The sequence below is a fragment of the Ovis aries genome, chromosome 17, assembly GCF_016772045.2.
Source record: "Ovis aries strain OAR_USU_Benz2616 breed Rambouillet chromosome 17, ARS-UI_Ramb_v3.0, whole genome shotgun sequence".
NCBI classification, from domain to species: Eukaryota; Metazoa; Chordata; class Mammalia; order Artiodactyla; family Bovidae; genus Ovis; species Ovis aries.
In genome coordinates, this window is record NC_056070.1 from 44,370,253 (window position 1) to 44,441,129 (window position 70,877).

The following is a 70,877-nucleotide window of genomic DNA, read 5'->3' on the forward strand; positions in this document are numbered from 1 at the left end:
GGGTGACATTAGTGTAATTTTAATTGTTAGTCCTTGGGCATCTTCAGCTTTGGTTGTCTGCATAAGGTGTAAAGATAGTGCCGTCTCTTCAGTAAACTCAAAGCAAAACAGTACAGCTTGCTTTATGTCTGGCATGTTTGTACTACTTGTAGAGGAGCCTCTGCTTTAACTGTCTAAATGGATTCTGTGTGGAAAAAATGAAAAAAGACTGCTTTGTTTTTCCCTCAAATTTTCCTCCCTGAGTTTATTCATCTTTACATCCAAAACAGACACTGTTTTTATAATCTTGGTGTTACCCCAGGACTCGTGCTTCCCAGAGACCTAGCCATTCCAGTTTCAAGTCCCAGTAAGTAGGGCGATTGCCTCCATATTCATGACTCGCTCCTCCTGTCTTGGCCTGTTTCCCATCTTGAAGGACCCAGGAGGGGAGAGGAGGCATCAAGGCAGATGGATCTGGAATCTCTCTTAGGCAGCTTGAGACTGTTGGGGCTTTGGGGAGGAGGTGTGGAGGAACAGTGATGCGGGTCACGGCTGGCATAGAGTCCAGGGACACATGTGCCCCAAGGTTTCCTGGGATGGGAGATGAGCTTGCCTTGAGGTCACGTTTCAATTTCATTTGAGGCCATGTCTGTGCCTGTTTCTCCAATCCTGATATCCCTGAGGGATGACATGGCATGAATCCACAAGACCCAAGTCACAGTTTCCTTGAAGATTTAATGGAGAGAATAATGTTTCTATGGATCCCTGTGAACTAGACAGGAGCCAGGTCAAGAAAGCCCAAGAAACGGTGTCCAACTCTGCTTTATTCTGTTCCAGCCAAGCCCTGTGAACCCTGGATGGGAAAAAAGAGGACTCAGGGAGATCTCTTCTAGGTAACAGACCCAGGTGTTTTGGCTGAGCCTCCTACATGTGGCCCTTGCTTTTAAGGGTGTTTCCAGGAGGTGATGTTCAAAATGCTAGATGGGGTGGGTATTCAGGTAAGCTTGGAGCAGTGTTTACCACCCATATTGGAAGCGTTCTGTATTTCTAATCATCAATGCTCTGTCTATGCATGTCTGTGGATCATCAGTTTGGTGGCATTTCCCCCACTGGACCTTTACATGCTTCCCTCTCACGCTTCTACTTTCAAACGTCCAATAAGAAAGGTCCACACTACATAGCACAAGACTGTGGAAAAGCACACAGTCATCCCAGGGATGGGGGGGAAGGGTGTGTGTGGTGGGGGGTGTTGCTATAAGCTCATGGGCTTGGGTCTAGCTTCCCCATTAGGACCAGTTAGTAACAACATGACTAAGTATGTAAAGTAGCGATTGTCTAAGATCATAGGCCTCAGACCACAGGGGCCCAGAAGTCCCACTGGACAGCAAGGAAAGTATGGGGTCATACACTGGCCAGGATTATAGTCAGTTATCCTTATGAACCAGAGCTCAACAGGAGCCAGCAAGACCAGCCAAGGAGAAGTGACTGTGACATAGCTGATCGGCTGGCAAACCTTCAGGGAATTCCTGCCCTAAAGGGGATTGTAGAACAGAAGTGCAAGGATGCTGGAAATCCTTGGTCACAGGGAACAGTGATATTTATGTAATGAGATCCAGCTGTAGCATCAAAAGCTGCATCACAAATCTTTACCCCAGAAGAGAAAATCATTGGGAAAAGGAAATCTGAGGTCATGGACAGGATCTCAGGAGGACTCGAATCTAGGCCTAGCGGGGCCTCAGGATGGAGCGTTCTATTGCCCTTAGTTTTTCTACAAATGACGTTCCTCTGGCCTCATCCTATCTACCTGCACATCTTGATTTCTTTGCATGTTTACCTCAGAGCTAATGCAATTCAAGATATTAAAACAGAAAACTATAAATTCTTCATATTTGATCAAAAGAAACCTCCACAAGAGAAGCAGGAAGTGTCTCCTCTTCCCACAGAGCTGTCGGATGGCAGCCACTGTCCAGGTGCAGGACCCGGTCCCAGGAGGTGTTATTTAAACACACAAACATTTCAGGGGTTCTTGTTCGATCTGTGAAAGTTTGAGGGGCAGCCTCTGCTCTTGGCCCAGCTGAATGACATGAAATGAACCAGCCCTCTGAGGAGGGAGACTTGGAACTTCCTTCACCAGCCAGAGAGCTGGCCCTTCTCCCTTCACCCACAACAAGCTGATGAACCTGCAAGACTTCTTAATTAAAAGAAGAATGTCAAAGTCTGCATGTCATTTCAATGAGCACAGAATGGTGAAAGAACCAAATCACAACTCTAGGCTGTGAAAGAAACAGGATGTTAATATAATATTCAAATCTAGTACATACTATTTACAACAAATAATGTTACCCTTTCCGTCAGTAAGTAGGTGCAGGGGTAGAAACATCAGGAAGGCGGGGTGTGAAGGTCTCCTCCCTCCTGGTCTTCAAGGATCCTCATCCATGTGGGAGGTCTGGTCTGGTGCACCCCAAGTAACCAGCTCTGTCCCCACCACTGACAATGCTGCTCCACTTGAACTGGTTTTGGTAGTGTGATTTTCCAGTGGAACTGGGCTGTGTGCTGGGAACTGTTGCTGAGTAGAGGAGACATATAACTTGTGGGGGCCTCCCCAGAACCACAGCTCCCCTGCCTACTCTGCACTCTGTGCTCCAAGCCCTTGCTGAATGCTCAGCCAGCATCACCCCAGTTGCTCCTGCCATCCAGCCTCCAGCCACCATCACTTGTTTCAAAGGAGAAAACCAAGTCCCAGAAAGCTGAGCAAGTCTCCCCATGGCAGGACTGATCAGCAGTGGAGTTGGGACCAGAGTGCTGGCTATTGAACTCCCCAGGCCCACACTCAGCCTGAAGCTTTACCAAGGCCCTGGATGCAGCTGCTGCCAGCCCAGATGCTCACTCCCCACTGAGATGTTCAGCTCAGTTCAGTTGCTTAGTCATGTCCAGCTCTTTGCAACACCATGAACTGCAGCACACCAGGCTTCCCTGTCCATCACCAACTCTCAGAGCTTGCTCAAACTCAGGTCCATCAAGTTGGTGATGCCATTCAACCATCTCATCTGTTGTCCCCTTCTCTTCCTGCCTTCAATCCCTCCCAGCATAAGGGTCTTTTCAAACGAGTCAGTTCTTCACATCAGGTAGCCAAAGTATTGGCTCTCAAAAGTGTTCTGCAACACCACAGTTCAAAAGCATCAATTCTTTGGCACTCAGCTTTCTTTATAGTCTAACTCTCACATCCATATATGACTACTGGGAAAACCATAGCTTTGACCAGATGGACCTTTGTTGGCAAAGTAATGTCTCTGCTTTTTAATATGCTATCTAGGTTGGTCATAACTTTTCTCCCAAGGAGCAAGCGTCTTTTCATTTCATGGCTGCAGTCACCATCTGCACTGATTTTGAAGCCCCCAAAATTAAAGTCTGTCACTGTTTCCACTGTTTTCCCATCTATTTCCCATGACGTGATAGGACCAGATGCCATGATCTTAGTTTTTTGAAAGCTGAGTTTTAAGTCAATTTTTTCACTCTCCTCTTTCACTTTCATCAAGAGGCTCTTTAGTTCTTCTCACTTTCTCCCATAAGGATGGTGTCATCTGCATATCTGAGGTTGTTGATATTTCTCCCAGAAATCTTGATTCCAGCTTGTGCTTCATCCAGCCCAGCATTTCTGCATATAAGTTAAATAAGCAGGGTGACAATATACAGCCTTGACATACTCCTTTCCCTATTTGAAACCAGTCCGTTGTTCCATGTCTGGTTCTAACTGTTGCTTCTTGACCTGCATACAGATTTCTCAGGAGGCAGGTCAGGTGGTCTGGCGTTCCCATCTCTTGAAGAAGTTTCCACAGATTGTTGTGATCCACACAGTCAAAGGCTTTGGCACAGTCAATAAAGCAGAAGTAGATGTTTTTGTGGAACTCTCTTGCTTTTTCGGTGACCCAATGGATGTTGGCAATTTGATCTCTGGTTCCTCTGCCTTTTCTAAATCCAGCTTGAACATCTGGAAGTTCATGGTTCATGTACTATTGAAGCCTGGCTTGGAGAATTTTGAGCATTGCTTTGTTAGTGTGTGATATGAGTGCAACTGTGCGGTAGTTTGAACATTCTTTAGCATTGCCTTTCTTTGGGTTTGGAATGAAAACTGACCTTTTCCAGTCCTGTGGCCACTGCTGAGTTTCTCAAATTTTCTGGCATATTGAGTGCAGCAGTTTCACAGCATCATCTTTTAGAATTTGAAATAGCTCAACTGGAATTCCATCACCTCCACTAGCTTTGTTCCACTGAGATGATGATGGCACTATTTTAAAATACAAACACTTCAGGGGATGTTGTGCAGTCTGTGAAAGCTCTGAGTGGCTGCCTCTGCTCTTGGCCCAACTGAAAGACATGAGATGAACCAGCAAGGGTCTGCAGCACACAGTGCAGTGGCAAGTAGAGAGCCAGAGGGGCCCCTGATTCTAGCGGAGACCCCCAAGATAATCCATCTCTTCTATTCAGCCCACCATTTCCCCACACGGAGCTCAGTACCAATGGCAGATCAGACACCTGGGGCCAGCTCAAGGTGTAACAGCAGGACCCTGTGGGGCCTACCCAGGACAGGCCTTCCCCCTTATCCTCTGCTTTAGCTATTCTCTGAAGTTCTCAGATAATAGTACTTGATGCAAATTTCCTGAGTTCTTTTGCAGATGTGAACCACCCCCCCCCCCACCTTCCGCCACCACCAAATGGAAGAATTACTTGATGACCATGAGCACATAGCCCCAGGCCTCCTGGAGCCTAAAGACTCATAATCTGAACCACTGTGACACTACCCTGCTGCCTCACCATCAGCCAATCAGAGAATTTTGCACAAGCTGATCATATACCTTGCAACACCAACCCCCCCTTCACCTACCCTTTAAAAGTGCCTTGCTGACTCTGATGCTGGGAGGGATTGGGGGCAGGAGGAGAAGGGGACGACAGAGGATGAGATGGCTGGATGACATCACCGACTCAATGGACATGAGTTTGAATGAACTCCGGGAGTTGGTGATAGACAGGGAGGCCTTGCATGCTGCGATTCATGGGGTCGCAAAGAGTTGGACATGACTGAGCAGCTAAACTGAACTGAACTGAACTGAATACATGGATGCATGAAGGAATAATAAGCTTTCCATACCCTGAATGATAATACTTTCTGAAATTTGTCTCTCAGATGAACTTTGATCATAAGAGAACCAGCATCTATTAGTTACTTAAATGCATGATAGCTCTAAGATAGTAATAAAAACATTGACACTTACAAAAATAAAAAATAAAAATAAAATTGCCTTGCCAAAACCCTCAGGGAGCTGGGGGCTTTTCAGAGCATGAGCCACTTAGTCTCCTTGCATGGCCCTGCAAAAAGGCTTTCACTGCTCCAAATGTTACCACCAAAATCTTGGCTTTCTCTGCCCACTTGGTCACTGCCTCTTGTATGATGTTATGAACCTCCATACATAGTTCTTCAGGTATTGTGCTTAGCAGACCTAATCCCCTGAATCTATTTATCACCTCCACTGTGTAAATTATATGGGATTTGAATGGCTTAGTGGTTTCCCTATTTTCTTTAATTTAAGCCTGAATTTTTCAATAAAGAGTTCATGATCTGAGCCATAGTCAGTACCAGATCTTGTTTTGCTGACTGTATAGAGCATTTCCATCTTTGACTACAAAGAACATAATCAAATGGATTGTAGTATTGACCATCTGGTGATGTCCATGTGTAGAGTTGTCTCTTGGGTTGTTGGAAACGGGTGATTGCATGACCAACGTGTTCTCTTAACAAAATTCTGTTAGACTTTGCCCTGGTTCATTTTGTATTCCAAGGCCAAACTTTCCTGTTATCCCAGGTATCTCTTGAATTCCTTCTTTTGCAGTCCAATCCCCTATAGTGAAAAGGACATCTTTTATGGTGTTAGTTCTAGAAGTTGTTGTAAGTCTTCATAGAACCTAGTCAACTGTAGAGTCTTCTTGGATTACTGTGATGATGAGTGGTTTGCCTTTAAAAACAAACCAAGATCATTCTGTTGTTTTTGAGGTTACCCCCAAGTATTGCATTTGGATTCTTTCATTGATATAATGATATCAATGGAGATATAATAATGTAGATAATGATATAATGTATATAATGTATATAATGATATAATGTAGATATAATAATGGTCATCTCAACTACATTTGTCCATTCCTGTCCATTTTAGTTTATTGATTTTTAAGATGTTGATGTTCAATCTTGATGTGTCCTGCTTGACCACATCCAATTTACCTTGATTCATGGACCTAACAATCCTGGTTCCTCTTTAAGATTGTTCTTTACACCATTGGACTTTACTTTTACCACCAGACACACACACAACTAAGTGTCATTTCTGCTTTGGACCAGCCACTTCATTCTTTCTGGTTGTTGTTATTCAGTCTCTAAGCCATGTCAAACTCTTTGCAATGTCATAGACTACAACACTTCAGGATCCTCTGTCCTCCACTATCTCCTGGAGTTTGCTCTAATTCATGTCCATTGAGTTGGTGATGGTATCTAACTATCTCTTCCTCTGCCACTCCCTTCTCCTTTTGCCTTCAATCTTTCCCAGCATCAGGGTCTTTTCCAATGAGCTCTTCACATCAGATAGCCAAAGTATTGCAGCTCCAACTTCAGCAACAGTCTTTCTAATGAATATTCAGGGTTGATTTCCTTTATGATTGACTGGAGGAGGAAAAGGCAACACACTCCAATATTCTTGCCTGGAGAACTCCATGGACAGTAGAAAAGGCAAAAAGATTTTTTCTGGAGCTATTAGTAATTGTCTTCTTATCTTCTCCTGTAGCACACTGGATATCTTCTGGCCTGGGAGGCTCATCTTCCAGTGTCATAGCTTTTTGCTTCTCATACTGTCCATGGGGTTCCCAAAGCAAGAATACTGGAGTGGGTTGTCATTTCCTCCTCTGGTGTACCACGTTTTATCAGAACTCTTCACTATGACTCATCCATTTTGGGTGTCCCTGCACAGCGTGGCTCATAGCTTCATTGAGTTATGCAAGCCCCTTCAGCATAACAAGGCTGTAATCCATGAAGGGGACCAATCCTTTTACCACTCCCCAAACCTTTTCATGGGCTCCAAAATCACTGCAGATGGTGACTGCAGCCATGAAATTAAAGGATGCTTGCTCCTTGGAAGAAAAGCTATGACAAACCTAGACAGCATATTAAAAAGCAGAGACATTAGTCAACAAAAGTCCACATAGTCAGAGCTATGGTTTTTCCAGTATGTACAGATGTGAGAACTATACAATAAAAAAAAAGGCTGAGTGCCAAAGAATTGATGCCTTAGAACTGTAGTGCTGGAGAAGACTTAAGAATCCCTTGGACAGCAAGGATATCAAACCAGTCAATCCTAAAGGAAATCAATACTGAATATTCATTGGAAGTAGCCTTGCGTTCTGGGAAACAAACTCACTCAGAAGGACAATGCAGATAGTGGAGTGCAATTTATTACACCGGCAGGCCCAAGGCAGAGTCTCTTCTAAGCCAAGGTCCCTGACCAGTTTTTGTGAAAACCTTATATACCCTAAGTGTACGTGCTCAAACCCACCTCCCCAAATTCCTTGAAACTAGTCTGGACAAGGTAAAGAGAGATACCATCAAAATTAACCCATGATTCATGTGTCATAAGCCCAGATAGTTAAACAGTGGACATTTATCAATAGGCCTGTGGTCATACCCCGATAAACATAATGGGATTTACGACTTTGTTCTGTTACAGAGATAATTAGCATATTATTTTAGGCATCGGAGAGTCTAGGTACAAGCCCTGAGGCTCCTTAATCCAGGGGGTCTGGTTTTCCATTGGTATGTCATTTCCATAGATACTAAGCATATAGCTCAAAGTCCACAGTCCAGCCCAAGATCAAGTACTGCTTTCAAGATGGAGCCTGTTCTGTTTGTTTCCTCCTTCAAAAGGACTGATGCTGAAGCTGAAGTTCCAATACTTTGGCCACCTGGTGGGAAGTGCCAGCTCTTGGAAAAGACCCTGATGCTGGGAAAGATAGAAGGCAAGAGGAGAAGGGGATGACAGAGGATGAGATGGTTGGATGGCGTCACCAACTCAATGGACATGAATTTGAGCAAACTCCAGGAAATGGTGAAGGACAGGGAAGCCTGGCATGCTGCAGTCCATGGTATCGCAAAGAGCTGGACATGACTGAGCAACTGAACAGCAACAAACCTTCCCTATTTATCTTAAGAGGCTTGTAAATATTAAACAAAGGGGAAGCAAAGTCATCTTAGGGGGAACTTGCTTGTGCCTTTGAGATGCAAATGTCCCACCTGGCCTTCTCAGGAACTCTTACTTCTGTCATCTTTTTAAAATGCAAATTTTGAAAAGACGGTGAAGTAATTTAGAAATTGACTCATCAAAGTTAAATAGAAATCTTAAGTATATATTTATCTATCTAGACAAATGAGTTTTATTTGTTCTATCTGCCAGAAACCTAATTTTAATCCAACTTCTTTTGTAAACTGATGGGTTTTACATTGCTTTACCTGACTATAAGGCTGAAATTTTAAAATAAGAACTATGAGGTCTGTTTGTATGTTTATATATGTCCTTGTCTTTGGATAACATTGCTGAAGTTAATTTGTAAATTAGCCATATTTAATTGACCTAAAGAAAAGTAAGCATTTATAAAGCAGACAATTCTAAATACAAGAGAAATTAAGCTAAATGAATTTTCAGTTCAGTTCAGTTCAGTCGCTCAGTCGTGTCCGACTCTTTGCGACCCCATGAATCGCAGCACGCAAGGCCTCCCTGTTCATCACCAACTCCCGGAGTTCACCCAGACTCACATCCATCGAGTCAGTGATGCCATCCAGCCATCTCATCCTCTGTCGTCCCCTTCTCCTCCTGCCCCCAATCCCTCCCAGCATCAGAGTCTTTTCCAATGAGTCAGCTCTTCGCATGAGGTGGCCAAAGTACATAAATGGGGAAATGTATATTATTAAATTAATACATGGTATTAATGTTCAAGTTTGTTGATCTAATTAATAAAGACATCTTCAGAGTTATCAACAGTAAGTATAATACTTTTACTGCACCTAGGTTTAATAAAAATTAAATGAAATCTTATTATATCTTTTGCAAATTTGTCAGAGAGAAAAATAACCTGATATGGTAAAACTTTAAAAGTGAACAAGATAAGAGCTTTTAGGTAAATTCCATAGGAATAATTGTGTTCTCAAAAAATCTAAAACAGTCTCTCCAGATTTTGTTAACTATTACTTGCCTCTTGGTTTTCACTAGAAATTAAAGTTTTTAAGAGTTGGGGATTCTAATTTAAATATGTAACTAAAGCTACTAATAATAAAACATTTCACTATACAGTAGGAAAATGGGATATGTTTTGGGTAAAAAAGGAATTTTATACATAGGCTAAGATTAGATTACACTCAACTTGGTAAATAGATTTTGTTATTAATAGTAGACTGATGCAGGACCAGACTTGGTTTCTCTTTGCTAAGAGAACAAGTAATGCTGTGTCTGATAACAGATTGTTTGAACTATATTGCCTTTAACTGATTTATATTTGTTCTTAAATACTCTATATGACCAAATTTTTTAAAAAAACATTTTTTTTAATATTTCTTACAAACTACTATCAAATTCTAATTAAAGACATGTTGGGGGAGAGTATAATTTCCTCAGTTCTGTCTCGCCACAGCAAAGATTTGAAACAGTGGGCCAGTGTCACAGCTCGGTTACAGCTCAGAGTTTTATTTGGCAAGCAAAATTTCACCTCCGAGGTGTGAAAGCGGACTGACCCCATAGGAGTGGCCCCAATCCATCTTGGCTTCCTCCTTTTATATGTTTGTCTCCTCCCCCTTGAGCCTGCCCTATGAAAATTGGGGTGTGTTTGTTTCACCTGAGGTTCTCACGCCAGTCTGCGGATTTTCTTTTGTTCCACTTTCACAGGTTTTTCAGTCTGTCTTTTAGTCACCGCTATTTTGAACTCATTTTTCCTATACTAACTACCTGACAGTTCTTTTGACTTCAGCTAGCTTTGGGATGCTTCAGAGAGCTCCTGAGGCATCTCAGGGGGAAAAAAAGATTATATATACAGATATAGATATGAAATTGACTATAATTTCTTGGTATGTTAAGTTGCACAGAAAGCATTGTCAAATGAATGATAAGCCTCTTCAGATTATGCAATATGAATACATGTTATTAATATGTACACTAGAAATTATTTAAAGTTCCTGAAATTTGTATATGTCCTGGTATAATGTTATAATTTTAGTTGTTATCTTAAAATGTTGCATTTCACAACTTGGATAAGCTTCTTTACCAAGAAGAATTGTAATCAGATCTTAACCTTTGCCTTTTAAAGACTTTTATCATCCACAGGCAGCTAAGCTGATGCTTTGCAAAACTGCCATATCTTCAAAAAGAGTCACAGAGGACTTCATTGCCTGTCCAGTAAATAAGAATCCACTTACTAATGTAGGGCCATAGGTTTGATTCCTGGTTCAAGAAGATTCCACATAAGGTAGACCAACAAAGCCCTTGTGCCCCAGCTTCTCAGCCCACACACCTAGAACCTGTGCTCTGCAACGAGAAGTCACCAGAACCAGAGAAAGCACAGCAATTAAAACCCAGAGCAGCCAAAAATAAATAAACAAGCAAATAAATTTTTAAAAAAGAAGGGTCATTGAAAGGATGTTTCTGATAACTTTTAAATCATACTGCTAAACTAGGCAAGATATTTTAAAAGTCTAATGGAATCTCTGATTTCATAAAACTGTCCAAAAAAAAAAAAAAAACTAATTATATAGGACTAAGTAAGCTGATAAATATAGTTGAAAAACAATTTTTTTTTTTTTTTGCCTAAAATATTACTGGTTTTTAATCTGTGCTTATCAAGACTTGTTGACAAAACTCAGCCTCTGTCACTGGTGCCGAATAGAAACAAGAGAGAGTTTTGGGTGAAGTAGAAAAAAGTAGCTTTTATTGCTTTAAGCCAGGCAAAGGGTTCACAACAGGCTAATGACCTCAAGACTGTGTGATTGACCTGGAGGAGGGGCTAGTGAGGAGATTTATAGTGTTCACAGAGCAGGGCATAAGCAACCCATGTTCAATCCTCGGATTGGTTGGCATCAAGGTAAAGTTTGAAGTATCATCAACCTTCCGATTTCAACCTGTCTAGGTTTACAGTGTTGCAGTCGAGAGAGTCTGCTTCCTGTAAAAACAACTTGGGCCTTTGTGTCAGGCCTTTATCTGTATCTTTTAGGGAACTTGGAGTTGGGTAATTCTTCTATGTTTCGGAATTATAGTCTAAATTGTTACCAGTTCCACAGCTCAACAGTTATTCTTTTGTTTCCACATCTTCACATTTCCTACTTGTTAACTCTTGAATCAGCCTTGACTCCAAAAAACAAGAAAATGGGGCTTACACACGGTTTCACCCCTCCTGGATAGGGAAGACTGCTGCACTGTCCTGCTTGCCTTCTACCACACATGGTGGGGTGTCGCTCAAGGGCTTCACTTCACACATGTAAGATCCCCCATCCATTAAACCACTGATGTCTCTGTGGCCATCTCTGACTCCAGGCTTTTTCTCTTGTCTTGAGGCTGGGCAAGCACAGGGCATGCAGGCCTGCAGGTGCAGCCCAACAATTTGTTTACCAAACATTTGCTTTTCCATCTGCATGTGAATTGCCTTCCTCCCCTTTGAGGTCCCAAACCACTATCCCCTACACCTCCTCTTTTGTCTTTAGCTGAAGGTGATGTTTAACGGGAAGGTCTGAGCCACCACGGTCACTGCCACTGCTGCACCTGCTGCTGGCGATCAGGAGAGTCGTGTTTGTGCATGTTTCATCAAGCATGTTTCCAACACATAGGGTGCAGACAGTGCACCTTGGGCTACTTCCCTGTGTGTGTGGACAGGTGCCCCTCCAGTGAGGTTGCGACTGTGTACGCCTGGTGACAGTTGTGGCACCTGAGGGGTTTATCTTTGTTGTGCTGCAGCCTGCGGGCCTACAGGTTGGAGTTGTGTGAGGCTTTCTCACAGCCTGGGTATGCACATTTGTACAGCTTGTCCGTGGTGTGGATTTGGGTGTGCTGCTGGAGGTGAGAGAGCTGGCAGAAGGATTTCCCACTGAAATTACAACTGAGGTGGCTTGGCCCCTCAGTGGATACAGATGTGCTGGGCTGGGTGGGAGCTATTGGCAAAGGTCTTGAAACAGGGTGGGCACTTGTGGGGCTTGGCCCCAGTGTGTGACTTGGAGTGGGTCTGCATCTCTGACATGAGTAGAAAGTCAGGGAGCACATCCATCACCTGAAGGTCTTGCTGTCTTTCTGATGACCATCCTCATCCTTAGAGGAAAGAACATATGGGTCATTCATCTTAGGCAGCCCTGATTCCAGCACCTGGTTCTTCTTTGAGCCCCAGAGGCAGCCATGGTGCCAGCTCCACCACCACCTCCTTCCTCTGCGGGGGTCACTGCTACCTCCTTAGAGAGGTCAGGGACTACCTGCAGGGCTTGTGAGCTGGGGGAAGAGATAAGACAGTCATGAGAGCTAAAATGGGGAAGGTCTGAGCCAACGAGGCTGTGGCCACAAGGGAGCCTGAGAGGGACGTGATAACCAAATCAGGACACTTGATTGACTCACTTCTCTTCTCCACCTCTGAGAACAGGAGACTCCAGCGGTCATCAGATCTGTTGATGGCACAGTGACCACCGTAATGTTCTGTGTAATGGACACTTGGCTGGTCTGTCTTGGATTCTGTGGCATCAGCTGGTCTGACTTTGATTCTGTGTCCATGCTGATGCCCAAGAGCAGGGACACCAAGGCAGGCACTGTCAGCAAGGTGGGGTTAGGGGGCAGAGCCAGCCCACAAGCCTTCTCTGGCAACAGCTGATCCTGCATCTTGTTAATGAAGATCATGTTCTCAGTCTGTCCTGAGGCCCATGCCAGGCCCCCCAGGCTTCACAGCTGCCACAGCAGCAGTAGCCACAGTCACCAAACTAACAGTCTCCTGGGGCAGTCTTGCAAGGTGGGGATGTGAGGACAGCAACCCCAACCCTCCATTCCAGCGTTCCTTTGACCTAAACCCCTATAAGATAGTGGAGCATCATAAGGACATCTGCCTCACTGTCACCTGCAGCCCCACCCAGGTGGCGCACCTGGCGAGCTTATAGAGACCTGTGCTGCTGTCCACTGGGAAGAAGGGAAGGAAATCCTGGTCCCTTCTTTCCCAACTCCTCTTGGTGGGAAAAATCCTCTTCTTTTTGACAGACCGTGGCTCCATCTCCCTGGGCCGCAGGCACAGACTTGGTTCACAGGATACCATCCTTCTTCCCAACTCCTCTTTGGAAGGAATGTCAGCCCTCCTGATGGGCAGAGTTCTGAGCTGGTGTTGTAATCCAGGAGCCTCCCCCCCGACTAAGCAAAGGTTTTAAAATTGGGGGCTGGTGCTCAGGGAAGGGGTTCATTAATGACCTCACAGAGACATTTCCAGCATGGGCACTAACTCTCTCCTTACCCTTATAAAGCTCCAAACTTGGGCTGAGAAAGGGATAGAGGCTGGTCTCCCAGATGTCAGATAAGAGGGAGCCCTAAATGCAAACAGCCTCCCAGTCTATTCTTGCTGGCAAAAGAACAGAGGTTCCTCCAGGACCCCCATCCTGGGAGCCATTGTCCTCCCCTCAGGATCTCACTTCACTTCCTACCTAATGCTGGAAGGAGATGGGGAGTCAGATGCCCTTTATCTGTAAAGGGGCAAGGGCTTAGACGTGATTGCAGGAGATCCCCAAAGCGGTTGAGGGGGCTTAGGAAGTGTGGGTTATGGTTTTCCTTGGAGCTGCTCCCCTTCTCTGCCAGCTGAGGCCCTGTACTCTATCTCCCCATTCCCAATCCAAGGAGCTGTGAGTTCTTTGTGAAACCGCACAAGAGGAGCTGAAGAAAAGGGGGAGTTTAGGGGAAATGCGATGGCTGGACTTACCTTCCTAAGCCCCACAGTCAGTCGCCAGACAGATTTATATATAAAAATTCATATATGTATATATACCCATTCATATGGCCACCTTTGTTGTAACCATTTCTGTGTTTATAAATGCATTATCTCTGGAAAAAAAAAAGAAAAGGTGAGGTTTTAGAGCATTTTGGAGAGTTACACAGTTTTCTTGGGTCTCTCCCAAGTATATCTGTTATTAAACCTTTATGTGACCTTCTCCTGTTCATCTGTTTTCATATCAACTTAAATCTAAGACCAGCCAGAAGAGGCAGAGGGAAATTCCTTCCTCCACATCAGCCAGACTTCCAAACTCTTCCTTAGATCTCTGATCTACAAGTTCTTCTCCCACCACCAGAATCCCTGTGTCTCCCTCGCCTGTGCTGCAGTCCCCCTTTAATCTCTGTTCTCAGAAGCAACTTTCCATGAAACCATGTCCCCTAAAACTGAGCTCCCAGGCCAAGTTCATGACTAACCTCTCTATCCAAAACTTCACCCACTTTCTTGTGCCCTCTGACCTCAACCCTGTGCCCACTGAACTCTCACCCCAGGGTCAGATGACTAGCAGTGCTGTTGCAGGTCTCATCATTAACACACAAAGTCAGGTTGTTTCTCCAGAGCAAGGTGAGCTCACCTACACCCGAGCCATGGACCACTTGGCCAGACGGTTGCAAACCCAGAGACATTCTGACCTTCAAAACTACGATTAAGAAACATCACAAGATGACAATTAACTCCAACCTCTTCATCTCCTCTCTGCTAGCTGTTTTGCCTCTGAGGACACGAAAACTGGTGAAACACACAAACATTAAAAATGGCAATTATGAGGGCTGTTTCCTCTAAGACCATCTGGGTCTGCTTTTCCTTCCTGCCTGCATTCTCTCTTTCCTAACTAGGAACTACACATGTCTGCTCTTTGGTACTCAGGAAAGGCCAAGGAGAATAAACGTTTCTCTACAAACAAGAAATGGGGGACAGAGAGGGTCTTTTGTACCTGGGAGGGCCCTGCAGAGTCCTGTTTGGTTTCAACCTCCCCTCCCATTTTCTTTGATCCTTCTCAGTCCTAAGGGGAGCACAGATGGGACAAGAAAAGGAAGAAGAAAGGATAGAAAGGGGGGTCATAAACTCAGCAGAGGAACTCAGTTTGGGGGGACTCGATTCCGAAGCTTGATTTAATCACATCGCCTTCCTACCATGAGTCCAGGGCTGAGCCAGGGCCAGGAGGAACAGCAGAATATTGCCTTCTCCCCGAAACTATCAACTTTCTGGAGACTCTCAGACACGTGATTCCCAGAGAACAGATACTACCGGAAGGAGGCAGATGACTACACTGTGATTTGAATATCAGAGCTACAGAAACTCAGAAAAGGGAGCGGTCAGGATTGACGGGAGCAGCCAGGAAAGGCTTCAACACACAGTGGGAAGCCTGACAAAGGACCTCACCTAGGTGCCTGAAGTTAACATCAACAGTGATAAGTGTCTTGAGAGCCTGCTCTGGTCCCTTGACACAAAGTGGTGAGGAAGCCCTTGACCTCTGTGATCTGTTTCCACAAAACCCATGACCCGTCTAATCGTGAGAGAAACTCCAAGTAAATCCCAGTATGGGACAGCCTCAAAGGACCTGCCCAGTCCTCCTCCACAGGGTCATGGGCATCAAAACAAAGGGAGTCTCGAAAACTGTACAAGGCCAGAAAAGCCTGAACAGACACAACGACCGCATGTCATGTGGTGCCCTGGATGGGATCCTGGAACATAAAAAGGTAGAAGGAAGGGAACTTGAATAAAATATGGATTGCAGTTCAAAATAATGTATCAGTATGTGCTCATCAATTGCAACAATTCTGTAGAAAACCGGAAAGAGAAGAAAAATTGAAGTCAAATAAGAGAAATCCACTGCTTCAAGTTGGAAACCTAGACGATAATGATGATTTACTCATAAAAACGATGGTTTCCTGGTAAAAACACACATTAACAAAGCAAACCTAAAAATAAGGACAATGTAAACAGACCACAGGAGTGAAGCTACTGAGCACACACACACAAATAGATCAATTAGTACAGAAAAGCTTGGGATGGTGCTTAGAAATCTTCCACTGGAAAAGACCCCAGACCACTTGGGTTCACAGTTAATAGCTGAGTGTTAAAGGACCTTTAACAAATTCTGATTGTAATAACAAAGCTTGATATGATTACATATTTCATTTAGTGTAGGATGTCCATGTTTACAAAACAGACTCACTTTCTGTAGTATTACAAATATACTGCTTATTAAACTGTGACTTTCACAACAAAAAGGAAAAGTTGTTAATGAGTTTACTTCCATTAAAACCAGAAAAAAATTTAACATTCTCATTTTGGTGTAAAAACCACATTTAAACTTAAATAATATTGTGAGTTTTAACACACACTTTTCAATGTGTCAACTTTTTCCAACAGCATCAACATGAGAATACTCTTTCAAGCAAGAGCACAGGGGCACTGGCCCTCAGGTGGCTGTGGGACTGGCCTGTCCCTGTGTGCATGTACAGCTCTGTAGGAGGACCTCTGTGACAGCTTCTGTAAGAAGCGCCACTCTGCACCCTGAGGAAGAACACCTTAACCAGGGATGCTTTTGTAAAATACTGTTGACCCTTGAAAACATAGGTTTGAACTGCTTGGATCTACTCCCATGTGGATTTTTTCCAACAGGAAATAGTGCAGAACTACACAATGCTGGGAAAGATTGAGGGCAGGAGGAGAAGGGGATGACAGAGGATGAGATGGTTGGATGACATCACCGACTCAATGGACATAGGTTTGGGTGGACTCCAGGAGTTGGTGATGGACAGGGAAGCCTGGTGTGCTGGGGTTCGTGGGGTAGCATAGAGTCAGACACGACTGAGCAAGTGAACTGATACTGATACACAATGCAAGTTGGTTGGATCTGCCAAGGCGAAACCAGGAGCAGGAGGGCGACCATAAGACTTTACTCCCTTACGACCACAGAGGGTGGTTGCCCAGTCGCCTGACTCAAGGGTCGCCTGTGGTCCTGCTGAAATTCTAGTGAGAAGGTAAAGAGAAGCCTGGGGCAAAACACAAGGACGAAGGTCCCATGCCCACATCCTACCCCACGTGTCCTACAGGAGCCACACCTGCAATCTGCCCTCCCACCCATGTCCCTGAGCTTGGGTTGGGACAGCACGGCTGTCGGAGGGTAGCATCCTGCTCAGGTGATGACACGGAGGTGCCTTGGGGCCCACGTGTCGGGGGCATGGCTCACCACAACCACAACCACGAAACTTTGGGTGACTTCTCACTTGGGCACCACCAAGGTCCAAGCAAGCTTCCCTCATGGCTCAGATGGTAAAAGCATCTGCTTGCAATGCCAGAGACCTGGGTTCAATCCCTGGGTGGGGAAGATCCTCTGGAGAAGGAAATGGCAACCCACCCCAGTACTCGTGCCTGGAAAACTCCATGGGTGGAGGAGCCTTCTAGGCTACAGTCCATAGAGTCGCAAAGAGTTGGATGTGACTGAGAGACTTCACTTTCACTTTTCAAGGTCCAAGCATCTGAGTCCAATGAACACGGTCGCTGGCCACACAGGACCGGCTTCCCAGTGATCTAAACTTGCAGGGGCCCAGATTCAGTTGAAGCCCCGCCTATACACACACTGACCTGGGACTCCCCAGGGGTGGCTCCAAGGGGTGATGGCTCCATGCTAGTGTTTTTATACTGGGTTAGAGTTGATGGTGTCTGCACCTCACTTCCGTCCACACCCTCCACTCTCTGGATATGAAGGACGCAGTCTGGGCCCTCTGGCCACACCAACATGGATGCAGCTCCGCTGACACTCCCACCACACCCCACAGCCCCACAGGCTTACAGGGGAGGGGCTGCCTGTCTCAGACAGAAGGAGGGGCTTTCCCCTCCTTTCCCCTTGGGGGGCTAGAGCTGCAAGTGCTTTCTGTCCAGGTCATAGGGGACCCTGAAGCCCCTAGGGAGGTGCCCTCTTGCTCAGCACCTTTAATACTTCAGCACCTCCAACCCCAGAACAGTCTCCTCCCAGCCCTCACTGGGCAGAAGATTCCAGCTCCAGACCCAAGTCCTGCAGCCAGGAGGGGTGGGGTCTTCTGCCTGGAGCCCCCAGTAAGCCTGATGGGGTTGCTCCAGGAAGGGCCATGGCATCTGGGGCCAGCAGGGAGAAGGCAGTCGCTGGCAGAGACAAGAACACTGCTATAGGTTGAATGATGAACCCCAGAAATTCATGTGTTGAAATCCTAACCCCCAGTACCTATGACTATGACATTACATGAAAATGCGTCAAGATAAAGTCATTCAAGTTGGCCCTAACCCTAGGGGTACTGGTAGAAAAAGGGAGAATTTGGACATACATATACACGGGAAAATGCCTTGTGAGGGCTGGAGCTATGCTGTCCTAAGACAAGAACTCTAAGAAGCTGAGAGCCCTGAATCAGATCCTCCCCTGGTGCTCTCAGGCCTTTCCAACACCTAGATTGACATCCAGCCTCCAGGACCATGAGACCAAAAATTCCTGTTGTTCTAAGTCACCCAAATTGTGGAACCTTGGGCGGTTTTGTTTGTTTGGGCTGCATCACATGGCTTGTGGGATCTTAGCTCCCCACCCAGGGACTGAACTTGTATCCTAGGCAGTGAGAGCTGAGTCCTACCCGCTGCACCACCAGGGAACTAATTCCTTGTGGTACTTTGTTACAGCCGCCCTAAGGGATGGACACCAGCACCCTCTGCTCTGTTCCTTTCTCTCCAGACCAAGGTGGGTGGTGGGAGAGGCTGACCCACTGCTGAGTGGGCCCTCTGGCCCTGACTCGCTGGGACTTCTGGACACAGCTCTCTGCTTCTGGGGGCCATGGGAGGATGAGGACAAGGAGGAACAGGGGTGGCACCCTGGAGCTTGACACTGTACCCTGCACCCAGTCCCCACCCTCCTGGAGCTCTGAATGTCCAGGAGTAGCCAGCTCCACTCTTCATCTCCCTCCAGTCCTCTCCACCTGCCATCAGCAGTTTGGAACAGCCGCTGTGTCTTGATCTCAGTAAGAGAGACAGAAAGAGAAGACATGGGCATGGCATCTCACTAGTGTCCATGGCCTTTTATAGACAGGCTGGCAGGACAGACTGTGGGGCCAACATGCCTCTTCTCAGAGGGGCCTGGGGTCAAGCCAGGAAGCAGGGAGGGAAGTGGTTGAGCAGGCAGCCTGATTGACAGGACTCTGAGGGCAGAGCCCCAACCCCCCAGGGGATGAGTGGAGGAGGGTAGGGGGAGGAGCCTCCTGCCTTCACCCACAGATCTGACCCCACATAGGTGGCTCTCTGCGGGAGGTCCTCTCTGTCAAGGGTCAGCTCCAGACACTTTAGTCCATTTTCCCCAAAACAGACATGATACAGCTGCCAAGTCAGGTCTCTAGGACTTTCAGGATAGAGCCCAGTGTCTGCAAAGGTGGGAAGGAGGAAAATGCCGTGGAGGTCCTCATGCAACCTGTTCACCACGGTCCTGCCTCTAATGTGACCAGCTGCCACACAGGTAACTCCTTGCCGGGCACCCAGGCTCTGCTGACCATAGGAGAGACCTGGACAGGCCCAGAGCTCTGCATGTTTCCTGGGAAAGTTGAGGGGTGGCACATCCTTTAGCAGCCCAGGGTGTTATGAGCCCTGACCCCCTAACCCTAAAGAATGTTCACTAACTGTGCTGCCCTTTTGTGCAGAATTTGGATGAATGAAGGTGAGTGAGTCTAAAGAGTGTGCTTCATGTGGGGACAGCCTGTGTGGATAAGAGCGGGGTTAATGATGCGCGTGGAACTCAGTTATTTACACCAACCACCATGGGGTGAAGGGTAAACCATAAAGTTGAAGAGTGACTCTTGGTGATGGGGTGAACACTGTATGGGCCTGTGGGGGCAAGTTGGTGATGTTTGAGATACTAGAACTGGGGAATGAGAGTAAAGTGCTCATGAATTCTGAGAGTTAGGTAAGCAGATTAGGGAAACTAGTGAATTAGTTAATACAAACTTTGATGAGAAACAGGTATTTGCATAGCTTCAGAGCACTGCCCCCTAAAATACTTACACAAAGAGAAAAGGAGTAACTATAGTGGAGAAGCTTGGCTGGGAACACCCTAACCAAGTGATGGAGATGAACACCGGCAGTGACGGGGTGAGCGAGATTCACGTGAGGCCCAGAGGATGCAGTAAGGACCAAGCATTACTTCTAGGATATCCCTTCCAAATGCATACCCCAAATTACATGGCCACTTTGGGGGACATTCTGCACAGAAACTGGTTTATAATCCCCAAGTCAAGGTCCTGGAAGTCCAGGAGAAACCAGGGACCTTCACAGGCGGGAGGGCATTGAGAAATTTGCTGAGTAAATGCAGCCCGTGTTGTGGAGTGGATGCGGATTCTTTCATTCAGGGCAATATTGGGACAACTAACTGGACTTCCTCCGGGTCTAGCAATTAGGATTGACTTCCAGATTTTGATGGAGGAGCTGCGGACATGCAGAATGCCTTATCTGAAGGGAACACACAGAAGCATTAGGGTGATGATGGGCATCTGGTCAGTAACTTATTCTCAAACGGTTCAAAGAAAATGAGATACCTGTTTTCCATTTTCAACATTTTCTTAAGGTTTCGACTGTTTCCAAATAAATGTTTTAAAACTGAAAGGCCCTAGTTTTAGGGACCTAGAAGGTGAGTGGCCATCTGAGCTGCACATCTGTCACTCCTGACACTCAGCCCTGCGGTTCTGGGAATGACGATGGGATGGGATGGGGCTACGGGGGGGAACAGTGAGCGTGGGGGCCCTAGGGCTGTGGGGGGCTGAACACAGGCAGTCTCAGCTGAGACGTCCCCTCCAGGGAAGCTCACAGGGTCTCTTCAAGTGTCCTTGGTTCTCAGCAGCTCCCCCACTTCACCCCACCTTCCAGCAACTACCTGGAAGTGCCCCTTTATTCCTCTGCCTCCTCACTATCCTGTGAGCCCCAAGGGCACAAACCTGACTCTATTACCCATGATATTACCTCTGTCAACCAACATGACGGGAAGGCAAGGGTGGGTCAAGGGCCCATTCCTGGAGGTGACAGTCCTAGTTGTCAAAGTTCCCATTCAAGCGTGTCACAGGAGGACCAGGAGCTGCAGCCAGCCCAGCCCTGGGGCCTGTGCTTCCCTGCCCACTGCTTCCATCTCAAGGGCAATTTCTCATTCCCGGGGCATAACATCAGGTGAGAGGCAGAGGGCAGAGATGCCCATGTGACACTGTTGATAAAACAGAGCCATTGGCAAGGATCTGAATGTCCATCCCCAGGGTCCTGATGCATGGATTAGTGCCCTCACACTGTGAAATGTGGGCCCAGCCTGAGAGAGGCAGGTGTCCAGGACAGCTAAGTGAATGAAGGGCAGGGAGTCAGAACATTAAACTTTTAATTGAACAGAACATTTGCTGGGCAAACACACTGAATCACAACCCTGGACAAGGCACCACCCCCCAGCCTGGCAGGCTCTCCCCCAGTGCATGTGCCTCTGTGCAAACCCCAGACTCAGAAATGCCAGAGGTTGCCTACACCTCACTCAACCACATCTACTGGGAGGAGAACTCTGGCCTTGTCACAGGACAGGTGGGAGGCCCAAAGGGCAACATCCCCTCTCTGAGAAAGGCCTTCACTGCCCGGAACCCACCCTGGAACCTGACTGCACTCTGCTTCTGCCTGCATAGAACAGACCCACCTTTGACTTCTGACTTCAGGAATGTTTCTCAGATGCTTCTTCCAATACAGAAAGTTGACAACCAAACTATTCAAACAGGGCATGGGGAGCTCAGCAGGACCCCCAGGAAACTCTGGGGACCTCCTTCTTCAGTAGGGATAAAGCTCTGTTACTCGAGTTGCTGGATGTCCACAGCTGCTCCCCTGGAGCACTGGCCAGGCTCCCAAGGGGCAGCTCAGCCCAGGCTACCCGCTGAAAGCTCCAGGAGCATCCTGGCTCCCCAGAAGGCGTCGCTGGAGGTCTGCCCATCAGACCACTGCACCTGGGAAGCCAACACAGTGTCACACACGGAGATGCCCTCTGCCAGTTCTGCCCTCCCACTTGGCCCTCTGGACCCTGGGACTCACCCCTCTGGACTCAACAGGAAACCCTGCCCCAGGACCCTTGCCTCCCAGCTCCCCTTCCCTTTAAGTCTGGCCTCCAGACGTCCCTGGCTCATGTTCAGCTCTGCCCATTTTAGTCACTCTGAAGACCCAAGCTGGGGACCCAGGATATAGGAAGGAAGCCCACAGTGCTTATAGGAGGGTCTCACCTGGCTGGAGGGAGGGGGCTGGCCCAGCTCCACGGCAGACATGGGGCCAGGGAAGCCTGGTGGGGCCGGAGTCAGGTCTGAGGGACTGGAAAAGGGATAGTGTCAGGACAGGCCCTCTGCCAGGCCCTATTTGAGGGTCACGCTGTCCCCCGTGAGCCCCATACTCGGAGAGCTTTCTACCTGTTTGAAGCCCTTCCAGGTGACAGGCTCTCTGGGAACAGCCTCCTCCTGCAAGCCACTCAGGTGTGCAGGATGCTGGAGGGGCCTCAGGACACCTCAAGCAGGTGGCTCAGGTAGTCAGGGAGCAAGCACATCAGGGCAAGCTCACAGAAGAGGGGGTGGTGAGCAGCAATGTAAAGGAAGAGAAGGTCACAAAGGGACAGGCCTGAGGCATGAAGAGGTCAAAAGGTCCTTAGAACCAAATCAAGGAGAGCAGCAGGGGGAGCAGGGCTGGAGATAGGTGCAGCCACTCAGGACAACAGTCATGCAGGTCCTTGAAGTCAAATCACATCTACCCTGTGACCTAGTCACCCCACAGCTGGGTGTATACACCCCAGAGACATGAAGGCAAATGTGCAGGCCACCATGTGTGCAGCAAAGCACACACCAAACCCAAACCAGGAGCTCCCAAATGCCTCTAGCACGTGACATCAATCCATACCAAGACTAGGACTCAGCAAGAAAGAGGAAGGGGTGCTGATACACACAGGAGGAGGGATGCTGATACACACAGGAGGAGGGATGCTGATACACATAGCAGGAGGGGTGATAATACACACAGGAGGAGGGGTGTTGATACACACAAGAGGGGGGGTGTTGATACACAGAGGAAGAAGGGTGTTGATACACACAGGAGAAAGGGGTGCTGATACACACAGGAGGGATGCTGATACACACAGGAGGAAGGGTGCTGATACACACAGGAGGAAGGGGTGATGATACACATAGGAGAAAGGGTGTTGATACACACAGAAGGAGGGGTATTGGTACACATAGGAGGAAGGGGAGCTGATACACACAGAAGAAAGGGTGTTGATACACACAAGAGGTGGGATACACACAGCAGTAGGGACAAGTCTCAAGCAGTCAGGCTGAGTGAAGGAGGCCATATAATTTTAAAAAGGGCAGATGTTGTATGATTTCACTCATATCAAATTCTTAGAAAATGCAGCTAAAGAAAGGAGATCCTTGGTCCTAGGGAGGTGGGGGTGAGAGGTGGAGGCAGATGGAAACAGCTCTGTGGCCCATGACCTAAAGAATAGTTATGGTTTGTGATGAATACATAAGTCACATTCAGAAAACTGTCATTTGTACCATCTAAACATGCTGGTTTACTTTACGCCCCAGTGAAGCTGTTTTTAAATAAGGAATCAAGGTTATCAGATCAGAACAAAGATGAGCTGGAGCACTGGAGTCCAAGAGTGAGAAAACCAGTGGAGAGTCCAAGCAGCTCCGAGGGGCCCCTGTGGCTACTCCACTCCATATGGCTTCTGCTCATAAAGCCACATCATCTGGCTGTTTACACAAGCAGAGCCTGTTTCCTCAGGAGGCTGCTCCCCTCCTCTCGCACGTCCCCCAGTAATTCTGCCCTCACTGGGCACCTGATCTTCAGCTCCTAGATTTGGGAGACCCCAAACCCTTGGGACCCTGTCCTGTGACCCTCTATCACAGGTTCCCCCTTCACCAGAGGCCCAACACTCTCCTCCTATGAAATCTGAACCACTGTCATGCCCCCATGCCACAGTCTGCAGCACATCCCCTATTCACAGCCCTCTAAAGCTCCTTTAAAATTATAATTTGGAATATAAAGGCAGCTCTTGATGCTGTCCAGAAACTGAAACAATCTTTGGGGAAAAGAAAATGCCTGAAAGAGGCTGCTAGAGCCCAGGGAGACCTCTGGGGAAGCACCATCCACATGCCTATATCTGCTCCTGTGCTTCCAAGTGTTCTTTTGTCTGTGGGAAAAGACTATGATCATGTAGGATGGGGGAACTGTTGAAGTTTCCAGAAATCCATGAGGAAAAGACTTCATCTGCCCCGTGGCAGATGGTGAGTCTCCCGACCAGGCACCACCCCATGCGTGGCCCATAGGAAGTGTCACCTGAGCCCGGTGGCTCTGCACTTACCTCTGGGTGAGGATGAAATTGGGAGCCTGTGCCGGGGGCTGGGTCACCTGAAGGTTGCCCGCCTGTTGTTCTGCTTGGCTACCGCAGGAACCCGGATCCTCCTCCAGGTATGTGCCCTGGGGGTTGATGCTGGGAGGGTCAGCGAATCCTGCAGGGGCGGAAACCCCACAACTTAGAGCTGGGAGCCGGAAGCACAGTCCATGTGCAGCCCAACACAGAGGTCCGCGGAGAGGCAGCGTCCAGTCTGCCAGCCCCCGGTCTCCGCTCCGCGTTGAGGAAAGAGAAGCCACTTCTGTCCATCTCAGTGGCTTTTTCAGGCTTCCAGAGACCAAAACAATGTCAAATTTTACTGGCTTCAAGTTTTTGTCATTCTAGACCTCACATCAGCCCAACAAAGACTCAGTATCCAAATCTGCCCACGTTCACCGCTGCCGCGTGAGGACAGACTCCTCTCTGCCTCCCTGCTTCACCACAGGCTGAGCCCAGCCACCTGCCGCTTCCCTCCCTTTTTTCCTTGGGTTTCACCTTGACTTCATGGCAGTGCGAGGTGTTACTCCCTTGCCCCACCCTTTTTCTTTACTTAAAATGTTGTAGAAAATCTCTCAGGGTGCCTTTCACTCTAAAAAGGAAATCCACATGGACTCGATCAGTTCCAGGTTGACATTTAGGAGCAAAGTAAGCTAAGAAGGAAGGTCCATTTGTGCCCTAAGTCCATCTGGCCAATAAAACTAGCAAGCGTCCTGATCTCAGACCCCAAACGATGGTCCTCCCTCCTGTCTGCCAGAGCAACCATCTCATCTGTCAGCCGCTCAGACCGGCCAAACCGTTTGCTGTGTGACTGCCTCCATCTCCATTGTATCTTCTTTCCACAGAACTTCAAAGATACTCTGAGGTCCATGAAATATGGGTAAGTGCAAATTTGAACATTTCAATTCACACAGAATAGATCAATGGGTTAGAGCTTCTTCCTCTAAGAGTAAGGGAAATAAAAAGCCCCGAGCCTAGAACAAAGGGAGTGTCATGGGAAGGGCAATTAGCAGGTGGGAGGTGTCCGTGTTCGGCAGATGCAGGGCACACGTCCAATGCCATGGCGGTGGGTGGGGTGTTTGAAGGGAAGCCAGGGCGTAAGTAGGGGTCAAGGACCCTGAGGAGTTTGCAGAGAGGGAAGAAAAATGAGGCGCTCAGGTAGTCAGCAGGGAGCTCACCAATTCCCAGAGAACATCACCCCTCACATATGCTCAACATGGTGTGAAGACCAGCTCCCCACTTCCCAGTATGAGGCTGCCCACTGCCTGTCCTGACTCCAGCCTTGTTAGTACACATGGACAGGAAAGGGTCTCTGAAATGAAAGACCAATCTGTTCAGAAGGAAAAACTGCCTCAGAAAAGTAAGTCTCCAGGCTCTTCCACTTTCAGGCCCTACCTCTTCCTGTTTCCAAGGAAGGTCCTGAATCCACCATCCTAACATTTCCTCCTTCAGGCAACAAAGCATATTTACTGAAGCTTGTAAGCAGGATACTCAGAGAGGTATAGATATTGCATCTATAAAAAAGTAACACAATCTATGAAGAAAGGAAAATCAGAATTAAGAAAAGAGAGCTTGGAGTTCTCTTAAAATACATAACTGTCACAATATCAGAAGATAGGACTTCCTTGGTGGTCTGGTAGTTAAGAATCCGCCTACCAGTGCAGGAGATATGGGTTTGATTCCTGGTCCGGGAATTTTCCACATGCCAACTAAACCCCTGAGTCACAACTACTGAATCCCACGTGCGCCTATAGCCCGTGCTCTGCAACAAGAGAAGCCACTGCAATGAGAAGCCTGTGCACTGCAACTAGAGAGTAGCCCCTGCTCACTGCAGCAAGAGAAAGACTGCACACAGCAACCAAGACCCAGTGCAGCAAAAATAAGCAAATAAATTTTTTATAAGAAAGTCAGAAGATAGAGTTTAAGACAAAAGCATATACAATAAAAAGCAACTTTTTTAAAGGTAAGCATTTTGGGAGATTGGCTCAGGATTTCCAACATCCAAATAACATTTGTGCTGTAAAGAGAGAATTGGAAGGAGGAAATTATCAGGAAACTATCAAAGAATATTACAGAAAGTGCCGGGAGCTTAAAGAAGACCTTGCTCTCTCTTTAAATTGAAAAGCTTAAGAACAAAGTGATTTTAAAAGACTCACACCTAGAACCATCACTGTGAAATTTCAGAACACCAAGACTTAAAAAATAAAAAGCTTCAAGAAAGGAAACATACGTAAAAAACATGTAAAAATCAGAATGACATCTGACTTAAGATGACAACACTGGATGCTGTAATGATATGTTGCTTTCAAATTTCTAAGAAAAAAAAGTGTTTTGAACTCAGAATTCTGGCCCTGACAAATCATTAACCAAGCATGAGGGAAAATTAAAGACAACTTCAGAAGATGCAAGGAATCAGAAAATTTACCTGTAGTCACCCTTTCTTGTAAAGTTAAAGACATTCTCTAACATAACAAGAGTCAAGAAAGAAAGAAAGAGACTTGCAATTAAGGAAACACTGAAGTGGAATTCCCCTGGCGGTTCAATGGTTAAAAGTTCACCTTCCAACGAAGGGGACGTGGATTTGATCCCTGGCGGGGGAACTAAGATTCAACACTGAGCAAACCCAGGTGCTCTCAGGATAATGGCTTCATCCCAGGCCTAGGGAGACTGCACTTGGATGGGGACAGGGAGAAGGAGGTTCCCAGCAACAAGTCTTCAGAGGTGATGCTTGAAATATTGGGAGAAGCTAAGGACGTGACAAAAGCAGACAATGTAGGAAAAAAGAAAGGCAACGAGAAACTATAATGAGACATACGTATATATAACCACAGAAGAGGACTTCCCAAGTGGCGCTAGTGGTAAAGACTGCCGATGCAGGTAGGCATAAAAGATGTGTTTGACCCCTGGGTCAGGAAGATCCCTTGGAGGAGGGCACGGCAACCCACTCCAGTATTGCCTGGGAAATTTCAAGGACGGGGGAGCCTGGCGGGCTACAGTCCATAGGGTCACAAAGAATCAGACACGACTGAAGCAACTTAGCATGCATGCATAACCACAGAAGACTAAGAAATTTAGGTGACAGGCTGAATTCAGTGCCAATATCCTCCTTATGGAGGTCACAAGCTGCTGTCATGGTTGGTGCACAAAATATATACCTGAATACGACTTCGTTAAGGGTACGTATAGCTACAGCTACAACTAAGAAAGAAACCAGGACAAGAGGGTAAAGTCCGAGCAGCTCAGCCCTCCTCTGTGCTGGCAGATGTGGACAAGCTAGCCACGGGGACTGGATCAGGGCTGGCAGCCATTCCATTTCATTTGAACTCTTTCCTCACTATCCTATTTTTTAGTCATGTGCACATTTTATTTTGAAAACAAACATAAATGAAAAAAACATCCAGCTATTCGTGGGAAGAGACTGTTCCAACTGCACTGGTTTGTGGGTCTAATAAACTACATGGAATCCAGGCAGAAAGTCCTTGCCCCTCAAAATCCTGCCCCTTCAAATGAGATACAAGTTGTCAAAGCATCTGAAGTAGAAACACGTGGTCTGTCTAGAGTGGACCCACCTGTGGGGCTGGGCTCCCTGAGGGCGGCAAAGGACACAGCCAGAGCAGCGTCGGTAGGGCGCATGGTGACGTCCAGCCCACGACTGTGGATCAGCTGCCCAGTCTGGAAGGAAACTTCCTTGGAGGATGCCAGTGCGAGAGACATCAGCCACGACTCAGGGGCAGCCAGAGAGGGGTCCAGCATATCGTTGGCAGCAGCCAGAGGACAGAGACCAGGGCCAGAGCAGACAGGGGGCAGAGTGGCAGGATCATGGTTAGGTCCCTCCTGGTGTATCTCACCACCCTGCAGAGACCTGGGGGACATAGGGAACACCACCCCTTGGTGGGCAGAGGTCCTCAGACTGGGATAGGGGGGCCTGGGAGGCCATTCCAGCTCAGCCTGGGAATCTGGGCTCGGATGGCTGTGGGGCCCACCACATTCCCAGTCATGCTGCCTTTACCATCCTCCCTGGGGCTGCAAGAGTAAAAAATATTACTGCTAGAAACCTAAGATATATTAGCAGTTTATTTACAAGTGCTTTCAATGAAGCATTGTTCTGCAATACTGAAAGCTGAAAATGATTAGGAACAACCTAACAGTTGAGTGACTATATGAAGGTGATCTTAAAGGACTATTACACAGAAGTTAGTAATTCAAAGAAGTAATATTCCACAAATGCTCACTGTATCTCAGATGGCGCTCCTGGGCTTTTGTTAACAACTCCCCACCTCTATAATCTGTGTGAAGACCTGCATGGCAGGGCTTATCACTGTCCCCATTTCACAGATGAGAAAAGTGAGACACCAAGAGGTCATGGGAACTTGCCTACGGCCACATGGCTGGGTAGTGCTGGCCTGAATATGAGGTGTCAGCCCAGGTAATGTCATGAGAGATGCTAATAACACAAGGGTAACAGGGAAAAGTGGGCACAGCTTGTCTTGCTCAGACTCAGTCCCCCTGCTGGCCAGCACTCTTCTCAGAGCAGTCTGTGCATCGTCACAGGAGCGGCAGGTAAGGTGAGGCACTGCCTGGGCTGTGGGAGGAACTTATTAACTTAGTGGTTACTGACTTAGAGATATACCAACCACACCAAATGCTAGAGATAAACAAACCACGAGGAAGGCTATTTGCCTTTAGGAGATAGGTCTGCGTGTTTTTCTAAGTCTGTTTCCCCATTCTCCAAAATTTACATGAAGTTAGGCTGTGAGTCAGGCTCTAGGAAGCAAGTGTGCTGTACGTGATGTGGGTTCCTTGCCAGTGGCTCCCCCTCCTACCTGGAGTCACAGCTATCTCTGCCCTCAGCCATCACAGACCTCGTCCCAGGGTCTAGCTGGTGTTCCTATGCCCACTCCATTCCTGGTCTCCCACTGAGAGTGGAAAACTGAACTGCCCTGGCCTATGTGCGGTGGCAGTACCTGGGAGCCAGTGACTTGGGCATAGTCTCGTCTCCAGAGAGGTCTGGGGTCAGAGCCAGCGGCTCCCACGGCCCTTGGGTGGTCTCCAGGGTCTGTAGAGGCCCACTTTTCTCCGGTCCTGCTAAAAGCCGATCAGACAGGAAGGGAGGCTGGGAGATGCTTGGAGTCCCAGCCTCCTTCCCAGCAGATTGAGAGCAGTCATGCTGGCTGCCTGCTGCTCTTTGTTTGACCTTTGATCTGTCTTTGGTCTGAACTGAAACCCACAATTGTGAACCCAGCCACCCCAATTCTGGTGCTTGGCTCAACTCCCCGACTCCTGGGCCTGACCTCACAGTAATCTCTCAATGCAAAATGCTGCTGCAGCCCCACCTGGACCACCCTGAGCCCAACCTGCCCCTTAGCGTCAGTGATCTCACTTCCCACAGGGTGAGGTGCTGAATGTGCAGACTGGGGCTGGAGGGAGGGGCCTGGCTGGTCCTGGATACAGGTTTCGTCAGAGGGGCCACTCACTTGACCACTGAGGCCTGTCCACAAGCCCAGAGCCAAGGTGGGGGTGGTCTGTTGGCTGCGGGGGGAGGTGCCGACTCGCCTCCCCCGACGTGAGGTCTTCTGCTGAGTCTGGGGCTGGCGCTGCACGCTGCATCAAGGCCCTCTGGCGCCGCCGGTAATTGGCAAACCAGTTGTAGACTTGCTCCGTGGTCAGGTGCGTCTCAGAGGCCAGGTCCTCCTGCCCCAAAACAACCCGCCACTACCCCAGCCCACTCCCAAGCCAAGAGGCCGGGGCACAAAGGAGGCAAGCCACCACCCATCCGACAGTCACTCACAGCCAGGAGGGCTCCGAGCAGCTGGCAAACCAGATCCTCCCAAGGTGCCACCCAACCACTGACTCTCCACCCACCCGTGCCAGAGTGTATCGGCCATGACCAACCCTACAACCAGGCACGTCTCAGATGTGAACTGGCACCACCGGCCACAGCGCCCTGCTCTGGCGGAGCCCAGCTGACTGGACGCAGGGAGGAGAGAGCAAGCCAGCTTTCTGAGCAGCAGGATCTGAGGGGGCAGACTCTTGCCCCCTCCACCTGCTCCTGGAGGGTGCCCCCCTCCACCCCTCCTGCTGGAGCCCCGGCCTCAGCTAGTGCTCAGTGTCTCCTGAAGTCACACCAGCTGACGGGGTATTAAGATGCCTGTGACAAAACTCACTCCCCAACCTATGCAGGGCAGACATGCAGGGGCTGCCAGCCAAAGGGTGTCATCCCCAAGGGAGTTCAGGGTGGTCAGAGACCACCATCGCCCTTGCAGATAGGCCACTAGGGAGGGTGTGGATCTACCCCCTAAGGTGGTGATGTCACCTAAGGGTGGCAGTCCCCCAAGGGTGTTAGTCCCCCACCTGACAGTAGGGGTGAACCAACCAAGGGTGGTCCTCCCCTAAGGACAGGGAGTGTTGGCGAAGGGGAGGGTGCCTGGCCATGCTTATATCTGCTCTTACCCGCTCGGCCTTGCTGGGGTTGGTGCTCACGCCTGAGGCAAAGTCCTCCAGCTTCTGGCGAACTTCTCTGGGGAAGTTCCGGCTCTTGAGGCCATTAGGACAGAGGGAGGCAGGTGGTGGATTCCTAGAGGAGGACACTGAGTAGGTGGTAACAGACCCCTGCTCCTCTGGATGCACCTGTTGTGCCCCTCTGGACTCTTCTCCTTTCACCGGCCACCCTCTTCCCCACCGTGTGCTGCAGGACCTGGATCCAAGCCCTGAGCAGGGAGGGGCCTGGTGGTGCCTGGGCCCACACTCCACACTCTCATCAGGGTTCCCAGCACCCCTCATTGACCAGTGGCCCTGACTGCTGAAGCTGGATGATGAAGATATTGAGGTGGGTTATGCTATCCGCTTTACTGACTGTATAATGGAATTTTTTGCAAAAGAAAAAACGACAGGTGGCTCAGTGGTAAAGAATCTGCCTGCCAGTTCAGGAGATGGAGTTGATCCCTGGTCTGGGAAGAACCCACATGCCAAGGAGCAACCTAGCTCATGCACCAAACTACTGAGCCTGTGCTCTAGAGGCTGGGAGCCACAACTACTGAGGCCCAAGCACCCTCAAGTCCGTGCTCTGCAACAAGAGAAGCCACAATGAGAAGCCTGCAGAATACAACCAGAGAGTAGCCCCCACTCACTACAACTAAGGATTCCCTGATGGTTCAGTTGGTAAGGAATCTGTCTGCAATGCAGGAGACCCTGGTTTGATTCCTGGGTAGGGAAGTTCCCCTGGAGGAGGGGTAGGCTACCCACTCCAGTATTCACAGGCTTCCCTCGTGGCTCAGCTGGTAAAGAATCTGCCTGCAATGCAGGAGACCTGGGTTAGATCCCTAGGTTTGGAAGATCCCCCGGAGAAGGGAATGGCTACCCGCTGCAGTATTCTGGCCTGGAGAACTCCATGGACTGTGTAGCCCGTGGGGTCAGAAAGAGTTGGGGACAACTGAGCGACTTTCACTGCAACTAAAGAAAAGCTTGCACAGCAACGAAGATCCAACAGAGGCAAAAGTAAATAATTTTCTTTAAATGACATATAAGTGAACAACACCGGTTTTCTACAAGATTTGATATCCAAACACCAATTGAAAAATCCCCATGAAGGTCGAGAACACACCCCATACATCCCAGTGAAGCTCAGTTTCCCACTTCTCACATCTTCCCCCAGCCTGTCCTGCCCGTCCCAGTGAGAGAACACCAGGTCCCGGCCAATCAGGCCACGAGCCTGGGTTTATTATCTTACCTTCTTCAATACATTCAACCTATCAGCAAATCCTCCTGAATCCATACTGACACAACCCGTTCCCCAGCCACGGCCTCTGCCAGAACCTCCAAGCACCTCCTGTCTCTGCTCCTGCACTGACCACCAGCTGTAATGTGTATCACGCCTCCTTGTGCCCAGAGAGTGCCGTCCCTGTGCCCAGGCCTCGCTCAGGTTCTGTGGCCCTGTGCTGCAGCCCCCACCACAACAAAGGACCACCGAGCCACAGCCCTCTGCTGGGCTTGTCCTGTCTGGCATTCCTTGCTCTGAATTAGGGGATCTGCTTTGTTCCCCAGTCTCCGGTCCGTCATCTACACCCAAGTGCAGCTCCAGGAAAGCCCCAGGGGCCTCTTCACAAACACGGCACACTGCTCCCCAAGTCACTTTGCTGAACCACCCTCAGGCAGGCCCTAAAAACCTATAGGGAGGGGACTGACTGCAACCCTTGACAGCCTCAAGGCCGATTAACTTCTGGTCTTTGAGGACGTATTTGGTGGGCACTGTGAGAAAAATTCTGTCTGATCCAAAAGGAATCCATCCATCTCTTCCTCCATCATCCAGGCCCTTGGCTCAGCAACTCCTGTCACTTGGGCTTTCAGGAGCTCAGAGTGAGACCTGCAGCCCCTTCTGGCCGGTGGAGAACACCCAAATAAAGAACAAAGGCTCTGCAGCCTCAGCGTCTAAGCTGGAATCCTGCCTTTGCGTCTCTCTAGTGTGTAACCAGGTGAGTCACTAATTTGTCTGTGTCTCGGTGTCCTCATTCATGAATGGTGATGGTTATAACTGGTAGTCATAATGTTTACTTAGTGCTGATTATGGTCATGGTGGTGATTGTTAATTAACATCTGTTCAGCAGCTATCATGTGCCAGACTTCAATCTATCTGTCTTCAAAAGGTCCTGCAGCCCTGAGGCGGAGAAGGTGATGGCACCCCACTCCAGTACTCTTGCCTGGAAAATCCCATGGACGGAGGAGCCTGGTAGGCTGCAGTCTGTGGGGTCACGAAGAGTCGGACACGACTGAGCGACTTCCCTTTCACTTTTCACTTTCATGCATTGGAGAAGGAAATGGCAGCCCACTCCAGTGTTCTTGCCTGGAGAATCCCAAGGACGGGGGAGCCTGGTGGGCTGCTGTCTATGGGGTCACACAGAGTCAGGCACGACTGAAGCAACTTAGCAGCAGCAGTAGCAGCAGCAGCCCTGAGGAGGTGTGCTGAAATCTCAGCCAGGCCACTGGCAGAGCCTAACCATGGGGACTAGCTGACATGAGGGGCATCCCTCCTCCCACAGGAGGAAAGTGAGGTCGGGGGTGCCCACCTGCTGACTCCCTCCCTGCAAGGTCCTCACTGACCGGCAGTGGCTCCTGGTCTGGGTCTTGGGAACGGCTCTCTGTCCTGCCCTATGGGCAGAGGTGGGACAGTGTTCCCACAGCTGAGCAGGCGGAGAGGTGGCTCCGTGTTGGGCACTGACATCACTGTTTCATCTCACCTCCCTCCCTCTACTTCACCTCAGCCCTTCTATGGTTCTGGAAGGCAAATCCCTCATGAGCCCCTGGGAATAAGCGCCAAGACCAGCGCATACCTCTTCCTGCACCGGAACTTCTGCACCGGTGTCAGCGTGGACACACCAAGCCTCTTCATGGCCAGACGGTAGTGGATGTCATTCCAGAGCTGCACCAGCTTGGGGCTGCCACCCGGCACCTGGCACCCCTGTGGACAAGAGCCTTCTGAGATCCGCACCCTCCCCTGCCCTGGAGCCCCATCGTCCACTTGCCTGAGCCCTAAGACCAGCCACTGACTGGCGCCCAATGGTGAGGGCATGAGCTCCATGGCTGGGCTCCAGTCCCCACCAGGGAGCCCCCGGGGGGGGGGGGCACAGTTCTCCTCTACCCCCTACAGGTGAGGGGCAGGCAAGGGGAAAGCCACCTCTGGGCTATGACATCGCACAGGAGGCAGAGCTGCGCTAAGGACCATATGAAAGATCAGATTTGAGGGGCCTGAGGCGTGACCCCTGCCTTGTATGAGAGGCCTTTCCCACCAGCTGGGTGGGTCCCTGGGTCTCAGAGAGCACATTCTGAGCTGAAGGGGATGAAGGGGTCCTGGTCACACCACTGATGGCTCCCAGACCCAGTGGGACGTGGTCACGTGACCTGACTTTTGAGATGGCCAAGGATGCGGAGGACAGGCCTCGCCTAGACACAGCCCCTGAGCTTTAACCCCAGTGTTCTCAGGACCATTTCGGTGAGGGAGGTGCTGAGAATCGTTTAGCTTTCTCTCCACAGCAACAAAAAGCCCATTTTGCTGGGTCGAAGCCTGCAGTCTCCTCCCAGGATAAAGCAGCAGACCCAGGGCACAACCTATGGGCAGGGAAACCACCTGGGACCTTCCCACCTGCATGAGTGGCCCTGGGCAGGAAACACCCTTTTCTGAGGTGGTGGCCCCATGGCTTCTCTCAGGTCTCAGAACACATCACTTTCTCAGAGGCATTTCTAGACAATCCCGAGTGAGTTATAGTCCCTCTCCTGGGAGTTTTGCATCACATTTCATCCTTGACTGCCTACACAGCAGCTATGACAACTCTGTGTGTTCATCCATTTGGTCTGACATCGCTGGAAATCTGAGTTCTCTTATGTTTCAGGTGTTGGGGATCCTTGAATGAGCAGAACTGATGCGCCCCCTGCTCCTGGGGCCTGCGGTGCAGGAGGGGAGGCAGACAAAGCACAGGTTGAAACATAAACAGATTTCTACTTATGAGCTGAGGAAGGAGCCATAGAGGGGGATGAGGGCTCCTTTATATCCTTGACAATAAAGGAGGCACTAGCTGTACAGGGTGACATTTAAAGCAGAAACCAGACACGGAGGAAAGCTCCAGCCACACAGAATGGGGCTCCAGCCTCTGGCAGAGGAAATGACACCTGCAAAATTCAAAAGAAGAGGATCTCAGGAGTTTCAGAAACAGCAAGAAAGCCAGCATGACAAAGGGGGGTAGGAGGGGTCCAAAGGCTGGAGAGCAAGCCAGCACTGACGGCAGGCTCTGGGGCCACCGCCTCAGCACACACCATAGTCCCATCTGCAGTTTTAAAACTCCCTCTGGCTGCTAGGTGAGGAACAGATGGAGGGAGCAAGAGAGAACATGGCGGAGTGCTGGCAGGGAAGGGAGAAAGGTGGATGCCACAGGGCTTGGGGGAGAGGGAGCAGAAATAAAGAACTGAAAGAACTGAGTATCTTGAAAGTAAACTCAGCATGACTTATGCACAGATGTACATGCATACATGCATATGGAGTGAAAAAGAGAAACACTGGCCCCCAGATCTCTTATTAAAACCTTTCGAGCCACACATAGTTTGGAATTCAGAACGTCACACATTTTAAGAAGTAACACAGGTATACACTACAGAATTTGCCCCGCTCCAGTATGATCTGGGCAGGCAGCAACCAAACATACCAATATTTGGGTAGTAAAACGTACCACAGTAACATAAAAGTGGATAAAGACATCACTGGCTTCATGTGGACATAGCTCAGGTTTTCATGCCAAATGACTTGAGGTTCAAAGTGCCACCAGAGGACTGACAAACATACTTGTGATTTCAGAGCTCCCGAATGCAGACCCACAGCCAGGGGACTGAGAGACTGGGTCTGTTTGCTTGTCTCACTAACTGGGATGCCAACTTTCCAAGCCAGGACCACGAAGATTCCAAAACTAGACAGTCTCATCTTCAGTTACCAGGCAAGTTAAAACTTAGTAGAGAGAGAGTGGCTCAGAGGTTAAAGCATCTGCCTGGAATGCGGGAGACCCGGGTTTGATCCCTGGGTTGGGAAGATCCCCTGGAGGAGGAAATGGCGACCCACTCCAGTACTCTTGCCTGGAGAATCCCATGGAGGGAGGAGCCTGGTAGGCTACAGTCCATGGGGTCGCAAAGAGTCAGACACAATTGAGCGACTTTACTTAGAGAGAGAGTGGACCATCCCAGCTTGCTTTATGGCACCTCTTCACAAGCTCCTGCTGACTCTGGGCATTTGTGTCATGTTTAGGACAGTGGTGGCCGCTTCCCCTCTCTTCACACCCCCATCCCCCAACCCCATCTCATAGACCAGCTCTACCTCCAGCAGCCGGCAAGCGGCCTGGTGCTGTTCTCGCTGGGCCAGCACGCTGGCGCACACCAGGGCCACATCCGCATTGTCCAAGAGGTACAGGCGGAACTGGCTGTCCAGCACAGCTGTGACCAAGGGCTGCACCTGGGTGGGGTCATCCTGCAGGTCCCGGCACAGCCTGCCTGCGAGGGTCACCAGCTCCGGCAAGGGCAGGCTGGGGCCCCCGTTTCCCCTCAGCAGTTGCAGGAAGCTCTGCATCGCCAGGCAGGTTGGGCCCCTCTGCAAACAAGACGACAAGTCAGGACCACGGTCTGCCCATGCTGATCAGCTGACCGCACACCTATATTCAGCCAAGTCTGCCAGGCCTCTCCTGCCACAGGTACTTGTAATGCGGCAACAGCGAGCGAAGGCAGGGGCATCAGGGACCCGCAGAGTTTCCCATGAGTTCCCACAACAGTCCAGATCCTGGCTGTGTGTTGTGGCTGCAAGAGTCCTCCTCACTCCTCACTCCCAGAGCCTCTGTTCCCTTCGTGCCCCTTGCCCACATCACCAGCTCTCTGTTTCTCACATTTTAAAACTACAATCTGACTGTGTGCATATACACCAAACCGAGAGAGCTTCCTTATGGCAATACTTAGTCTGGCAGCACTGCAGGAAGGACCCCTAGTCTCCACTGGGTTCTGAAAAGGACCAGGTGGAAGGAGGAACTGTAACCACCTCCCCAGCCCCACACTAGTGAGCACTTTCTCAAACCTAAGGTCCAGACCTGTGTTCCAACTACCTGAGGGCTATGGCAGCCAAATTAAAGGGTGTGTACTTAGCAGATGCTACCAAACCACTTTCCACACAGCTGTGAGAATCTGAACAGACTTGCCACGCTCCCTGGCAAAAGGTCTGGCCTGTTTCCAGCTCTTGCCGCCCTGTACCACCTACAGGGACACGCCCTCGTCGCCGCTCCCGGACCTCATCGCCTTGTCACCGGCTCCTGTCCCAAGGCCCCACCTTTCTTGCTAGCATGACGGGCAGGAGGTCCGAGCCCTCGCATCCTTCGAGGGACCCAGGTTTCCTCTGGGGCCGACTGCCCCATCCCACCCCCCACCGGGCTCCAGGAAGGGCAGGGAGGAGGCTAAGGGCCAAACTCACACGAAGAGGATCCTGGGGTTGAGGAGGGGTACCCGGAACACTGAGAGGGCCCGGCTCCGCGGGGATAGACGGCTCTATCGCGCCATTCTGCCTGGACACCCTCTGCCCGGCTGTGGCCCTGCGCCGCCCCACCTCTCCAGGTGCCCTGCTCCCCGTGGGGGCCAAGAGGCCTCCCCGGGCCCCCACCCAGGACCGCGAATTCAGTCACCGTACCCCATAAACTCCCTCCTGAACGCCCCCTTCACCCACCTTCATCCAGACGCCCCCAACTCACCCCCTAGCCAGGCCCGGGTTCCCAGCTTCCAGGCTCAGCACGCAGACACCCGGAGGCGGTTCCGAGGTGCGGTTGCTACAGAGTATCGAGGACTTGGCCAATCCCTGAGTACCTGGCCCGAAGACCCTGGCCTCGCCCTCTCCTCCTAAATGCAGGGGGCCTGGGGATCAGCCTGGGTGCCAGGGGTTCTAGTGGTTCTGGCAGGTCTTAGCCTAGAAGTTCTCGAGGGTCCATGGGATTGGGGGGGCGGAGGGCTGCACGGAAGCCAAGATCTTGTGGGGAGCTGGCATCGGAGGCCCCAGAGCAGCAGGGCCGAGTTGGAGGAGAGGGTGTCACGACCCTCAACCCCTGCAGCAGGAGGAAGCTGTGACCCTGAGCTGACCCCAAGCAACCCCTGAAGCTCTGCGGAGCCAAAGCCCATGGGACAGACACTCCCCGCCTCCCTCACGTGCCCGGAGGGATTCACCCCAGCCTGGGTCGCAAGGGAAGGGGGATCAAGGAGCCGGGATCATAGGGGAGGCCCCTGTAGGGCCCACCTCCTGTGATCCTGGGAGCCTCAGGACCCGAGTTCTCCACGCCCCTGGTCCACACGCAGGGGAAATCACTGAACTGCCGCCATCCCTGCCCTGGCGTCTGCCCGGTACAGGTTACAGTCTTGTGAATTTTGCCCAGCAAGCTGGAAGGCGCCCTAGAGATGAGACCAGGAAGACTTCAAGTTGATTTTTCTTTTTCCAGTTTTAAAGTCTTTAGTGCATTTGTTATAATATTGCTTCTGTTTTAAGTTTTGGTTTTTTGGCCTCCCAAGGCAGGTGAGATCTTATCTCCCCTACCAGGGATTGGACTGCACCCCCTGCATTAGAAGGCAAGGTCTTAACCACTGGACTGACTGACAGGGAAGTCCCGCAAGGTTTTTTGTGTTTTTTTTTAATATTAATTTTTATTTATTGGCACAACAATTCTCTCATTGTGACGCCAGGGCTTCAGAGTGTGCTGCAGGCTCTAGAGCAGGTGGGCTGAGTAGTTCCTGAGGGCAGGCTTAGTTGCTTTGCATCATGTGGGATATAAGTTCTCCAACCAGGAATAGAACCTGTGTCCCCTGCATTGCAAACCGGATCCTTAACCAATGGACCAACAGAGAAGTCCTGTAAGCTGGTTTTTAAATGGTGGTGGAGGCAAAAATTCTCTGAGGCCAGAGCTTATGGGCAAGACGTTGGCAGAAAGAGAAACATTTCAGTGTTTGTTCACAATCTGGAAACAATCCAAGATCTGGTGGAAGTTTTTGGTAAATACATCAAACTTCAGAAAGAAGGTAGGCTCAGGAAGGTTAATTAGTAGTTGTGCAGAGAAAGAGTGCCTCCTGACCCCTACAAATGATACATTGTTTCTCAAAAACTGCCTGTTAGAAAACAAGGTGAGTGCTATGAGCCCATCTGAAAAGTACAGACATGAAATGATACACGCCACACTGTTAAAACATTCCTTGCCACCTGGTGACAAATTATTTATCATTTCTATTTGGCTTTTAAATTTTCTTCTTTTTGCTTATTCATGTTTTCTACTTTTTATAAAAAGATAATGGGTTTTTCTCCTTTTAAGGTTCTTTTCAAGAAATGAAAGAAAAAACACATAACAGGGTTGGAGGAAGCAACCTCCACCCATGCAGTATACTAGAGCAGACACGGGTGAACAGAGGCAATGAGAGGCTTGCCGCAGGAAACCCTGCCGCTGTGGGAATGCGTTCCCAGGTCCTTTCTCCAGGGCCAGCTGAGAGCTCAATGACAACATTCCTGGTTGTTGTCCACCCATTAAGCACCAGTGAGTTAAAATGTCAGTGGAACCCAAAATGTCCACCTAACTACATTATAAAATTAAACTTAAATGTAATTCAACAAATGTTATGATTCTGATTCCTTTCTATAAAGTCAGTTGTTTTTGTTGTTGGCTGCTAGATAAGAAGTTACTATTTATAAACACTGTCTTATTTGAGCTTCCCAACCCGGCTCTGAGTGAGAGTTATGTTCTCTTCTTATGTTCTCTTAGTATGGGTCCAGTGAATTTTAAAAGTTTCCACCTATAAGTGACTTCCTTTAAATGTAAGACTCAAAAGCTTACATTCTTAAGCACATAATTTTAAGTATTCTAAATCAGGGCAAACTCTTCATAAGTTTCATTTTTAATAGAGGTCTGACCTTCCAACAAAAGGTAGGCCAAAATGTGTGAAGTATCCAACATCCACTGTAAATAGATGCTGCCTCCCTTCTTCCATGCTCTCTAGTATGAAATGCAATCATCACCACATAATGCATTCTAAAGCATAATGACCAGCTGTTTCCTGATTTTCTGTTCTCTTCTGGACCCAGGCTACCTGGGTTGGACTGCCAGTTCAGTAGCTTAAAGTTGTGTGACTTTAACCCTATCTATACTTTCTCTTCTCTTCTCTTTGGTGAAGTTTATTATTTGAAATAATAACAGGCCTTCTTTGCTCATTGGATTGAAAAACTTAAATGAGCCAATACTCTCATGTGCTATTTTCTTCATCATTTTGTTTCTTACCTACACTGTTGATTTTTAACACGTTCAAAATCTGGTTAGGTAACCTCCCTCTTATGACTTCTGTTCAGAAATTTTGTGGTCATCCATGTACTTTCCCCGTAATGATTACCTGAGTAATTTTTTAAAATTCCTGATCCAGGGACTCCCTTGGTGGTCCACGGGTAAAGAATCCACCTGCCAATACAGGGGACATGGGTTCAGTCCCTAGTCTGGGAAGATCTCACAGGCCATGGAGTAACTAAGCCTGCAAGCCACAACTCCTGAACCCATACGCCTCGAGCCCATGCTCTGCAATAAGAGAAGCCACTGCAATGAGAAGACCTTGCACATATCTAGAGAGTAGCCCTGACTCACCACAACTAGAGAAAGTCTGCATGTACCAGCAAAGACCCAGTGCAGAAAAAAAAAAAAAGGCAACAAATAAAATCCCTGATTCACAGAAGGCTGGAAGCCCACCTAGATACAACCTCCTAACAACCTCTTCTTCACCCTGAACCCCTCTCTTCCATCCAGGGAATTACCTTCATCCCCAGGGTCCCCCTGATGGAGTTCTTGTCCCACCCTCACTGCCCTGGGATGCCTTCTAGAAGGCCCCAGAGTAACTACCTCCAGTGGGTAGGCTGGAGATATCAGATTTGTTAAATGTCTGTCTGCATATTGAGTGCTTGCAGCTGTTGGAGACCAGTTCTTTGGTTCACAGAAGTCCAGGGAGCAGGCCATCTGGGGAACAACCTGGGAAAGCAATGCTGGACAGAGGTTACTTGACATCCTGGGTAAAATTCTGTGAAGGACAGAGAGTGTAAACAGTGACTCAGCTGCTCTTCCTTTCTTGGAAGAAGGCCGGTGCAGATGGGGGCAGGGAACAGGAAGACCCTCCCCACACACTGACCCAAACACAGTTGAGGCTGCCAACTCTGCTAGAGGATTAGACCCTGTTCTCCTTCAAGCTCATATGAGTTGCACTCCTGCCACAGGTCTTTCAGGGGGTCAAAGCTATACATCCTCCTCCTCTGGGTCCTGTGCAGGGGCCCCACAGTGCACCTCCTTCATCACCCCGGGTGCCAGCATCACCACTCAGGGCCATGACCAGCATGTGGGTGTCTGACACTCCCTGGAGTCTGGGTCTGTAAGGCCCAGGCTGGAGAACTTTACTGTCCAAATAAGGCCTGCAGCAGGGGGAAGCAAGTGAGGAACCAAACAACTCAGTCATCAAGATAAATAGTATTTTAACACAGTATTTTTAAAAACCACAACTTTCGCCAGAGAATCCATGATGAGCAAGATATTTTTTAAACAATTCTAAAGATGAATAGAACTGATTTTCTTTTGCTTCAGGCGCAGAGGTGGCTGGGCAGTGGTGCTGTGCCCAAACAAGACCCACTTCACATGCTGCAACCCTTCTCTCCTGCTGGTAATTAGTCAGGGGCTGGTTGGGGACAGGGACTTGGAGCCCAGGGACTGTTTACTGAACATATGTGACTCTGTGAGGTGTCCTTATTTCCAAATGACAAGGTACCCATCAGAAGGTTAAGTCACTGGTCTACAGTCACAGAACTGGCAGAGGGTGGGTTTGAGGTGTGTGGTTGTCCTGTCACCTGGCAGCACCCTGAACTGGAGGGTGGGAGAGGAAGAGGGGAGTCGTGGTGTAACCTGCATCCTTCCCACTCAGTCCACCTTCCCGATGCTGGTCACACTCCAGATCCACAGTGGACTCTGACGTCACAGACGAATGAGTTTGAGGAACCCATCTCAGGAGTTGCTGATTCCCTACTCTGTGTAGAGCATGAAGAAATCAATCTGTTTATTTCTGTTGTTTAGAAACAGCCTATTTAACCAAAAACGTTTTAGATTTACATAATATTACATGTGGAAAGTTGAACAGACATACAAGTCCAAGAAAATGAAAGCATATTGTGAATGTTCTTGATGTTTTGATTCTCTGTCTTTACAACTTACATGAAGTGCATGGATCTATAGGGTTTACCTCTGAGTTTTTCATGTGCAGACACTGTCCTCACCACTTCCAGCACGCTTGAAGGCTCTTTCATGCCCATGTCCAGTCACTATCCCTCCACAGTAACCACCGTTGACAAGTCACCAAACATTAGCTTTTCCTGTTTTTGCACTTGACCTGCCTTCTCAAAAGCTACAAGCTTCCCCTCTTTAACCTTCTAGAAGGTCTCTTTTTCCCCTTTATATTTAGGTGTGCAATTCACTTGGAAATAGTTTTAGTTTATGATATGATATACAGAGGTGTGAACTCCCCTCCACAGAATACCCAGTTGGTCTAGCTCATTTATTAAAAAGGGTGTCTTCACCACTGCATTGAAGTGGCACTTTTTGCCTGAAATCAGATGATGGTACATGTGTGGGTTTCCTGGGTTCTCAAAGGATATATCATTCATTGCTCTGTTTGTCTAGCTTTATACAAAATTATACAATTTTAATCATGGGATAAGTTGATATTCAGTGTGTATCCTTCAATTTTCCTCCTGTTTATCTTTGCTATGCTTCAACCTTTGCATTTTCACATGATTTTCAGAATAAGCTTATGGACAAAAATGCATCTACTATGATTCTGAGATGGCATTGAATGTATCAATCAATTTGGGAAATGTTTAAGAAAATATTGAGTCTTCCAATCCACAAATACAAAATAAATCTCATTTAATTTCAAGTAATATTTTGTAGTTTTCTATATAGAGGCTTTTCACCTTTCTTTAGACTTTTTTCTAATATTTTTGATGCTATTGTCAATGGTAGTTAGTTCCATTATCTAATTGTTTTGTAAGATATGGAAATACAGTTGACTTTTGTATATTGACATTATGTCAATACCTAACAGCTCTGCTAAATTCACTTAATTCCAAGAATTTATTTGTAGATTCTTTTGGGTTTTCTAAGTACATAGTGTGTAAGAATGACTAGTTTTCTTTCATTCTTTCTAATCCTCACACTTTTAAAAAAACTTATTGTACTGGTTAGGAACACCAATATTCCTTGTTGAATTAAAGAGATAATAGTTGTAATTTTCTCTGTTCTTATATGTAAGGAGAGAATAGTACATATTTTCATCTAAAATTAAATTATGTGTTTGCATCATGAAGTGTCTCTGAAAGATTTTTTAATAGATATAGTTTATCAGATTAAAGAAGTTCCTATTAATAGTTTTAAGAACTTTTGCTTTAAATACCTATTTAATTTCATCAACTTTTTTTTGCATATTTTGAGTTGCTTCTTCTCCTTTCTTCTGTAAATGTGGTGAATCACAGTGTGATTGTGTGGTGTTTTGTTTTTTTTTTTAACATTAAACCATCCTTGAATGGATAGTATAAACCATACTTGAACATGATATAGTTTTTTTACAGAATACAAATAAAAGTTTTATTGTACAAAATTAAGGCCTTCGCAGTCCATAGTTCACTAAGGCTAAACAAAGACCACGTAATTTTTTAAAATCCTTTCAACAATTTCACATACACTTCTCCTCTCCCCCCAACTATTAAAATGGCCTGGCCAAATGTTATCAAAACAAAAACTATAAATAATACCAGTCCTTTAAAGACAGTTATCCCAAATGTTATTTTTTGGCATAGGTTATCATCATGGCATGGGACAATGTGATCTCAAATCCCTGTAGAGCATCTCTGGCAGCTCCAGCCTGTCCATCATTTTCAGATTCAACAAAAGCAATGTCAGTTCCTCTCAGGTACCTAACGTACTTCCTTAAAACCAGAGAAGTGATTAAACAACATGGATAATATCATCTCACTAGTCTCTTCTGGTAAATTTTTAAGGAATAAAGTACTGTTTGGAGGGTAATCAGGGACCTGAGGATTGGTGCAGCATTTCCTTGGATATTAGCTGAATTTGGTGTTCCCTGACCAGGCTTTTTGTCCATGGTTGGTTTTTGCAGTCAGTTCCACAGTTTTGGCTTTTTTCTTTTTTCAACAAGAGTGCCACACGTTATATATTATATCCGAATCTGTTTTTGCATACTGGATTTGCATCGGTTTGCCATAACATGGAAATCCTTATAACTGTCTCAAGGCATTTGCAGATGAGCTCAGTTCCTTAAATGTAACAAAGGCTTGCCCCCTCATCTTCATGGTCTTTAAAGACACAGTATCTACCACGTGGCCAAACTGAGAAAACAGAGCATACAGACGTCTCTTCTTCTTTTTTGTCATTCATATTGTTAATGTAAATTGGATGATTTGGTGTGATATCTGTGTTTGGGGTTATAGTGTTCAAATAGCCAGAGGGTCCTACCATGTCCTGTAAGAATCTCTCATGATATAATTTTTAAATATCACTAGATTACACCTGTTTATGACTTTTGAGTCTCTCTTCATAAAAAAGAAATGTCTACGTTTTCATTTTTTCTAATGTGCTTGTTTGGATTTGGCACCAAAGTTATGCAGGTCTCAAATATTTGGGGAAAGTATTCTCTAACTTTTTCTATTTTCTGGAATAACTCCAATGTTTATAGAATTGGAATTATTTCTTCTTTAAATGTCAGAAGAATTCACTGATGAAGTCATCTAGGCATCAAGCTTTTTTTGTGGAAAGGTTTTTATTTTTAGAACCAATTTCTTCCATAGATTTAGGACTGAATTAGTTTTTTTCTTATTGTGTCCATTTTGACTTGTGATTTTTAAGGAATTTGTCCATAATATCTAAACTGCCAATTGTGTTCGCCTATTACAAAACCTTCTTTTACTTTCATTTATGTTATATTAATTATTTATTCATTTACTTTGATGTAAATTCTATTGTGATATCCCCATTTTCATTCTGGATATTGGAAATATATTTTTTCCTCTTTCTTTTTTTAAAAATTTTATTTGTTTATTTCTGGCTATGCTGCGTCTTTACTCTGCAAGCTTTTCTCTAGTTGCAGTGAGCTGGGGCTACACTCTAGTTGTGACCCCCAGGCTTCTCATTGTGGTGGCTTCTCTTGTTGTAGAGTATAGGCTGTAGGGCACGTGGGCTTCAGCAGTTGCAGCTCCCAGCCTCTAGAGCACAGGCTCAGTAGTTGTCATGCGTGGGCTTAGCTGTTTCTTGACATGTGAGATCTTCCCAAGTCAGGGATCAAACTCATGTCTCCTGCATTTGCAGACAGTTGCTTTACCACTGAGCCACCAAGAAGGCTCTTTTTTCCTCTTTCTTGCTTCTTCTTGACCAGAAGTGAGTTTCACTAATCAAAGGATCAATTTTCAGTAGTATTTATTCTCTTCTACATTGGTTTTTTATTGGAATAAAACTGCTTTACAATGTTGTGTTAGTGTCTGCTGTACAATGAAGTGGTCAGCCATATGCATGCATGTAACTCCTCCCTCTTTGGACCTCTTTCCCACACCCCAACCATCTAGAGCATCACAGAGCACTGAGCTGAGCTCCCTGTGCTTTGTAGCAGGTTCCCACTAGCTATCTACTTTATACATGGTAGTTTATATATCATGCTTCCCAGGTAGCTCAGCTGGTAAAGAACCTGCCTTCAATGCAGGAGACGAGATGCTGATTTGATTCCTGGGTCAGGAAGTTCCCCTGGAGAAGGGATAGGTTACCCAGTCCAGTGTTCTTGCGCTTCCCTGGTGATTTAGATAGTAAAGAAATCGCCTGCAATGTGGGAGACCCAGGTTCGATCCTTGGATTGGGAAGATCCCCTGGAGAAGGGCATGGCAACCACTCCAGTATTCTTGCCTGGAGAATCCCCGTGGACAGAGGAGCCTGGAGGGCTATAGTCCATAGGGTCGCAAAGAGTCAGACATGACTGACAAGCAACTAAGCACTGCATAGCACAATGTATATATCAGTCCTAATCTCTCAATTATTCCCATACTCCCCTTCCTCCCCTGGGTCCACAAGTCCATTCTCTACATCTGTCTCTCCTCCTGACTTGGAGACTGTACCATTTTTCTAGATTTCACATATATACATTGTTATATGATATCTATTTTTCTCTTTCTGGCTTACTTCACTCTGTATGACAGACTCTAGGTCCACCCACATCTCTAAAAATGACCCTGCTTCATTCCATTTAGCAGCTGAGTAACATTCCATTGTATATATGTACCACATCTTCTTTATCCATTCATCTACCATTGGACATTTAGATTGTTTCTGTGTACTGGCTACTGTAAATAGTGCTGCAGTGAACGTTGGGATACATGTGTCCTTTTGAATTATGGTTTTCACAAGGTATATGCCCAGTAGTGAGATTACTGGATTATATGGTAATTCTATTTTTAGCTTCCTAAGGAACCTCCATACTGTTCTTCACAGTAGCTGTATCAATTTATAATCTCACCAACAATGCAAAAAGTTTCCCTTTTCTCCACACCCTCTCCAGCATTTATTATTTATAGATTTTTTTATGACAGCCGTTCTGACCTGAGGTGATACCTTATTACAGTTTTGATTTCCATTTCTCTAATAATTATAATTAGCATATTATAATACTACTTATAGTAACATAAGATAGAAATATAATGATCATAATTAGCAATGTTCAGTATTTTATCATGTGCCTTTTGGCTATTTGTATGTCTTTTGGGGGGAGATGCCTATTTAGGTCTTCCATCTATTTTTTTGATTGGATTGTTTGCTTTTTTGATAATGAGCTCTTTGTATATTTTAGAGATTAATCCTTTCTCCATTGCTTCATTTGCAAATATTTTCTCCCAGTCTGAGGGTTATCTTTTAGTCTTATTTATGGTTTCCCTTGCTGTGCAAAAGCTTCTAAGCTTAATTAGGTCCCATTTGTTTAGATTTTATTATCATTACTCTGGGAAGTGAGTCAAAAAAGATCTTACTGTGGTTTATGTTGAAGAGTGCTTTTCCTATGTTTTCCTCTAAGAGTTTTTATAGTGACCAGTCTTATTACATTTGGATCTTTAATCCATTTTGAGTTTACTTTTGTGTATGATGTTAGTGTTCTAAACTCATTCTTTAAGATGTAGCTGTCCAGCTTTCCCAGAACCATTTATTGAAGAGGCTGTCTTTTTTCCATTGTATATTCTTGCCTCCTTTGTCATATATTAGGTGACCATAGGTGTATAGGCTTATCTTTGGGCTTTCTGTCCCATACCATTGATGTGTATTTCTGTTTTTGTACCAGTAGCATACTGTCTTGATTACTGTAGCTTTGTATTATAAAGTCAGGGAGCCTGATTCCTCCAACTTTGGTTTTTCTTTCTCAAAATTACTCTGGCTATTTGGAGTCTTTTGTGTTTCCATACAAATTGTAAGATTTTTTTGTTCTAATTCTGTGAAGAATACCACTGGTAACTTGATAGGAATTGCATTGAATATGTAGTTTGCTTTGGATAGTATATTCATTTTCACAATATTGATTCTTCCAATCTAAGAACATGGTATATTTCTCCATCTATTTGTGTCATTTTTTGATTTTTTTCATCAGTGTTTTATAGTTTTCTGAGTGCATGTCTTTTGCCTCCTTATGTAGGTTTATTCCCCGGAATTTTCTTCTTTTTGTTGCAATAGTAAATGGGATTGTTTCATTAATTTCAATTCCTGTTCTTTTGTTGTTAGTATATAGGTATGCAAGAGATTTCTGTGCACTAATTTTGTATCCTGCAACTTTACTAAATTCATTGATTAGCTCCAGTAGTATTCTGGTGGCATCTTTAGGATTTCTATGTATAGTATATCATCTGCAAACAGTGACAGTTTTACTTCTTCTTTTGCAATTTGCATTCCTTTTTTCTCTCTGATTGCTGTGGCTAGGACTTCCAAAACTATATCAAATAAGAGTGGCAAGAATTGACATCCTTGTCTCTGCTCTGATCATAGAGGAAATGCTTTCAGCTTTGAGAATGATGTTCGCTAGAGAATGATGTTTGCTGTGGGTTTGTCATATATGGCCTTTATTATGTTAAGGTAGGTTCCCTCTGTGCCCACTTTATCATAAATGGATGTTGAATTTTGTCAAAAGATTTTTCTGCATCTATTGAGATGAACACATTGGTTTTCTTTTTTGTTACTATGGTGTATCACATTGATTGATTTGCATATATTGAAGAACCTTTGCATTCCTGGTATGAACCCCACTTGATCATAGTGTAGGATGCTTTTAATGTGTTCTCTTTACCAATTTAATGGATTCTCTTTGCTAATACTTTGTCGAGAATTTTTGGTTGTGTTCAGTGATATTGATCTATAATTCTCTTTTTTTGTTTTATCTTTGTGTGGTTTTGGTATCAGGATGATGGTGGCCTCATAGAACAAATTTGCGAGTGTTCCTCCCTCCACAATTTTTTGGAAAAGTTTGTGGAGGATCAGTGTTAGCTCTCCTCTAAATGTTTAATAGAATTCACATGTGAAGTCATCTGGTCCTGGACTGTTGTTTGTTGGAGGATTTTCAATTGCAGTTTCAATTTCATTACTTAGGATTGGTCTGTTTATATTTCCTACTTCTTCCTGGTTCAGTCTTGGAAAGTTGTACCTTTCGAAGAATTTGTAGATTTCTTCCAGGTGGTCCATTTTATTGGCTATAGTTGCTTATAGTAGTCTCTTAAGATCCTTCATATTTCTGTGGTGTCAGTTGTAATTTCTCCTTTTAGAAATTTTGGAAATTTTCCCTTTATTAGAAATTTTCCATTCCTAATTTTATCAATTTGAGTCCTCTCCCTTTTCTTTCTTGATAGTCTGGCTAAATATTCATCAATTTTGTTTCTCTTCTCAATGAACCAACTTTTACTTTTGTTAATGTTTGTTATTGTTTTCATTTGTTTCATTTATTTCTGCTCTGATCTTTGTGATTTATTTCATTTACTAACTTTGGATTTTCTTCATGCTTCTTTCTTTAGTTGATTTAAGTGTAAGATTACATTGTTTGAGGTATTTTTTGTTTCTTGAGATTAGATTTAATTACTATAAACTTCTTAGAACTGCTTTTGCTGTGGTCCATTGGTTTTGGGTTGTTATGTTTTTGTTGTCATCTGTTTCTATGTATTTTTTATTTCCTGTTTAATTTCTTCAGTGATTATTTAGCAGCACACTGTTTAGTCTCCATGTGTTTGCATTTTTACAGTTTTTTTTCTCCCTCTGTAATTGATGTCTAATTTCATAGTGTTGTATTGTGGTCAGGAAAGATGCTTGACGTAAATTCAGTTTTCTTAAATTTTACAAGGCATGTTTTGTGACCCAAAATGTGGTCTATCTTAGAGGATATTCCATGTACAATTGAGAAAAAAGTGTATTCTGCCATTTTGGGGTAGAACATACTATAAATATCAGTTAAGTGTATCTGATCTATTTTGTTATTTAAAGCTGGTGTTTTTTAACTTATTTTCTGTTTGATAATCTGTCCACTGATGAGAGGGATGTTAAGGTCCCCCACTATTATTGTATTACTGTCCATTTCCCCTTTTATGGTTATTAGCATTTGCCTTATGTATTGATGTGCTACTGTTGGCTGTGCTCAGTTGCATCTGACTCTTAGCAACACAGTGGACTATAGCCTGCCAGGCTCCTCTGTCTTTGGAATTTTCCAGGCAAGAATACTGGAGTGGGTTGCTGTTTCCTTCTCCAGGGCATCTTCCAGACCCAGGGATCAACCTGCATCTCTTGCATCTTCTGCACTGGCAGGTGGATTCTTTACCACTAGTGCCACCTTGGGTGCATAAATGTTTATATCAATAATTGTTATATCTTCTTTCTGGATTAATCCCTTGGTCATTATTAGCCCTTACTTATCTCTTGCAACAGTATTTCTTTTCAAATCTATTTTATCTGATACAAGTATTGCTACTGCAACTTTTTTAAAATTTCCATTTACATGGAATATCTGTACATCCCCTCATTTTCAGTATCCCTAGGTCTGAAGTCTCTTGTAGACAACATACATATAGATCTTGTTTTTGTATGCATTCAACCAGTCTGTGTCTGTTGGGGCATTTAATCTATTTATATTTAAGGTAGTTATTGATATGAATGTTCCTATCACCATTTTCTTAATTGTTTTGGGTTTTTGTGTATCTCTTTCTTGTTTCCTGCCTAGAGAATTTCCTTAGCTTTTGTTGTAAAGCTGGCTTGGTAGTGCTGAATTCTCTTTTTCGCTTGTCTGTAAAGCTTTTGGCTTTTTGATCAAGTCTGAATGAGATCCTTGCTGAATAGAGTAGTATCTGTTGTAGGTTTTTCCCATTCATCACTTTAAACATATCCTGCCACCCCCTTATGGCCTACAGAGTTTCTGCTGAAAAGTCAGCTTGTAGCCTTATGGGAATTCCCTTGTATGTTATTTTTTGTTTTATCCTTGCTGCTTTCAATACTTTTTTGTGCTTAACATTTGTTAGTTTGATTAATATGTGTGTTGGTGTGTTTGTCTTAGGGTTAATCATTTGTGGGACTCTTTGCACTTCCTGAACTTGGAAGGCTATTTCCTTTCCCATGATTAGGAAGTTTTCAACTATAATCTCTTCAAATATTTTCTCAGACTCCTTCTTTTTCTCTTCTTCTTCTGGGACCTCTATAATTTAAATGTTAGTGAGCTTAGTGAGGTCTCTGAGACTGTCTTCAATTCTTTTTATTCTTTTTTCCTTATTCTGCTCCTCAGCAATTATTCCCACCATTCTATCTTCCAGTTCACTTATTTGTTCTTCTGCCTCAGTTATTCTGCTATTGATTCATTCTAGTGTATTTTTCTTTCAGTTATTGTGTTGTTCATCTCTGTTTGTCCTATAGTTCCTCTAGGTCTTTGTTAAACATTTCTTGTATTTTCTCTATCTGTGCCTCTATTTTATTTCCAAGATTTTGGATCATTATTATTATAAATTCTTTTTTAGGTATGTTGCCTATTTCCTCTTTATTTATTTGGTCTTATAGGATTTTACCTTGTTCCTTCATCTGTAACATACTTTTCTGTTCTCTCTCTCTCTCTCTCTCTCTCTCTCTTTTTTTGAGTGGGTCTGTGATCCTGTCTTACTGTTGTTTGGCCTGAGGTTTCCAGAACTAGAGTTTGTAGGCAGTTGGGCAGAACCAGGTCTAGGGGTTGAGATGCATACTTCTGGAAGACCTCACTTCAATTAACAGTCCCTGTGGTCTAAGGTTCTGTTAGTTCAGCAGTTCAGACTCAGTGCTTCAATCACAGGAGTTCAGGCCTGACCTTTGGCCCATGAACTAAGCATGGCAAAATGAAACAGAAATAAAAACAAACAAAACAAAAAAGGGGGGGACAACAACAAAGCATAAAAAATAAAATAAATTTAGGAAATTAACTGATATATTAGGAAAATAAAAATATAAATGAAACAACCAGCAGAATTATAACAGAACCACAAAAAAAAATTACTGGAAAAAAACCTTGGCTGTGGGGATCAGGGCTTAGGGGCAGGGTATAGCCTCATGATCTGTACAGCCAGAAAAAGCCCTTGGAATGGTGGGGGGAGGGCCTGCGGGCAGGGCCTATGTCCAGCACAGCCCAGAGGGGACCCCAGAGTGCCTGCTGCTTCAAAGTATGGAGGATCAGGCCAGGGACCTCAGCAGGCTCCCAGGGGCAGAGAGAGTGGGGGGAAATGGTAGATGCATTCCCCTTGATCCTCCAGTCCCTGAAGATCCCTCCCTGTCTAGCTCCACTCTTCCTTCCCAACTCCCTCTCATACCCCCAGGATCCACATGGCGCCTGTCATATTTCCACTGCTCCTGCCCTTTCCCACCCACCCATGTCTGACCCCCATCACTTGGGGGTTGCTCCCATCCACGTGGGTATCAAGGTCCCCCAACAGTGTCTGGTTAGGTACCTTTGTGGTGAGGAGATGCAGATTCTATGTCCTCCCACTCCACCAACTTCTGTACATTGGTGGTGGCTTAGCCGCTAAGTCGTATCTGACTCTTGTGACCCCATGGACTATATAGCCTGCCAGGCACTCTGTCCATGGGATTTTCCAGGCAAGAATACTGGATTGGGTTGCCATTTCCTTCTCCAGGGGATCTTCCTGATCCAGGAATTGAACCCAGGTCTTCTGCATATAGCAAGTAGAGATAAGAAAGCCTTCTTCAGCAAACAATGCAAAGAAATAGAGGAAAAGAACAGAATGGGAAAGACTACAGATCTCTTCAAGAAAATTAGAGATACCAAGGGAACATTTCATGCAAAGATGGGCTCGATAAAGGACAGAAATGGTATGGACCTAACAGAAGCAGAAGATACTAAGAAGAGGTGGCAAGAATACACGGAAGAACTGTACAAAAAACATCTTCACGACCAGGATAATCACGATGGTGTGATCACTCATCTAGAGCCAGACATCCTGGAATGTGAAGTCAAGTGGGCCTTAGAAAGCGTCACTAAGAACAAAGCTAGTAGAGGTGATGGAATTTTCCAGTCGAGTTATTTCAAATCCTGAAAGATGATGCTGTGAAAGTGCTGCACTCAATATGCCAGCAAACTTGGAAAACTCAGCAATGGCCACAGGACTGGAAAAGGTCAGTTTTCATTCCAATCCCAAACAAAGGCAATGCCAAAGAATGCTCAAACAACCACACAGTTGCACTCATCTCACACGCTAGTAAAGTAATGCTCAAAATTCTCCAAGCCAGGCTTCAGCAATACGTGAACCGTGAGCTTCCTGATGTTCAAGCTGGTTTTAGAAAAGGCAGAGGAGCCAGAGATCAAATTGCCAATATCCGCTGGATCATCGAAAAAGCAAGAGAGTTCCAGAAAAATATCTATTTCTGCTTTATTGACTAAGCCAAAGCCTTTGACTGTGTGGATCACAATAAACTGTGGAAAATTCTGAAAGAGATGGGAATACCAGACCACCTGACCTGCCTCTTGAGAAATCTGTATGCAGGTCAGGAAGCAGCAGTTAGAACTGGACATGGAACAACAGCCTGGTTCCAAATAGGAAAAGGAGTACGTCAAGGCTGTATATTGTCACCCTGCTTATTTAACTTCTATGCAGAGTACCTCATGAGAAACACTGGACTGGAAGAAACACAAGCTGGAATCAAGATTGCCGGGAGAAATATCAATAACCTCAGATATGCAGATTGTTATGCTCCGAGCCCGTATCTCCGAACCGACCGAGAGAGCAAGTCCACCACAGTATTGCAAATGCAAGAAGGGAGTTTGTTTATTCCTAGCGCGCTAGGGCCCAAGTCTCATCCCACACAAGGGAATCTGACAAGAGCCGTGAACAAAGGACTATGGCGGTTTATATACAGGCAGTTCTTTGTCTCAGTTACAGGAGTAGCTGGCGTTACATGATTGGCCAGGCAGGATGAGCACATATCCTGTCTCTTTCTGGTAAACATGACTCAGGTCCTAGAGACCGTCGTTTGGTCCCTAACATTGCCCCCTGTCCTTAGATCATATAGAGGAATCTTCCTCTCGGTCCTGAGACACAGTTTGATATTGTTGTCGAAGCACAAACAGCTGTACTGTATTTATGCGTTTCTTTACAAAGGCTACAAGTCTATTGATAATACATGGGCCGAAGGTAAGCATTAGTAAAAGTACTAGCAGGGGTCCTAGCAAGGTGGAGATTAAGGTAGTCAGCCAAGGGGATTGTTGAAACCAAGATTCAAACCATCCCTGTTGAGCCTCACGTTCTCGTTTACGTTGGGCTAGTCCTTCTCTCACTTTGGCCATAGATTCTCTAACTATTCCTGTATGATCCGCATAGAAACAGCACTCTTCTCCTAGGGCAGCACAGAGTCCCCCTTGTTGCAGAAAGAGTAGATCTAATCCCCTCCTGTTTTGCAGAACTACTTCAGATAGAGAAGTTAGAGATGATTCTAAATTACTAATAGATTGCTCTATATGGGTAATGTCTTCATCTATGGCCGCTCTCAGGAAGTTAAATCCTTGGCCTTGCAGGGACAGAGCTGTTATTCCGGTTCCAGCCCCGGCTATTCCAAGACCGAACATAGTTGCTATGGTTATGGCAGTAAGAGGTTCCCTCTTAACTTTATAAGTTCTTTTTGGAGGATTTAGAGTTAATTTCTGGGCCCAATAATCATATATTGCTTTCTCTGGTCGGTACAGAATCTTTGGCATGACAGCCACCATAACACAGAATTCTTCTTTGGGGTCAAAGATTGAGCTATGCAGGCATGGAGTTAGCCCCATGTGTGAACAGACCCACCATCCCCCCATTTGAGGTATTAACCATTTAGCTACAGGCAAATCATCAGGCTCGATGACATGCACACAAAGTGGAGACTTTGCTGGTAACACCGTGCCAATGCATAAGCCCTTTCCCCATACCTCTTTCATCGTCAGACCCACCTTTCGGTCCCCTCAGTGACACTGAGGAGGATCGGTGCTGTTGGCCAAGTCATAAGAGGCATTGAGGCCTACTGCTTCATAATAAGGGGGAATTAAGTTGTAACATAACCAACAAGATTTAGTTGCCTCAGGATGGGTCTGATTCAGGGTGGCATAAGCTGCCCTAATCAGCTTCCATAGGGGATCTATTTCAGCGAGCGCTTCTGCTTTGGGACTCACTGCCAAAGATGTTGGCATGGAAGTCGTTAGGTGGGGGGTTACAGCCAGCTTTTCTACTTTGATGGGCCCGATACTGTGTATAAGAATTGGCTCTAAGACCTGGCTCACTACTATAATCCCTTTCCCATCAACCCCAAACCCTCCTGATTCTCTCGTCTGTAGCCCCCAAGATAGGCCAGAGATCCAGGTCCCCTCTTTTTTGCTTTTTTCTGGATTGAACCTTATTCTGACTTGTGCATAATTGCAACTTTCACAGCTAAAAGTTGGATCTCTGACGACCCTAGGGAGGGGCTTGGCGAATGAAAAATTAAGTAAATCTCGATTTCCTACTTCCCAGCGCCGAGGTCCATCACTAGAAGTAACACAATCCCAAGTTTTACAATAAGAGTCTTGTGCCCCCTCACAGGTCTTCCAGTCATGTCTGGGTGCGCCTGGGCATGACCAGAACCCTTGTTCTCGGAGATAACCCCTAGCCCAAGGCACATTTACCATCGGCTTAAGGTCAAAGTACAAGTCTGGCCACCATGTGTTTGGTGGATGTATTGCAGTAGTGGAGTTTAGCACCTCTCGTGTTAGTCCATTTTGCAGCTTCCAGGTGATTTTGACGGGTTGATGCGGGTTCATGCTGGCAACTCCGGAGCAGAGTAACTGGGTCATCCACAAGAGGGCCCAGCCGAGTTGTCCTGGTCCTGTTGGCGCCTTCGAAGCTTTAGCCTCAAGGCGTTGGACGGGTGCAGAGATGCTTCCCATTCTTTCTTAGCATCTTTTTGCTCTGCTGAAGCAGCTGGGCGTACGTGGTTGCAATGCACCCAAGGCCCGATACCGTCAACCTTTAGGGCGGTTGGGGTGGTAAGAAGAACAACATAAGAACCCTTCCATTTGGGTTCTAGTGCCTTGGTTTGGTGCCTTTTGACCCATACCCAGTCTCCTGGGCCAATGTCATGTGAGGGAATAGTTGCCTTATTTTGACCCACATGTATTTCCCGGAGCAGTTTCCAGACACGAGAGTGCACCTTGCTTAAGGCCATCAAGGCCTCTTGGAGTTGCCCCAACGTGGGAGGCGGTAGTTTCTTCCCTTCAAATATTGGACATACAGGGGGAGGTCTCCCATACAGAATCTCAAATGGGGTCAGATTAAGTTGATAAGGAGTATTACGCGCACGGAAGAGGGCGAAGGGAAGGAGGGTCACCCAGTCCCCGCCAGTCTCTATAGCCAATTTAGTTCAAGTTTCTTTTAGAGTCCGATTCATTCTTTCTACTTGCCCTGAGCTCTGTGGACTGTATTCACAATGTAACTTCCATTTAGTCCCCAGGGCTAGGGCAAGGCTCTGAACTATTTGACTCACAAAAGCAGGTCCATTATCAGAGCCGATGGTCACTGGCAGGCCAAACCTGGGAACTATTTCTTCTAAAATCTTTTTTTGCCACTATCATCGCAGTTTCTCCCTTTGTAGGAAAAGCTTCCACCCACCCTGAGAAGGTATCCACCAACATTAACAAGTACCGGTAACCATACTTGCCTGGCCTTACCTCGGTGAAATCTATTTCCCAGTGTTGCCCTGGTCCTTCTCCCCAATACCTCAGTCCTGCATGTTGTCCTTTTCCTGGCCTCATCTGTTGACACGCCTTACAAGCATGCACTATGTTCTTTACAGTTGTCTGGTGCCGGGGAAATCGCAGGCGCGCAGTTTGAAAGAGCATCAGTCTTCTTTTCTCCCAGATGAGTAGACAAGTGCAAATGCTCACATAGTTGCCGTCCCAACTGAGCAGGGAGTATCAAGTAGCCTTCTGAGTCTCGGTACCATCCATCTTTATCTTTTTGAAGGTTGGTGTGTTTTTGGATCCAAGCAAAGTCTGTGGATGAATACTCAGGGGTTGGGGGCAGAGTTCCCATACCTGGAGGTGGAAGTCCGATCGCCAACACAGGGGTGATGAAATCTTTATCAGCTACTTTTCAAGCTGCCAGGTCTGCGGCACGATTCCCTCGTGCCGTGGGGCTGTCACCCTTCTGATGTCCAAGTACGTGTACTATTGACACAGCCCGAGGCATCTGTACAGCCTCTAAAAGTCTACGGATTTCAGGCAAGTTTTTAATTTCTTTTCCTTCAGCTGTCAAAAACCCCCGTTCCCAATATATCGGGCCCTGGATGTGTACCGTGCCAAAAGCATAGAGACTGTCAGTGAAAATAGTTATTCTTTTTCCTTTGGCTCTCTCTAATGCTTGGATAAGGGCAATTAACTCTGCCTTTTGTGCTGAGGTATCCGGGGGAAGGGCCTCTGCCCATATCATCTGTCCAGAGTCATCTACTACTGCGGCTCCCGCCTGTCTCTGTCCATCTTTTACATAACTGCTGCCGTCTGTGAACCATTTTAGCTCACTGTTACCCAGTGGAGTATCGGTTAAGTCCTTTCGCATTGCTATTACCCCGGCCAGTATCTCATCACAATCATGGAGGGGGCTATTTTCCTCCAGATTGGGCAAAAGAGTGGCCGGATTTAGAGTGCAGGGCATTTGGAAATGAATCCGTGGGGTGTCAAGTAGCAAGGCCTGGTAGTGTGTCAAGCGGGCATTAGAAATCCATTCACCTGGGGGTTGCTTTAAAACTCTCTCTATGGCATGAGGAGTGTAGACCAAGAGTCTCTGTCCATAAGTCAGTTTATCAGCATTGTGGACTAACAGCGCGGTGACCGCGATGATACGGAGGCAAGGTGGCCATCCGGCTGCCACTGGGTCCAGTCTCTTGGAAAGGTAAGCTACAGGTCGCTTCCATGGTCCCCATCTCTGTGTTAGTACCCCTTTTCCTATCCCCCGCTTTTCATCTACAAATAATTGGAAAGGCTTAGATGGATCAGGGAGGGCAAGGGCAGGAGCTTCTAGCAAGGCTCGCCTGAGCTCTTGGAAGGCCTCTTTCATTGGCTCAGTCCATTTCCAGTCCTTGTTTTCTTTGGTCCCCTCATATAGGGGCCTGGCCTTTTCTGCAAACCCCAAGATCCATAACCGGCAATATCCCACCATTCCCAGGAATTTTCTCACTTGTCTAGGGTTAGCCGGCTCAGGGATCTGGAGGATGGTTTCTTTCATAGCCTGTGTTAGCCACCTCTGGCCCTGTTTTATCTTATAACCGAGGTATGTAACCTCTTGCTTGGCAATCTGGGCCTTTTTGGCACTAGACCGGTAACCTAAAGTCCCCAAGGTTTGGAGAAGGTCACCTGTTGCCTCTTGGCACTCTTTCTCTGTAGCCGCTGCCAGCATAAGGTCATCAACATATTGTAATAAAACAATGGTAGGGTGTTCAACCCGATACTCACGGAGGTCTTCGTCCAGGGCCTCATTAAATAACGTGGGCGAGTTTTTGAAACCCTGTGGTAAGCGAGTCCATGTCAGCTGCACAGGGGTCTGACCACCGTCTTCCTGCCATTCGAAGGCAAAGATCTCTTGGCTTGCGAGGGCGAGAGGCAAACTGAAAAAGGCATCTTTTAAATCTAAAACAGTGTACCAAATGTAGTTTGGAGGCAAGTCGCTTAGCAATGTATAAGGGTTAGGAACCATAGGATGAATATCATTCACCCGTTTGTTGACTTCTCGTAGATCTTGAACTGGTCTAAAATCAGTTCCCCCAGGCTTTTTCACAGGCAACAGGGGAGTGTTCCATGGGGACCAGCACCTTTTTAGGACCCCAGCGTCTATGAGGCGTTGTATATGAGGAGTAATTCTTTGTCGAGCCTCTTGACTCATGGGATACTGTCGTACCCTCACCGGGGAAGCACTGGCTTTCAGTTCCACAATGATAAGGGGCCTCTGTTTGGCTAGTCCCATTCCTGCAGTTTCAGCCCAGGCCTGAGGGTATCTTTGAACCCATGGTTGTACTTCGGGGCTTATTGTCGCTGGGGCCTCTGGCAAGTAGAGTCTGTATTCATCTTTTAATGCCAGAGACAAGACCTGAAGAGGATGCCCGGTCCCATCTAAAACCAACACTTGTCCGTGGTCGAAATGAATTTGGGCATTTACTTTAGACAGTAAATCCCTTCCCAACAAGGGCGCTGGACACTCAGGTATCACCAAAAAAGAATGGGTTACCTGGTGGGCCCCCAAGTTCACATGCCATTTTGTAGTCCATCCATATCGTTTAGTCCCGGTTGCTCCCTGCACCCAGCTACTTTTTTTAGACATGGGTCCATCTTTTTGGTTTAAGACTGAGTATTGGGCTCCCGTGTCCACCATGAAGCCAACCGGCTTCCCCTCCACATTTATAGTTACCCAGGACTCGGGGAGGGGCTTCGAGCCCTGACCCCCCTAGTCGCTATCCTCACCCGTGTAGAGGATATGACTGTCTGGAGAGGGAGTCTCGTTCTTGGGGTTCTTGGGCCCCTCTTTTAGATTTTTCTTGGGGCATTTATCTTTTCAATGTCCAAACTCTTTACAAAACGCACATTGGTTTTTCTCAAGCTTACGCCTTGTCGTTTTTTCTTCAGTTTTTGAGTCCAATTTTTTTCCTTTCTGGAACCTGTTTTTGTTTTCAACCCCAGCAAAAAATATCTGGGCCACCTCTTTTTGATTTTTACGGTTTTTTTTCAGCTCTAAATTCTCTTTCTTTTCTTCTAATGTGGTCCTCTCTCTCTTCTGGGGTCTCTCTATGATTAAAAACTCTCTCGGCTGCCCTCACTAGATCTTTCAAGGATTGTTCATTTAACCTCTCTATCTTTTGTAATTTTTTTCTAATATCGGGGGCTGCTTGATTTACAAATGCTAACATAACTGCCGCTCGTGACTCATCTGCCTGTGGGTCCATAGGGTATACTGTCTAAAAGCTTCCATTATCCTTTCAAGGAAGGCTGCTGGGCTCTCATTTGGTTCCTGCCTCACTGAATTTATTTTGGCCAAATTAGTTGGCTTTCTGGCGGCTGCTCTAAGGCCAGCCATAAGAGTCTGACGGTATACCCAGAGACGCTCCCTACCTTCAGCGCGTTCGAAGTCCCAGTTGGGTCGCACCAAGGGGAATCCCTCCTCAATGAGGTTAGGCTATATTGTGGGCCTCCCATCCACCCCTGGCACATTTTTTTGAGCTTCTGACAGGATCCACTCGCGCTCTTCTGTAGTGAAAAGCACCTATAGCAGTTGCTGACAATCATCCTAAGTGGGATTATGAGTAAAAAGGATAGACTCTAAAAGATCAATAAGACCCTGCGGTTTTTCAGAGAAGGAGGGAGTCTGGGTTTTCCAACTGTACAAATCACTAGTGGAAAAGGGCCAATACTGATATGTCTGCTCTTCCACCCTCTCTGGCTGGTCCCGCCCAGACCAGAAATGCGTGAACAGTGGAGGAGGGGACATCTGGGTCTTCTTCCGCTACACTGGCCATTTCTCTTGTTTTTCCCCGAGTTCCCTGGGCGGGGCCCCCTTCTCTGGGATGAGCTGAAGGCTCGGTTCTCCTCCTGGCTTCTCCCGAAGAAACCTGTGGAAGCAAGGGCGGATGTGGATCTGCATATGGGGGTGGGAACAATTCGGTCTCCAGATCTATCAGATTAGGATACAGAGAAGATTCCTGGAATACCGGCTTTGGTCGATTTTCGTCCTTTTTTTCTTCTTTTTCTTCGGAAGCCTTCATTACTAGCACCTGTGGGCTTGGCGAGGTTGGAGTTGGGGAAGAGGGACGGGGAGGTTTAGGAGGAGCGAGAACAAAGGGTTTAAGCCATTCCGGCGGGTTCCTCACTAGATCCTGCCAGACCAGAATGTAGGGGGTCTGATCTGGGTGCCCGGCAGGACTAGGAGTAAGCACCCTCTCTTTAACTGCCTGGATAATTTGGGGATTGAAGGTTCCCTCTTGTGGCCATCCGACATCAAAGGTGGGCCACTCGACAGAACAGAAAGTCACCAGTTTGCTCTTCTTTACCAGTAACGAAAGATTCTGAGCTCTAGACTTGAAATCAGAGAAGTGGTTAATCTTAAGAGATAAAGGAGTAGAAGTTGTTTGTCCCATGATCACAGAAAAGTACACTGGGAGCCAACAGAGCACACAAAGAGCAGCGCAGTCACCACAAATAGACAAACAGATAACAAACACAAGGTGGCCACTGACAATGCACTCAATCTTACCTGCAGGATGTTCACAGAGCCAGCTGCCTCCCCAGCACGAAACCAGGCCCCGGCCTTATGCTGACTTGCCTCTGCACTTTACAGCCAGATGCCTCCCCAGTACGACACCAGGCCCCGGACTTAATCTGGGTTTCTGCAACGTTAGCACCGGTGCTCAGAGCTCTTATCTCCTAATGAGGTTACTCCCTTCTACCAGGAGAGTTGTCCTCCCCGGCGGGACGGAGATCCCGGACGAGCCCCCAGATGTTATGCTCCGAGCCTGTAGCTCCGAACCGACCGAGAGAGCAAGTCCACCACAGTATTGCAAACGCAAGAAGGGAGTTTGTTTATTCCTAGCGCGCTAGGGCCCAAGTCTCATCCCACACAAGGGAATCTGACAAGAGCCACGAACAAAGGAGTATGGCGGCTTACATACAGGCAGTTCTTTGTCTCAGTTACAGGAGTAGCTGGCGTTACATGATTGGCCAGGCAGGATGAGGGCATATCCTGTCTCTTTCTGGTAAACATGACTCAGGTCCTAGAGACCGTCGTTTGGTCCCTAACACAGATGACACCACCCTTATGGCAGAAAGTGAAGAGGAACTAAAAGCCTCCTGATGAAAGTGAAAGAGGAGAGTGAAAAAGTTGGCTTAAATCTCAACATTCAGAAAACAAAGATCATGGCATCCTATCCCATCACTTCATGGGGAATAGATGGGGAAACAGTGGAAACAGTATCAGACTTTATTTTGGGGGGCTCCAAAATCACTGCAGATGGTGACTGCAGCCATGAAATTAAAAGATGCTTACTCCTTGGAAGAAAAGTTATGACCAACCTAGATAGCATATTCAAAAGCAGAGACATTACTTTGCTGACTAAGTTCGGTCTAGTCAAGGCTATGGTTTTCCAGTAGTCATGTATGGATGTGAGAGTTGGACTGTGAAGAAGGCTGAGCACCGAAGAATTGATGCTTTTGAACTGTGGTGTTGGAGAAGACTCTTGAGAGTCCCTTGGACTGCAAGGAGATCCAACCAGTCCATTCTGAAGGAGATCAGCCCTGGGATTTCTTTGGAAGGAATGACGCTGAAGCTGAATCTCCAGTCCTTTGGCCACCTCATGCGAAGAGTTGACTCATGGGAAAAGACTCTGATGCTGGGAGGTACTGGGGGCAGGAGGAGAAGGGGACGACAGAGGATGAGATGGCTGGATGGCATCACTGACTCGATGGACTTGAGTCTGAGTGAACTCCGGGAGTTGGTGATGGACAGGGAGGCCTGGCATACTGCGATTCATGGGGTCGCAAAGAGTCGGACAAGATTGAGCGACTGAACTGAACTGATGGACCCAATTATTCTTACACAAACGGGTGGCTACTTCCTTGTCGACGTCCTGGTCGGTCAGACGTGGCCTCGCTGCTCTGAACCGCAAGGTCGGCTCCGGAACTCGGCACTTTAACTCTCACGCGCTCAGCACGGACGATCCCAGATCAATCTCCTTTGGAACACTCACCGGAGGGCCGCCAGATCCCAAAAGGCAGCATCGCTTGAGTCCAGGAAACGTGTGTTTAAAACGGAGACTGTATCACCGTCTCCAAGAGGTGCCAATGCGGAGATGCTCGCGCTTTCCAGAGCTCTCCCAGGGTATTATCAACATTCCTATCGCCAGAAAACTGGCTTTGGAAATTTTCAACTTGCATTTACCTCGTCAGATGTAAGGCAGACCGTCGCTTCGCACTTCTCAACGCCATGTGCACTTCCAACGCACCTTTGGGAATTTGCTTCGGTGCCCAATGCTCGTTCCTTTGTCCCCTCTCCGCGGACTTAACATGGGGCTGACTTCAGCTACTTCCGAGATCCGCGAACACCAAGTCGTCCCGGCCAACATCAAAGATGGCGTCCAAGCCCACAACGTTTCCACTGCGCACGCTCCGCTGGCCTCCACGTGTCCACTCTCGATGTCCGTCCCCCAGGTTCCACTCTAGCCGCCGCGTTCAGTGGTTGCCACCGCCCGCCAATCGCAGGACAAGGACGCCGCGGGCCCCGCCCAGCGGATCAGCTGAGGGATCTGCGATGTCTGTTGACAGCAGCCGTGGCTGCGCGGCCGGTTCCGGGTTCGGCGCGGGGCGGGGGGTAAGCTGGCGACGGGCGCGGGCGTCCGGCGGGACGCTGGGGAGGCTCGCGGTGCGGGCCGCAGCGCGGGGGCGCGGGCGCCGAGGAGGAGCGGCAGGCCGCAGCCTCTGCCCTTGCGGTCAGGGTCTCACCGGACGTTTCCGGGTCTCGTCAGATGTGAATCCGATGGAGCGGCCGGGGGAAGGCGAGCAGCCGCCCCAGGAGCAGCCGTGGGGGAGGCTTCTTCGCCTGGGCGCCGAGGAGGGCGAGCCGCACGTCCTCCTGAGGAAACGGGAGTGGACCATCGGGCGAAGAAGAGGTGCGGGGCGGAGAGCGGGCATGGGAAACGTGGGACGGGTGGGGGACAAGCCTGGGGATGGGTCAGGGCACGGGGGCGGGGGACCAGGGACCCGGGATGGGGGTGGGGGACGGGGACTGAAGGATAGAAGCCGGGGCCTGAGGGCGGAAACCTGGTGATATGAGCAGGGCGAGACCGGGCCCACCAGGCTATGGGAGGCCCCTGGGCGGGGCGCATTCTGCCGTCCAGTTTTTCCAGTGGAGTGGGCTTTCGTGTAACAGCTGCCATGTATTCACTTAATGGTCTGCCCAGTCACTTCTGAGTACTTCATTCAGGTTATTTAATCCTCACCACAACTTTATGAAGTAGATATAATAATTTATCCCCGGGAATGCGATCTTCTCAAGTTTATTACTACCCAAAGCATCTTCTCTAACCTTAATAGAAATGAAATTAGAAAGCAAAGCAGAAGGAACACTGGAAAATCCACAGATGTGTGGAAATTAAATAACATTCGTAAAGAAGCAATGGGTCTAAGAAGAAATCAAAAGGGAAATTAGAAAATATCTTGACATAAGTGAAAATATCATATGTGAAGATCGCTCAGTCATGTCCAACTCTTTGCGACCCCATGGACTATATGCATGCATGCTAAGTCGCCTCAGTCGTGTCCGACTCTGTGCGACCCTATGGACGGCAGCCCACAGGATTCTCCAGGCAAGAATACTGGAGTGGGTTGCCATTTCCTTCTCCTCATGGATTATATAGTCCATGGAATTCTCCCGGCCAGAATACTGGAGTGGGTAGCCTTTCCCTTCTCCAGGGGATCTTCCCAACCCAGGGATTGAACCCAGATCTCCCACACTGCAGGAGGATTCTTTACCAGCTGAGCTTTCAGGGAAGCCCCAGACTATAATGTATCAAAACTTAGGGGATGCAGATAAGTAGTGCTTAGAGGGAAATTTATAGCTGTTAAAAAAGATCTCAAGTCCCAGCTCTTAGAATAGAGTTGATTAAATATTTGTTGATTTAATGAAAGGGGAAGCTAAGGACTTGAAGAAAGTCGCACAAGTAGTGAGAGGAAGCGCCCTCACCCTCTGTGCTTACTGCCTCTGCTGCTGCTGCTGTCACTTCAGTCGTGTCCGACTCTGTGCGACCCCATAGATGGCAGCCCACCAGGCTCCCTGGTCCCTGGGATTCTCCAGGCAAGAATGCTGGAGTGGGTTGCCATTTCCTTCTCCAATGCATGAAAGTGAAAGTGAAGTTGCTCAGTCCTCTACTGCCTCTAGACCTCTGATAATTTAACCTCCCTTGTAGCTTTCATACTGAGAGTGCAGTGCACTGATGAGGCGAACAAAAATATTTTGGTTTTATGCAAATTAATAAATTGTGACTCTGGGAATTCCTTGGTGGTGCAGTGTCTGAGACTCCACACTCCCAATGCATGGGAACTGGAGTTTCATCCCTGGGCAGGGAACTAGATCCCACATACCGCAATTAAGTTCACAAGATGCAACTTAGACCTAATACAACCAAATAAATAAATAATTTTTAAATGAAAATAATACATTGTTTTTCTGACTTTATACTTTAAACAAGAGAGAATGAGAAAAATTACTATTTAAAAGCAAGTATTTTTTGGCTTCATTTTACCCAGTACGATGTACCTGTACCTGTTTTTCTGTTGGGGTCTTTTGGGAGACAGTCTTAAACCCCAGCATCAAGTTATTATTTTTTTACAACTTTAAAAATATTTATGGATTATTAGAAACTTTTCAAGATGCATTAATTAGTGTAAATGGATGTTTGATGAAGAGCAGAAGCCCTAGAGACCGCCACCTCCAGGCCCACCATGACACCAGCAGAAGCAGCAGCACCACCACCACAGTACAACTTACTTTGGGTTAAAAATTTACATTTCAGTGCCTTTGTACCTACTTCACAGGATCACTGTGAAGATTAAAGAAGCCAGGCTAAGAGCACTTAACGTTAGCCATTGTTATTATAACACAACACTATAGTATCACTTTACACGTTAATACAAGGAAGCTCCAATACTTTGGCCACCTGATGGCGAACAATTGACTCATTGGAAAAGACCTTGATGATGGGAAAGATTGAAGGCAAAAGGAGAAGAGGGCAACAGAGGATGAGATGGTTGGATTGCTATCCAACTGATATCCAACTGATATCACTGATTCAATGGACATGAACTTGGGCAAACTCCGGGAGATAGTGAGGAACAAGGCAGCCTGGTGTGCTGCAGTCCATGGAGTTGCAAAGAGTTGGACATGACTTTGACTTAACAACAAAGCAAGGAACATAAATATGTAGTTAAGCTAATTCAATGAAAGTCCTTTCCGTGAATGTATTAACCTTTCCAGCAAAATGTAGAGTTTAAAAGTCTGCCCAGGCCTCCATAACAAAATACCACAGATCAGGAAGCTTAAACAACAGAAATTTATTTCTTATACTTCTAGAGTCTAGGAAGTCCAAAATCAAGGTGTCAGTTGATTTGTTTCCTGATGAGAACTCTTCTTCCTGGATCACAGAGAATTGCCTTATCTTTCTGTCCTCGCATACTGGTTCAAGAGACCTGTGGTGTCTCCCTCTTAGAAGTAGTTCAACCCTCTCAGATTAAGGCCCCACCCTAATGATCTTATTTAACTTTATCATCCAAAGTCACTCTCTCTAAATACAGTCACTTTAGGGGATAGGGTTTCAGTGTATAATTTTGGGGGGCACACAGGTTATAGAACTTGATTATTTTAAAACTGTTACATACCTGCTATGTACAAGGCATTATTTTGAGAAAAAGGGAGAGCTGAGTTGATGTATAGCGGGGGGAGTGGGAGTCCTCGCTTTCCCAAAGAGCTCCCCATTCTTGGGGAGTGGCAGAAATGCATACCAGCCATGGAGAGGTTAATGAACTGAAAGACAAGCACACAATATTCCAATTCTCGATTGGAATGCTGATGTTCTGGCATGGAGAAGCCTATTAAAACCCCACTCCGGTGCCACAGTGACCAGCCTGGCTCTGGGGCTGTGAGACCATCCTGGTGGTTTTGCTCAGTGTAATGGGACAGTCTTGAGCACAGGTGAAATTCATCTCAGATAAATGTAACAAAATACTTCCCATAATTTGGAGTGTTTGGACAAATAAGGTTTAAGGATTATGGAAGCATAGTTCACACTTAGTAAAATTTGCCCCTTTTAGGTGTTCAATGAGTTTTGAGAAATAGAGGCACCACTACCATCAAGGTACAGAACATTTCTATCACCTCAGAAAGTTCCTGGTGGTCTTTTGGAGTCTGTCCCTGCCCTTTCAACCTCAAATCCTGACACTCACGTATCTGATTTCTGCCCCTGTAGTTCTGCCTTTTCCAGAATACCGTCTAAAGCCATCTAAGGGAAATCACACATTGCAGCACTGTCTTTGGGTCCAGCTTATTTCTCTTGGTTGGTGCTTTTGAGGTTCATCCTTGACAGTTATGTGTATCAAGTGTGTTCTTTTTTTGCTGGGTGGTGTTCTGCAGAGTGTGTATTAATTCATCACCAGTTGATGGGTACTTGTACTGTAATGCTTCCCACGTTTGTTTATTAAAAATAAAGCTACTGTAGGGAATTCCCTAGCTATCCAGTGGTTAGGACTGTGTGCCTAAAGTCTGTGCCAAAGGTGCAGACTCAATCCCTGGTTGAGGAACTAAGATCCAACAAGTCGCAGGGCATGGACCCCAAAACAATAAAATAAAGCTACTATAAACCTTAGGGGCTATGGTGCAAACCTATCATAGGCAGATTAGTGACTTGGTGTTAAAACACTCCTGAAAGCATTTATTCTTTTGATTTTAGGAAAGAACAAAGTATTTGAAGATTTCCCCCTTAGACTTAATGAGAATACAGTAATTGTATTCAGCTGTAGATACATCCCTGTTTTGTTTTAAATTTTCTTAAATGTGTACATGTGCCTGTGAGAACTCACTCAGTCATATTTTTGTGAGTCTGTCATTGCTTCAATTTTGTGACCATTTATGAAACCTTACATAAATGAAACCTTACATTACACAGAAGAAATTCAGGACTACAATACTGAAGATATTTAATAAGCCCCTTAGGTTTTTCTCAAAGTTCTATAATACTTATCAGGTTGTCTGCATACATGTGCATATTGTAAAAACGTCACCATGAAGCTGTTGATGTATAGCTAGAGGTGTTGATGGGGTATATCCTCTGGGCAATGAGGAAGCAGAAAGGTTCAAGACATAGTCCCCTTTCCTTTTGGATTAACACTTAAATGCTTTTTGGGTCTTGACTTAGTGGGTCTTGACTTCTGGTCATATGCTATCATTAAAAGAAGCATAGTGTTGTGCCCAGTACCCGCAGTTGTATTCCCCTTCTCTGCACACCCTCCTCTCTGTTTTAGGTTGTGACCTTTCATTCCCTGGCAATAAATTGGTCTCTGGAGATCACTGTAAAATTACAGTGGATGAAAAATCTGGTCAGGTATCACTGGAAGATACCAGGTAAGCTCTTTCTGAACTTCTTTCCTGTTTCCTCTTATAGCTTCAGGAAGTCGACTTTAGCCAGTGATTGCAGAGAAGAGACAAAGGCCCACTTTCTGTAGCTCAGAAGTCTGCTAGGGTCTCTGGGTATTGGGAGATATATTTTCTGGCTTCTAGGATGGGCTTCTTAGTGACACTGGTGCCTGTGACAATTCTTGAATGTTTTCAGATTAAAGCAAAAATGTCTCAGAAGTAAGACTTAAAAGGCAGTGATATATTTTGGGTTTTTACAAATATATGCAAGTTCAGTTCAGTCGCTCAGCCATGTCCGACTCTTTGTGACCCCATGAATCGCAGCACGCCAGGCCTCCTTGTCCATCACCAACTCCCGGAGTTCACTCAGACTCTCGAGTCAGTGATGCCATCCGGCCATTTCATCCTCTGTCGTCCCCTTCTCCTCCTGCCCCCAATCCCTCCCAGCATCAGAGTCTTTTCCAATGAGTCAACTCTTCGCATGAGGTGGCCAAAGGACTGGAGATTCAGCTTCAGCATCGTTCCTTCCAAAGAAATCCCAGGGCTGATCTCCTTCAGAATGGACTGGTTGGATCTCCTTGCAGTCCGAGGGATTCTCAAGAGTCTTATGCAAGTTAGGCTTCCCCAAATCAAGAAGTTTCCCTTTCTTTTTTACTATTACACCACATAAGTAGTGTATGAAAATGAAAAGCTTTTCAAATTGCACTTACCCACTAAAAATATATACATATTTATTTTGTATTAATAGGATTATACTATTATACTGTTGTTATAATAAACAAAGGCTCAGTGGCTGAAAACAACAGCAATCTGGGATATTATAGGCCTGGGGTCCTAAAGTCCAACTCAGGTCTCATTGGCGTCAGCTCTTTCTGGAGGCTCTAGAGGAGAAGTAGCTGTCTTCTGTGCCAGCTTCCAGAAGCCACTGCCTCCCTTGGCCGAGGTGGCTTGAGGGGCAGGGGTGATCCATGCAGAAGGAACAGCAGCTGCAGAGGTCCAGAAGCGCCAGCAGGAAGACCCCAATGTCCACACTGGAGAGACCATACTTTAGTTTGAGAACAGTAAAGAGTCACTAAGGGGTTTAAGCACCCCTTGGAGAAAGAAATGGCAACCCACTCCAGTATTCTTGCCTGGAAAATCCCATGGACGGAGGAGCCTATAGGCTACAGTCCATGGAGTCACAGAGTCAGACATGACTGACTTCACTTTCACTTTTTAAGCAGAAAAGTGAAATCAGACTTTTGGGCTAGAAAGAGCTTGAGGATGGATCTTGAGCCTGGCAGCAGAGCCGTGGCCGTGTGAGACAGCTTCACTGGTCTCTGTAAGTGGGCTTTTACTGGGAAGGCAGCCCAGCCTTTTGGGGACCTGCTGCCAGCTGCTGAGGACTCGAAACAGAGATGGTGTGACAACACCGCCTGCACTATTTACTGTATGGCCCTATACAGAAATCTAGAGTAGTGGAAGCCTGCTCAGAGGCCAGGCTAGAGCCTCTTCCTCACTGGGGGTCATAAGAGTGCAGCCATGGAGTTAGGGCCGAGGTAGACCAAGTGCCCAAAATTGGCTAAGGGGGAGGAGGTTGCTCAGGTGCGCTCCTTCCTTTGGTTGCAGTCTAGTCTCAGTCCACTCAGGAGGACCTCCTCAGGGAGGGGCCTCCTGTCCCGTCTGACTCAGGCTTCTGTCTCTCCCAGTAGTATCCGCTGCCCTCCCATCCAGCAGTGTGGTCCATGATTTTCTTTTTTAATATTTATTCGCTTATTTTAGGCTCTGCTGGGTCTTCGTTACTGTATCAGGGTTCCTCTAGTTGTGGCGAGCGCGGGCTACTCTTCCTTACTGTGCATGGGCTTCTCATGGCAGTGGCTTCTTTTGTTGTGGAGCATGGGGCTTCTCCACTTCCATAGTTTCAGTATGCAGACTCTAGAGACCAGGCTCAGCAGTTGTGGTGCACAGGCTTAGTTGCCCCATGGCATGCAGAATCTTCCCAGACCGAGGATACAACCTGTGTCCCCTGCATTCGCAGGCAGACTCTCAACCACTAGACCACCAGGGAAGGCCAAAAGGGTCCCAAAGTCCAACTCAGGTCTCATTGGCGTCAGCTCTTTCTGGAGGCTCTAGAGGAGAAGCAGCTGTCTTCTGTGCCAGCTTCCAGAAGCCACTGCCTACCTTGGCCAAGGTGGCTGGAGGGGCAGGGGTGTTCCATGCAGAAGGAACAGCAGCTGCAGAGGTCCAGAAGCACCAGCAGGAAGACCCCAATGTCCATGCTGGAGAGACCAGACTTTAGCCTGAGAACAGTAAGGAGTCACTAAGGGGTTTAAGCACCTGATTAACTGGTCCCTGATTAACTGGAGTGGCATCCCAAGCACAGGAATTGCACTGTCTTCCTGTCATCGGTAGTTGTGTGTTGATTTGCTTCTGCCCAGAGCCTGCCTCAGGGCTTCCCAGGTGGCACTAGTGGTAAAGAACCTGCCTGCCAATGCAAGAGACGTAAGAGATGTGAGTTTGATCCCTGGGTCAGGAAGATCCCCTGGAGGAAGGCATGGCAACTCCAGTATTCTAGCCTGGGAAATCCCATGGACAGAGGAGCCTGCCAGGCTTCAGTCCACGGGGTTGTACAGAGTCAGACATGACTGAAGCGACTTAGCACACAGAGCTTGTCTCGTGGGGGCCGTCAGTGCTCATGTGAGGAATGAACTGAGGGCCTAAGGCTGCTGGAGGGAGGGGTAGGTCTGTGGACAGAGTCTGGTGCAGAAGAGAAGCTGGAAGTCAAAGGACATGCTGCTGGTGCATTCTAGGGCTTCACCAGGAGGAAAACATGAGTTTGGAACAGTGAAGGCATTCAAACACTTGACAGCATCATTTGGCTGTGAGTGACAGCACAACAGGCAAGGATTTCCTTAAGAGAATTGTAAGGCGGCACAAATGTTTATATCATTCCTATGAGTATTTATCATTTTCAAGGTGATAGGGGCTTCCCTGGTAGTCCAGTGATTAAGACTCCACAATTCCAGTGCCAGGGGTGTCAGTTCAGTCCCTGGTTGGGGAATGAGATCCCATGTGCTGTGTGCCGCCACCAAAACTTTCTTAAATTAAAAAAAAAAAAATTGGTAATATTGAACTGCTTTCCTACAATTGTAG

The 70,877-nt window shown here is 46.9% G+C and overlaps 2 protein-coding genes and 2 pseudogenes across 6 annotated transcripts in view; 1 reads left to right on the top strand and 3 right to left on the bottom strand.

Moving 5' to 3' along the window:
* Positions 1 to 12,014: 12,014 nt before the first annotated feature.
* On the bottom strand, positions 12,015 to 17,802 carry LOC101114644 (zinc finger protein 384-like; annotated as a pseudogene).
* Positions 17,803 to 21,807: 4,005 nt separating this feature from the next.
* On the bottom strand, positions 21,808 to 36,542 carry ANHX (anomalous homeobox). Of its 2 annotated transcripts, XM_042234233.2 has the most exons (9): positions 36,294 to 36,542; positions 33,772 to 33,899; positions 30,899 to 31,022; positions 29,923 to 30,139; positions 29,413 to 29,533; positions 28,018 to 28,310; positions 24,422 to 24,569; positions 22,296 to 22,380; positions 21,808 to 22,025 (listed from the first exon to the last, which is right to left on the bottom strand). In XM_042234233.2, the coding sequence occupies exons 1-9, from the start codon at positions 36,540 to 36,542 to the stop codon at positions 21,939 to 21,941; spliced, it is 1,452 nt and encodes a 483-aa protein (XP_042090167.1). In that variant the 3' UTR covers positions 21,808 to 21,938. The 2 variants fall into 2 exon arrangements, with proteins under 2 accessions (XP_042090167.1, XP_027836097.2); XM_027980296.3 differs by lacking the exon at positions 28,018 to 28,310 and having other exon boundaries at positions 24,422 to 24,550.
* Positions 36,543 to 43,612: 7,070 nt separating this feature from the next.
* On the bottom strand, positions 43,613 to 45,110 carry LOC105611880 (U2 small nuclear ribonucleoprotein B''-like; annotated as a pseudogene).
* Positions 45,111 to 62,906: 17,796 nt separating this feature from the next.
* CHFR (checkpoint with forkhead and ring finger domains) overlaps positions 62,907 to 70,877 on the top strand; it is a 24,778-nt gene continuing 16,807 nt past the window's right edge. For 2 of the 4 annotated variants that reach the window (XM_015101550.4, XM_042234447.2), the window contains exons 1-2: positions 62,907 to 63,231; positions 67,634 to 67,733. In XM_015101550.4, coding sequence (XP_014957036.4) covers positions 63,099 to 63,231; positions 67,634 to 67,733 — 233 coding nt within the window. In that variant the 5' untranslated portion in view covers positions 62,907 to 63,098. The remainder of the gene's footprint in view (positions 63,232 to 67,633; positions 67,734 to 70,877) is intronic. The other 2 variants (XM_004017297.5, XM_060400693.1) reach the window with 2 other exon arrangements.

Bases quoted from the DNA above. Each gene is read 5' to 3' on its own strand.
- ANHX (XM_042234233.2), bottom strand. From the start codon at position 36,542: ATGCAGAGCTTCCTGCAACTGCTGAGGGGAAACGGGGGCCCCAGCCTG. The intron at 33,900-36,293 runs GTAGAGCTGGTC...TCTTGTCCACAG, and splicing joins CCGCTTGCCGGCTGCTGGAG to GGGTGCCAGGTGCCGGGTGG. The intron at 22,026-22,295 runs GTGAGACCCTCC...TTGGCTTCCCAG, and splicing joins AGCCCCCTCCCTCCAGCCAG to GTGCAGTGGTCTGATGGGCA.